The 66,393-nt window shown below is 35.5% G+C and overlaps 3 protein-coding genes across 3 annotated transcripts; 2 read left to right on the top strand and 1 right to left on the bottom strand.

Moving 5' to 3' along the window:
• Positions 1-5,754: 5,754 nt before the first annotated feature.
• Positions 5,755-9,704, bottom strand: LOC114540940. Its single transcript, XM_028560937.1, has 7 exons — positions 9,554-9,704; positions 9,222-9,328; positions 8,648-8,710; positions 8,395-8,548; positions 7,221-7,280; positions 6,173-6,297; positions 5,755-6,047 (listed from the first exon to the last, which is right to left on the bottom strand). Exons 1-7 carry the CDS (start codon positions 9,702-9,704, stop codon positions 5,958-5,960), a joined length of 750 nt encoding a protein of 249 aa, XP_028416738.1. The 3' UTR covers positions 5,755-5,957.
• Positions 9,705-9,764: 60 nt separating this feature from the next.
• Positions 9,765-21,990, top strand: LOC114540941 (hexosaminidase D-like). Its single transcript, XM_028560938.1, has 20 exons — positions 9,765-9,844; positions 9,919-10,016; positions 10,444-10,517; positions 11,244-11,343; positions 11,556-11,626; positions 11,811-11,907; positions 12,189-12,255; positions 12,541-12,650; positions 13,080-13,167; positions 14,416-14,494; positions 15,173-15,261; positions 15,968-16,127; positions 16,455-16,526; positions 17,784-17,843; positions 19,472-19,607; positions 19,751-19,833; positions 20,101-20,188; positions 20,436-20,540; positions 21,145-21,231; positions 21,354-21,990. The coding sequence occupies exons 2-20, from the start codon at positions 9,958-9,960 to the stop codon at positions 21,574-21,576; spliced, it is 1,848 nt and encodes a 615-aa protein (XP_028416739.1). The 5' UTR covers positions 9,765-9,844; positions 9,919-9,957; the 3' UTR covers positions 21,577-21,990.
• A 1,616-nt stretch (positions 21,991-23,606) lies between these two features.
• LOC114540936 (sodium/calcium exchanger NCL2-like) lies at positions 23,607-57,495 on the top strand. Its single transcript, XM_028560933.1, has 14 exons — positions 23,607-23,703; positions 25,662-25,754; positions 31,429-31,498; positions 36,583-36,630; positions 37,270-37,372; positions 37,754-37,886; positions 38,029-38,096; positions 38,954-39,137; positions 43,355-43,429; positions 43,582-43,675; positions 50,642-50,757; positions 51,400-51,493; positions 53,691-53,755; positions 57,310-57,495. Exons 1-14 carry the CDS (start codon positions 23,647-23,649, stop codon positions 57,397-57,399), a joined length of 1,290 nt encoding a protein of 429 aa, XP_028416734.1. The 5' UTR covers positions 23,607-23,646; the 3' UTR covers positions 57,400-57,495.
• The last annotated feature ends 8,898 nt before the right edge of the window (positions 57,496-66,393 follow it).

Genomic DNA, 66,393 nt, shown 5'->3' with positions numbered 1-66,393 from the left:
TACAATAATATATCGATATTTCAATAAAAACCATGCATACATGACTTGTTTATAATATATGTGTGGGAAATGTTAATTATTAAATAAATAAACCTTAGCTGCCTCCACTCTCCACAATTCCATTCTTACGCCAGGTTTAAAATGTTTTTGTATTCACAATTAAGTCAGATTTTGCGTTGTAAAATCCAAAATTTTAAACATCAGTCATGAATGATGTACTGAATTAATTAAGTATTAATTAGTAATAGTTTTACAGTTCCCTCAGACTTTATTCTCAACAAATCTTTTAAAGCCAATAATTCAGTTGTTTTTTGAAAATTCCATCTATGATCACAGATATTTTGATAGTGTAATTTTTTTTGCACTCCATCTTTTTGGGCTACTACACTTGTGAACTTCGCAACATACCACAAACCCTGTCAGGTTATATAAGAATTATGCCACTCACTCGCAACAAGTTTATTCTAATTCAAAAACCGATATTATTCCAACAGGTCAAAAGTACTCGCACATTTATGGTGCTTGCTCAATCCCTCACACACTTGTTATGGTCTTTGAATAATTAAATACTTCTGTTGTTTCCTTTATCATATAAGCCCTGATTCATTCATATATATGCATGCAGGCGCCATGTTTCGTTACTCATGCAAAACAAGTTAAATTATCTTGACTCTTCTTGTGTCTTAATATCTTTGTACTTGCAAAAGCATTTAAATTATATTATTTGTGCCTTAAACTTAGAGGGTTTAATTTATCACATCTCTTTATCACATTGGTCATGCTTTAGTGTTTATTTTTCACAATTATTCATTCAACTTTCCGCCACACATGTAAATGACCACATGTTTTTCTTTGATTGCATATTACTCATTAAATACACAGTTTATCATTTAGTATTTAATTAAGTATTTGTTTGTCATATTTTAACCCTAACATAAATTTGTAAACTTTACTCATCATGTGTTATAGCTAGGTAGAATAATATATGATACCAGGGATTAAACCCAGATTTTACCCTGATGAGAATAAACATTTACCATCACATATGACACAATCTTATTATTCATACATCCTAGCACAATTGACCCAGGAAGCACTAAGACTTCATTAAAGTAATTGCATGTTGCTATCTGAACTAAACAATAGAATTAATTGCCTCCAAATCATGCATCTACAATCATATATGGTTCAACTACAATTAATTTAATATCCAAATTTATAATTAAAAAACATAGCACTAGCTTCCACTCAAAATTAAATCCTGCATATTAATATTTTAACTAAACATTGTCACAACATTGCACACTCCTGTCATTCTATCTATGTAATGGAAACTCAGTTTTCTCATTCCATTTACTTAACTATTCATTCTTATACATAAATAAAAAAAATAATGCCAACCTTGCCACTCAAATCATGATTAACCAATTAAAAAAATTTGGAATTTCAATAAAAATAAAATTTAAAGTTTAATAATAAAGTACAGACTGGTTTTTTTTTAAGCAAACTTTCAAATATTTAAATTGCATTAATTCATATCATAATAACACATGTTTTTGGCTAATCCAAAACATTTTAAACTCCTAAATTTTAAACTTCTAAATTTAAAGGTAGCACACAACACCTTTTCTATACTTTCAATCACAACATTTCCAAAAATATCAGGTACAGTCAGAATATTTGACACTATTTCGCTGTAGTCCTAAATGAGTATCAGCTAGCTGTATTTTAATGTTCAAAAAAGTAACGAACACTAGCTCCAAATTTCAGCAATCTTATTGATCAAAAAATCTAATAATAGTTATGACTGTGGAGAACCAATATGCCAGAACCCACTGTAAACTATATATTTTTAAAAGATACTATATATTTTAAAAGATAAACAAAAAAATAATACTTTTTTTAAATCGAAACAAGACAGCCTATAAAAATCACAAAAATTTTGTTTAAATTGTCTGTAAATGTGTACAAATATGATTCACTTGTTTCAACTTTACTTGTTTCATTAACACACCACTTCTCTTATTAGCCACAATATTATATATTTAACATAATGAGTGTCACACTTGTCATAACATCTTGTAAAACTTATTGATTATGCCATTTGACATACTAATAAAAGTCGTAAACATGTCAAAACAAAAACAAATTGTAAACGAAGAAACACAATGTGTTGACAGCTAGTTTATGGGCAGCCAGTAGTCTAAAACAAATAACTTATTCGTTTTACTTGTGTTAAAACATTATTATTCATGTACATTCACAAAATATATATTACAAAACATATCATATTTTGGAATATTTTAGAGCACACTGTAAGGCTAAACGAGAATTTAATAGTCAGCTGGATTGTTATAACGTACCTGAAAGTTGTTTTACAACCTCGACTATGATGATTAACAAAAATACACCACAAAAACTTATTATTCGAACTTATTATTCGGTCAAACTCGTTAAAAATATATTATTTGTTCAGAGAATAGTGGTAAACATAACATACACTAACATAATTCAATTATTACATACCAATAAGCGATAATCGTCATAATCTGACAAAGAATTAAGACCAGCGAGAATTTGGCTTTTCTTCGCGATTTTTCTTTTTTAATAAAAAAAAATTCCTTCGTAGTTACTTGATTGTTCTTTTACACTCTTTCGAAAAACAAAATACCGTAATATGATGAAGGATTCATATGGATTACACTGCATCTCCGAATATCGACTTTTAGTTTTAAATCAATCAGACAATCACGGTCCACGGACATCCCTAGCCCCAGGGCACCGACGCCGCCAAGAGTCCAGACTCCCACACTACAGACTCCCATGTAGAAGACAACAGTCCAGAATGTATATCTCTCTCCGCCACAATATCTCGCCCCATTGAATAAAATTCGTCATTACAACGAAAACCTATATGGCTTCTGGAGCCAGTTCTTAGAAAGATGGATAAAGATGATAAACTTATCCACTGGATAGTGACTTTTTCAACCGTCGTAAAAAAGCTTTGAGAAACGATAAAGCTACTTATATTAATTCATAATTGTTTAAAAAGTAACTTGAAAAAGTGAAGTTTATTCTTTCATTAATGCCAAGTGGGAGGATTATTTAAGGTGGTACACCACAAAAAGGTCCTTTGCGTATTATAATATCAGAAATATTGAAATATGTTGAAGTAGAAATGATTGTTCTGATTCTAGGCACAGCACAGACGTTCACGTAATAAGTTCGCTTTAGCAGTTGTTACGGAGTTAGATACACGTCCGAAAAGAATTCATTTCTTGCGCAATGCATTTTGGCACCAAAGTTAATTTAAAGTATTGCGCTAAAAACTCTCCCTTCTTCTACCATAAAATAAATCTCAAAGCTCTCAAACGAATAAAATATAATTAGCACACTGATGTCTGTGCTGTGAACTAGACTTAAAAAATAGATATTAACTATGTTAAGATAAATTGATATTTTCAATTTCATAAACATGCAAATTACCTTTTTGTGGTGTACAACCTTAGCGTTCGAAATAACAGTCTATTTCCGCTGGATAACTTTATCCAACTTTTAATTAAACAACCGGGCGCCAGGTCGGCTATTTTTAACCAGAATGGGAAAATTAAGGAAATGCGCAACGCTAAACGACAGCCTTTTTAATAACTAGAAATACATGCATGCATGCACCAACCCCTCACCATTTCAATTAACGAAGCAAAATATTTCCTGATCTAGTCAGACCTATATAACCTTCTAACTAAGTATATATTCTGAAAAGACTTAAGTGTAAAGCTTAAACACAGTGGTAAAGGTGAAGTGGAACCACACTTTGCATGCTGGGGAGTCTCGTACGCAGGCGCTTCATTGGAAAACATAAAGGCTGTATTTAGCGTAATATAGATACCTTCAAAACATCAAAGCAGCACAAATGATTTAAATAACGAAGTACTAAACGAGTAAATGTCTAATATTGTTTTTGCTTTATTGAATTAATACAGTGATTGCAGTCGACTCTATAAAAGCTTTAAAGTGATATTTGTTTTATCAAAACTCCGAACTTACACTTTCAAGAACTCTTTTTAAAGTAAAAACGATTCTATTTGTTTCCACATTTCATATTGTGTTTGCCAAAAATTTTAAAAACATTAAAAAAAATAGTTTCCAAAATGAAAGTTAAATTCATGTTTTAATTGAAATACAAAAATTTTATTCGCCAATCAAGCCAATTTTGAAATAAATAAAAAAAATTTAAAGTTTTGACCAATATACATGTGGAAGTAATACCCGAGCGCCTTGTCCTCGCGACTATGCCCTATTTCCAAATAAAAATTAGTTATAGCTTTTTTATGCCCATGTTGAAGAAGGAAGATTTACATCTTGCACATAGCTTGTGATAATAAAACCTTGAATCTTTCCGTTTTACTGAGGTGGTTCTATATTTTACACGATAATATTGTGACGTAATCATCGATTGTATTCCATCAAAAATCCGGAAAATGTACCATGTGTAGCATGCCTTCTAAAATTAGTAAAAGTTAGAAGTACTTGCCAATGGGTCTACTCAATAATTTTTTCGTTGTTCTTGATTTAAAAACATTCTATTTTCTTGCACAACAATTTTTTTGCGGCGAATTCATTAGAATTCATTAAGGTTCAATAAGTTTTAATGATGCTTTATCCACACTGCATTTGGCCTACCAAGGGGATTTATCATAAAAATGGTAATTATTTAATCGCAATTTTCACGTCGTCTTTGACGTCACAGAGTGTGTTGACGTTCAGGGTCTCATGCTAAATCTCCCTAACAATATGCTATAACTGTGTAATCAGTTGCACTGACGAAGAACCGGCGTAACAAACCGAAAGCTTTCCAATATTAAATACTTACTGACGTGGTGTATATACCTTAAAAGTAATTCATTTTTAATGTGATATGACCATAAAGAATTACAATAATATTAAAACCATTAAAGTCATATATAACATTTTACATCGCCGAGCGCTTGCAACAGTAATTGCAACCAATTTTATCCGTGCCGATAAATTGGATGGTTGTACCAGAATGTAAAACACAATGATGACCTAAATCTGAATAATGCAATACCAAACCTTATCTGAAGGGAAGGCGAATAACTCAGGGGCCGGTTGTATCAAGCCCGTTTAGCTTAAACGGTGGATAAGTTCAAAATAGAAAGCAAGTCTATCGTTTTATTCAACAAGCAAACTAAATGTTTTCAACCTTAATACAAAGATACTGTTTACAACTACATATTCAGTTAATAATATTCAAGTTGACTCATTCAAGAGAGATGTAAAAGTGTTATTTAATTTTGACTTATCCACCGTTTAAGCTAAACAGGCTTGATAGAACCGGCCCCAGGTCTATAGCTAACATGCATTATATCAAATTACGTCTAAATTGGTATTATCAAAATTGGTATTATCAAAATTGGTATTAGGAACTTGGCTTTTTATCCGGGACTAAAAATTTACATTGCGTTTATTTATTCTATGCAAAACATATATGTTTAGAAAAAGGATATCGGGGCAATACGTTGTTGAACAACCAAAATATGCCTTAAAGAGCAGAGAATAATTATACTTTTGTCTATATAGATTGTAGACTGTTTTTTAGTATAAGCATGCGAATGTATTAATTTTTCGATTGTGATTTTAACCAAAGTTCGCGTACAATCTGTCTTGCGATTTTCCCTATAGTCCATCCTCAAAATTCTGATGTTGTTCTCCGTTTATCTTTCTTGTTGGTTAAATCTGTAAAACTCCTCTAACGTTTCACATGACTTTTACAATTACAAACTATTATACTACAATTAGATTCTGCATATAAGCATTATATTTCACGTAGATTTAGCAAATTCTCATCTTTTATCCCGAATATATGAAATATAACCATATTATATATATGCATGCATGTGTTCAAGTGTTCAATTACACGTATACGAATATATAAATTACTTTTCTACTTCAAATTTCGTTCGCAATATTATGTTATCATAGTCAAAGTTATCATCCATTGAGAAAGGAACAACCTCACAACGTCCCTGATAAAAGAAAATTGAACAATAAAAAACATTGTCTTTGCATTTTGTGAAATGCTTGGATAATCTGATATAAAGTGTTTTCGCCAATTTCGGTTTTTACATCTAAGCATTATCATTTTTCTTACATTTGACATAACTTGTCCATCTTTGGGATATTCTTGTAACACATCTTTACTTAAATTCTCATTTTTTATATCACGCTTAGTAGAAATATCCAGATATCGTAATTTTGTCTCAGCATTTTTTGAGTCTATATTTAAAATAATAATTTAAAATTGATAAAATCATACTAACTTAAAGTTTCCAACGATTAGATGTTAAGATAACCCCCCTACCCTGCACTTCACTCGATGAACGTAAATTCTAGAGGTTCAAAGGGTTAATTTCGAGTGGAATTATACTGATTTATATACACACTGCTACTGCCGCTGGCAATTAGCCATTTTCCAATCGAGCAGGATACTGGGTCTATTCGCGAACCGCAAAGCATTTATGTACTGTTTGGAGGGACAGGAAATATAAGTTTGAAATAATTTGTCCCTCCAAACAGTCCATAGATGCTTTGCGGTTCGCGACTAGACCCTGAATCCGGTTGAATTTAAAGTGTGTATATAATTCCATTCGAAATTAAGATACATGTATACGGTGTTTATATTATAACTTTAAATAAATGTTAAAAAATGTTTAAGGCTTTTTTGCGCGTAAAACGTCACTTTTTAGATCATTTTTCAAATTTACTTTAAACCTTGGCCATATGATATGATATGGGGAATGAGTTACTGGATACGTTCTTTTTTGCGTAAATTCCAAAAATTCATAAACACAAAATAACTTTCATTAATGCATGAGACTTACTCCTGATTGCGTGTTTTTCCATAAATACCGTGTCGCATCTACTCTATCTATGTTACTACTGTATTTTTAATGACAACAACTGCATGTGTTCGTATATTATCAAAACATAAGACTTGATTATACTATAATTATACAGAGCATTGAAGATTATTGGCATATATGCTATTATGCCAAAAATATTCTTAGGCTGTTTTTCACCTATTTTATTGCCTTGAACCTGCAATTTTATAGTCTTTATATGACAATTTCACATTCAACATATAAAACCAGCTGATTCAAGAAATTGACAAAATCATCAAAAGCAATAATTGCATTTACCATATATTTCAGTTTCTCCAGGAAGAGTAATTCTTTCTTTCAAACTTACATCTATTTCATCTAATATACAAGAAAGTGAAAAAAGGATATTGTCAAGAATGCTGCTAACAGCACATTGCCATATCAGAACAATTCAAATGCAAAAATCAAGTAATTAATTTAAATATTCTCTCAAATAAAACATCATATGCAGACTAAAAGTTTATATGCAACTTGTTGGAAAAAAATTACAGATGATAATTAAATTTTAGGGTTAAAACTGTAAAGTATACCGGGTCGCGCAAAAAAAGATTAACCTGTTTGATTGAGTATAACTTCAAAACTAAAACGTCTGTTAAACTGAAATAACTTTCTTTAGATTCGTGAATGTCTAACTTAAAATTTGGTATATACCATGCGTATTTTGATACAATATTCCCCGAGATATCAGCGTTTTACTTTTAATACCTATTTTTGAAAAGTATACAAAAATTAGTCAAAAATGGCATATAAATAAGAAAAGATAATGTTCGTTTTCAACTTTTTTCCTGATATGACTTCTTGAGCATTGTTAACCCTGGCATATTCTGTGAAAACTCAAACACGCTGTTGTAGCTATCGTTAAACGAGGCATATTAAGAAAAGAACAAGCAGAATTCGTGCGAGATTGTTTGTTATATTAGCAAGCTATCGAACGAATTTTATCCCCCATGGCCATGCGACATGAAACATTTGGAACAAAGTCCAAACCAAAATAGATAATTTTTGTTTTAACGCTTTCCAACATGTCATTACACAGAAAATAAAAAACCTAATCCATCTGTCAAGTGCTTCTAGTTAAACTTCATTGAAACAGACAGAATACGTGCCATAAAATACTAGGACTTGTTAACTTACTTTAATATGCCATTTTTAGCCGCTAATTTTTACACTTTTGGAAAATGCATACTTAAATTGAAACTGCGATATCTCAGTCAAAATTGCATGAAAAACCTCATGCTATATATCAAAATTTAAGTTAGACATTAGGTAGAGAATATAAAAATCATAATTTTAGTGCAATAGTTCCTTTAATCTTGAAATTATACTCAATCAAACAGGGTTACCTTTTTTTTGCGCCAACCGGTATTTCCTGGGTGAAAACTATAAACTATACAGTATTAACTAGTTTTTATTATAAAACAAGAAAAATCACCTATGACATTCATATTTGTAACCATTTCACATGTAGATGATTGAGACTTTTCATACTCTATTTGCTGAAATGATTGCTCGAGAATTGAAGGTTTGTAAACAGTGTCATCACCAAATCCTAGCAAAAACTGTTCATCTTCAACAAAATTATCCATCTGGGGAGTTTAGGAAAAATATATTGAATAGAAAAAAGATAAATTGAATTTCTTCAAAAATTAAATGTAAATTAATACTGTTATATTGCCATACCGTACCATTAAATTTGACCGATAAGGTCTTTGAATATTGGATTCCATATAATCACTAGCATCTAACAACTGAAAAAAAATTATATGTTTATTATTCCAACCTTTGTCTTCTCATTTATACCAATTACAAAGTACAATATTACATAACATTTTGATTGATGCTTATATAATATATATGAACAGTTATGAAACTCAGGTCCTCTTGCAATCAGTTAATAACCCATACTTATATAATCTAAAGCAGCCCTGCATAAGCCATTTTACCCTATTAATTTTAAATAAGTTTATTTTTCAACAACTTGCATATACCATAATTGTATTTATGGCATGTATATTGCAGCATTATAGAAATTTTAATACTAAATGTAATCCTAACCAACTAAAACTAACTACAAATAATTCACATAAAATATTTATGACTCATCTTGTCAGCGTATTTCAACAACAATTTTATCATAACATTACATCTCTTCATAGAAACCTATTCCACCTTTCAGATTAACTGTAGCTACATATAATTATTAACTGTCTTAATTATAGCCAACTGGTACATATGCAAATACAGGCTGCATATATTTACCTCATGTGGTAAATCAACATCATATTCTGTCACATCACTGCTGTCACTATTAATTGCATCATTTGCATGTCCATTAATTAGATGCTGGATAGATGAAGAAATTGGCTCTAAATGTGAATTAATTTTTTGTTTGATTGTCAGAAAATGTATCTGCATGTAGATTTACCCTGGTAGCACGTAAAGACTACATCATACAGGGCCGACACATCACAATAATATAAATAATGAAATTAAACGTTTGAAACACAATTAACCAACTCTTTATATGTACTTATGGCAGCAGTTCACGTATCTTTTCACTTCTTATAATTTTATATTAATTTATAGCACACCTCTATTTAAATGCGAAAATCCAGCAAGAAATTCATCGTATGTTTCTTGTTCTTTTACGAAAAGCAGTTCCAAGGCTTCTTTTGTATGTGTATCTAGTGTTTCTACGTTTGTTGTAGAGTTACTCGACATCTCATTTTTATCTTTCGCCATATTGTGACAAACTGAAATAACAACACGAGATTGATACCCGGAGATAATTACCAAGCGCCCTGATAATGACCGACCGGACATTAAATATAACCGTGATCGTAAACCATGGCTTCACTTCAGTGTAGAGTAACTCATTTATAGTATGTACCGAAGCCACAAACTCTTTTTTTTCAAAACATTCATTATTGTAATTCTTTATATTTTTCAATTATAGATATTCCACAAGACGTACGTGCTTGAAATTTCCAAATTTATGGAGACGCGCGTGAATAAGCGTGTTGTTATCACTACAATCGTTGGTTTGGCTTTTGTGTAAGTCTTTGGTCTCATTTATAATATCAATGTTCATATGTACCAGCTATATATTCACCTTAATTTTGTATTACCCATAACATAATACACATAAATTTTGTCAAGTCTAAACCTTAGCGGTCCTACTAAACACTCGAACCTTAGATGCAAGTCTATATTATCCTTAGATGCATGTTAGGTAGTGATTTCTTTCAAAGTTAAATTTTCGTTCAAAGATTACATTTAGGGTTTGGCATATACTCCAAAATTTAAAGACTGCGGTCATCTAGTATTTCATAAACATTCACCCGCTGCTGGTCATGTCAAAGGGATCATGTTATTGCAAACTGAAAAGTAGGAGCTAATGAAACAGCTACATGATTGTATAATTTGTCTGTTAAGTTCAATATACATTTGTGCTAAACATATAAAACTCATTCATATTCAGGTTTCTCTTATTATCGACACGGCGATCAAAGAATAGTCAATCTGATAGTTCATCTTTAATTGCAGAACTGAAAGGTTAGAAATTTCAGCTTGTGTATGTTGATTATATAATTAATAATTGATCATTAATCATTGATAAATGATGATTAAACCTGCAAGAGCCATGCCTAGTTATATAATGCCTTCATAATATAATTATACATGTCTGTTATAGTAATTACAATAACTTACAATGTTTAAAACATGTAAAGTATGTATCTGTTTAGTTAAGCCCTGTATGATTTGAAGTAACCTGCAGTGACTTGCAAATTGTGCTAGGGAAGCCATCAAATTATTTTAGTAGTCATGTTTAATGTTTAGTCTAAGGCCTGGTCAGTTTCATATATATGTTGCAACTATTTTTTGGAAAGCAAACATTTTTCCTTTCTTCATTGTACATACACACTATCACTTTTTCTCCATGTAATTGTTTGCTGGTACCTTATAAAGGGAAATATATATATATATATATATATATATATATATATATATATATATATATATATATATATATATATATAAATTTGACTATATGTATTTTAAAATACAATGTGCTGTCTGAATATCTAACACATTTAGGTTCGCTACAGCTCTACATTAATATGAACTGTAGTTTAAGTTAAAAAAAAATAAGAAAGATGCAAAATTTAGGCTATTTTTGCATCAGCAGGCCCTCACTTGTTATGAGCAGAACTTGTGTGCAAAACGGACTTGAGTTCCACTCTAAGATTATTAAAACTGATATTGATTTAATTCGTTTAGAAAAGTTGTGGAAAAAAGAAAATGAGATAGATGAACTTCAAGTGAAACATCAAGTAGAAATAAAAGAATTAAGAAAATCTTTTATTGCCAACAGTCATAGGTACCATTGCCATGTTCATAGCTCAATCATGATTTTTAGTAATTGATTTGAGGTTGGGCATAGATACATATACTGGTAAATTACTCCTTTGTTTTATTAATCTTTAATTCATTTGTTGACTTAGACTGCTGTTAAGAATGGTAGATGAACCCTCTGAGGATAATTTTCTCCTCTTCATCATCTAAATCTTTGTTTTTTAATGTTATTGGTAGACCCAAGCTTCCATCTCAGCAATCAAGAAATAGTCAGGATTATGAATCAAGTGTCATTAAAGAACTTAGAGGTTTACTTTGTGTAATTAAAATAACACAATGACCTTATGACATTTAATATTATATATTTAGTTAAAGTAGGTACCTGACATATTCTCATCCCTCTAACAATTATTAGAGAAACATATCATCAATATCATAATCATATAATTTTTGAAAAATACATTCTCACATAATTATTTTTTTAACCCTTAGAAAAATTGAGGAAAAAAGAAAATATAATCATGAACCTTCAGACACAGCAGGATATTAAAATATCAAATGTTAGGCCAAATCTGCACATTAAGTCAAGGTATTTTTTCATAATTCTTTTCATTTTTTCATAATTCTTTTAATTTAATACTATTGACTAAGATAACAGTACTTATCATTAATTACCCAACTTTGATGCAATGCTGGATGATAGATATCTACCTTTTCCACAAGATACATTCAGTGTGACTTTTAAAATATATTAACCTCTCTTTGAACTTGATGCTATATTTACTGCACAGTTACTTTATTTTGCAACCACATAGAATTGTATTTGTTACATGGTTTTAAATGTGGACATTGCATGGTCCCGTTTTATAGGTCTTTTAACAAGCTGGTTCATTTAGATTTGAAAGGTTCAGCTCCAAAGATGGATTATATTTTGAAGGTAATTTCTGCAATCTTCCTTCGAAGTACAGTAAACATCGTTATTTAACATAACGTATGCTGGACATTCTCCTTCGTACCTTCTCCGACTGATACTCGCAATACTGGTGCAGATCCGCGGCCGGCAGCGGTCTGGAACCCACGAAAAAAGAGGGTTCCAGACCGCTGCCGGCCGCGGATCTGCACCAGTATTGCTCATATCAGTCTTCGAAGGTCCTCGGAGAACTACATCTCCCCTTCAGGTAAGTACCTGACCCTCCGGGGAAATTTTATTTCTTTGTTATAGCTGCTTTCGTTTTTCAAGTCGTGGGGAGCAACAGGATTGTTAGTTGAATATGAGGATATGTTTCCATACGATGGAGAAATCTCTGTGTTAAAATCTCACTATGCCTACAGGTTAGAGATTTTAAACGTGTACATATGATTTAGAGAAAGGTTAGTTCTTAAAATGCTCTAGTTTTTACAAGCCGAGTTTATCCCAAGGATTTCGCTTTATCCAACAGACTACATTTCGACGTAAGGGTCTTCTCCCTCATTATGGTGGACTATATTTGGGAAAATAAATAAACATAATAAGGTCTTATGTTTTGATAATATATTACGAACACATGCAGATATTGTTATCAGAAAGATAAACCCTACTGTTTATTCACTTTTCTTTTGAAATGGCAATGGTATATTTCTCATATAATTTGTTCTCTAAGGTCAATATTGTTCAATAAGAAAAACTTTTTCTTAATGGTATCATGCAAACATAGAAACAAGACCTTGAATGAAAGTTATGCAATCGGTAAAAATTATTTATCGATATTCTTCTCTATTTAGTTTAAACGAAATTACGATGTTTCTAAAGGAGGTTCAGGCCCAACAACTGCTATTGGTACCTTTAGTTCAGACGTTTGGACACATGGAGGTAATGCATATATTGTTTTAAAATGAGTCCTTATTAAACACAGTAGACCCTGGCTAACTCAGACTCCCAAAGGGGAAAGAAAAATTGTTCGAGTTAGCGAGGGTTCGAGTTAGCCGGAGTCGGTGTCAGATCGCGTTTATTATAAGTTATTAGATACAGTAAGGTATAAAATTCAATCGAATCATCAAGGAATATCATGCGTACCAAAATGAATTGTCACCGAGAGTGGACGACGTTTTAAAATTAAAAAAGGCTAGATTAATAACGACCGTGGCACTACACAAAATCTGTGAAAATTTATAAGCATCTATAGACAATTATACACTGATTAAGTTGTTGTTGTTTCAATAGAAATGCAATTTTGCTGTTGTTTCGATAGAAATGGTATCTTCTCACATTTTAAGGTTTGACGATCTGCAAAACTAAAACAAAGTTCGAGATAAACGGATATATTTGACCAAGGGAAAACAAAATTTGTTCGAATTAACGAGGAGTTAAGCGGAGTAAATTACTATAAAGAACATTACCAAATCCTAGGGGGATTGGATTTAGTTCGAGTTAGTGAGAAGTTTGAGTTAAGCGAGTTCGAGTTAGCGGGGGACTACTGCACTTGAATATCTTGGGCCGGTTGTTCGAAGGGCGTTTAGCTTAAACGGTGGATAAGCCAAATATCTTGTACTTCTTGTGAATGACTGAACCTGCATCTTATGTATTAAATATGTACTTCCATTAAAAATTGGGCTATTTACATCGAAATATTTCTGCTAATTTGATTTTTTTCCAATTGTACACGCCGTTTAAGCTAAACGCTTTTAGTACAACCGGCCTCTGCAACTAATGTGGTCTGCTTATATATGATAATCACCCTGCCTCTGGTAACAACACTCTCTAGGCGCAAACAACGAGAGATTCTGTGATCATCCTGATCCATGGTCTTTGAACATGTCGTAAACCACGAGGCGGCTGTAACATGTCAACTTCACTTTAGATATTTAAATCCTAGTTGACCCCAAAAGTAAAGATACCCATTCGCCATGCAATTAGAACTATCATAAAATCCCGGCCTTTGTCCTTTTAGCCTAAACACTAATAAAACTGGGCACTGGTACCAATTTGCCGTGTCGTGCTAATAAATTGGGTGTTGTAGCTATAAACGGGCTTACTGCATGGATATTTTAACTCAACTAACCCCTTCAAGCTTTAACTAACGACCTTCTCATGCATGCAACTTTGTCCATTTGGTTTCAGTTTGTTCTTAAACACCCGAAGTTTGCCCACCTAAGACATGTTGCAAACATGACTACCGCTATAGATCCAAACAATAGAGGTTAGTAACTTTTTCGCTTTTAGGTAGAAATTGAAGGGTGCCGGAGCATATTAAGATATGCAAGATAAAATGTTGTAACATTGCCATTGGTTTAGCTACAAGTTAAAAGTAAAAAATTCCTTCCCCGCAGGAAAAATACAAAACAGCTATTTTATTGACATATTTCGTGAGGGCAAATGTTGACGAAAACGATATATTCAACGATCTTTCTTTAAACCAAGGCAATGTTGAAAAAGGAAGCTGTAGAAATAATGAGGTCCATTTGCCCCCCCCCCCCCCAAAAAGACAGCTTGTATTACATTTATTGGTTATTCATTGTAATTTGAATTTTCACAGATACGCATGAAATTGACAGAATTTAGAATTAGTAGCTGAGACGAACTTGGTGTTAAGTTCATCCAGACGGATAATTCGTCTTCAAATATAAACGGAAACAATACGAATTTCCGCCAAATTTTCAGCTATATGTTACTTCGTGTATGTATGTCACATGACTTTGTCATCGGCTTTCTCTGGATTGTCGTATATACATATTGTGTGAAAAGGAGAACAATCATAGCTTCCAAATTATAGGGAATGTGCACTTCCACCCTGTACGTAATCACAGTCTATTGCAACTATTTTTAACGTACAAAATAATTAATATTTGAGTTTATTTTGTTGCAATTATCCAACCAGGTTCTCTACCGCTGGTCAAAATGATGGTAAATCAAATAGTCCGAATGCACAAAGGCTACATCAAGTATTTGCATATTGGCGGAGATGAGGTGAGTCAAACCCCATGGTATGGCTTAAATTGTCCAAAACTGACCTTCGACTTCACTGCAAAATAGATACAAAATCATCAATTTGTAGAGCGTTAACGCGGGCATTCATCAGGGAACGATCGTGAACAATCTGGGATAGCGCAATCTACAAAATAATATGCAATCGCCGTATTTTTGCATCCTGTAAAAAAATACATGTACTGCTATCTCTACAAATTATTTATCGAAATAAAAAAATCATCATGCTCTTGTCACGTATATTAGGATCAGTGATGCATTATCATCACATGAATACACTAATTATACAGCCGGGGGTATTTTACTGGGAAGTAAAACATTCGTAGGACTTATACGCCGCTACATCCGAGGTAAAATGTCACGTTTCGGAGTGACATAACGAGTTTGAAAATTTTTCCGCTATTTTCATTGTTGTGAAAATAGAAATGGTCTTTGGTTCGTATATAAAGCGAAATTAACGTTGGAAATAGAAACGAAAACACTTGACATCTTTTGATAAGTAAAATTTATTCTACTTTTATGTTTACGCTATAAAAGGTATAAGGTATATTTAAAAATATTCCTGTTTATAATACCTGGTCTTTCGCGGCTTATTTACTGGTCGTCTTCGCATGTATTTTTATTACTGTTGTAATATATAGGTAAACATGCTGCCAACATACTTAAAAGTTAGTCAAACTTTATTCAGGTTTGGAGTTTGAAGGCATGTTCTGGCTGCAATGTTTCTGCGGCAAGTGAAGTTTATATGAAGCACATGTTGCCTGTCATTGACCATGTTGTATCAAATCAAGTTACTCCAATATTATGGGATGATATGATGAGAAGGTGGAATGTTGATGATTTGAAAAGTGAGTTCAGGAAAGCCTTCATAATAAAATAGCTTGTTCAAATTGGAGTTTAGCCAATTGCAGCGTAGATGTGAATCATTTCAATTATTCGTTTGAAACCTGCTGGGAGGTATTACGAATCAATTGTATTGCGTGATGGATAGTATTGTATGAACTATGAAAGTATATACGTTAATATCATTGCTAACGTTTGCTGCCTTGCTTAATTTTAACGGTGTAGTGAGTTTGCCTGTCGTGTTCGTATTTCCTCTATTAACTTTACACCATGCTCGATATGCATATAACGTTCTGTTTATTTATTCTTTAATTTGTAATTATTTGTTTTAGATATCGCTGCTCGTGCCGTTCAGCCAATGATATGGGCTTACCCAGCTCGACTTGATAAACATTTTCCTCCGGGTAAGGATATTTAATTTAGTATACCACCTTTTACTTTATTTATTAACCTATTCTTCCAAATAAACTATGTAGTTTCAAAATCTATTTGTTTTTATACCGGATTCAACGTGTGTTTAAAAATCATGCTAACCTGTGATAATCATGTTACTTGGAGAATCTAACTTAGTATCAAGTGTGATATAACAACTGCCTAAAATAGACAAAAGCACTTCTCGACGTTTCGACCTGAGAGCCTTCGTCAGGATAGTTAGTAAGTACTCTGATACTAACGTGACAAAGGCCGTCAGGCCAAAACGTTGCGAAGTGTTTTTGTCTATTTTAGGAAGTATAGTTATACCACATTTAATGCTAAGTTATTTGAAGACGCTGCCACGCTGCTCCCTGGTTATACTGGAGAATCTAGGTTACCTTTTCATAACAATTTGTCTTGTTCGGACTATGCATCTTATTTTTTACTTCTGCATGCATCAGAGCTATAAAATGTTTCCGAATATTCCATCACAATTTTCAATTTTTTTTTTCTACCAAAATCGTACGTCGTCACTGGTGGGCAAACGATTTTAATACGGCGTATTTCATGAAACGACCTCAAAAAAATAAACTAATGAGTTCAATTTCGCGCATGCAAGTGTCTTATTAGCACAGAATACGTATACTAAGAACTGTATAACTATATAGAGGTTATACTCGTGTCCTCAAATTTTCCTAAAATGTTCACGTCATGCACATGCACGCCAGGCCACTTGCTGCACCGATGGCTGCCTGTGATAAATTTTTTTTCTGCCGTTCTGTAGTTTGTTGGCTTTTAATTGATATAGCTAAACAAAAAAAGATATTTTTTAATGAATTTTCGTCTCCGAAATGCTAAAAAAGCCCAACGACTACGAGCTTCGTCAGATGGCGTATAGGTAAAACCACAGAGCTTGGCACGAATATGATAAATCTCGTAGTCGTACTCGTAGTCTTTCCTAGAGCTCTCTTTTGACAGAGCTAACGGCGTCAAGCTGGCAGCGTTCACAAGGACTTGCAATAGAGCGAACGATCTCGGCTTATTCAGCCCAAAAATTCTCCTACTGATGCATACATAAAGAAATTCCACGACTAACTTCAAAGAAATTCATAAAGAAATTCCGTACTATTTCGCCTCATGGAAATAGGTCTTTATAGAAGTGTAAAATTAATGTCAAAAAAATAATGTTTTGTGACATTCATAATCGCTTTATTACAAAGTTTTGTTTCATCGATGCACTTTTATAGGAATGTGGAACAGATATTCTGAAGCATTCTCGAAAGTCTGGATAGCAAGTGCATTCAAAGGTACGTACGCCTGAATTCTAAAAGCATACTCACACTCAATGAGTAGAGGGTTCATTACTCGTAAGTGCAACTCTGCACTCACCGAGTGCTCTTTCACTCTCGATGAGTGGGAAGCTTGCCCTCGGAAGAAGTCGTGTTTGAACAGAGTATGAGCGTGGCAGAGTTGCAAAAAGAGTTCAACCTTCCCCGGTAGGATTTCAAGTTTTGAAAACCTTCCTGAAAATGACGTTACGTCACTGAGTCAAGTGGCAACCAGCATAAAGAAATATTTCGTTTTTTGGTACATCCATGTGATCAATTCGAGTGTTCGACTTCCTCACAAACCTCATTCAAGGCAAACCTTCCTCACGGGTGGTGCCCGCCTACCCACAGCATTTTTTCAACTCTGGAGCGTAGCACTCCCTTGAACAACACTCAAACAAAGTTGTGATAAACAACATGGAGAATCTATGGCTTGAAAGATTACAACAATTGGATTATTTGCAACTCATTAACAGAAAGGAGTATAGAAATTACTTTTTAAACTATGAAATTTATGATGAGGAGCGATTTAAAGCAGATTTAGATCAACTAAGGATGGTTTTAGGGAGATTTATGACATACGAACGAGGGAATCCAATTCCTGCAGAAATTAAGCTTTTATTGACTTTACGTTATTATGCAACTCGCACGTTTCAGGAAGCATGTGCGGACCTTTGTGACATAACACAACCGTCTGTAAGTCGTATTACTAAGCGCGTATCTGAGGCCATTGCTCGACTGAAAATTCATTATATCAAATTTTCTACTGTTTAAATGCTACAGCAAACTAAACTTGAATTCATGAGAATATGCTCGTGTCCTATAATGTTGTTGGGGCGAATTTTCACTGAATGTCCAAGCAGTTTCTGTCCCAAATCTAGAAATACAAGAACATTGTTGTGCGGTTGCCAGGCAGTGTGCACGACTCAAGAATATGTATTAAACTCGCTTGTGCGCGCAGTTGGGGCGTGGTGACATCCAAGGCATGCTTCTCGGTGATAATGGCTATCCGCAACTATAATTCTGTTATAAGTGAGTTCTCTAGTTCAGAAAAATACTGTCTTATTTGGGACATATTGCACGTATGTATTGGTTATGTTAGTATCGTGTCTCTGCGGCGGAGTCAAACTACACTTCACTGATCTTGATAACAAGGGCGAGTACGACTCTGTAAGTGACACTTGGGTGACCTCAGTAAATACAAATTGAACAATATTTGTTGAGGATGAGTGCTACCTCAATGAGCAGAACATATTGCTCACACTTCACTTTGCTCACACTTCATCTCTTTTTGATGAGTACACCTCACAGGAATGGCACTCAAGTGTGATAAGCTTTCACAATACAGGTGGTAATATTACATCGCTGGCTTTATCTGAAAAATCGTTGGCTTTACCCGAAAAAGCCTATCAATTATTTAAATAATTTAAATAAAAAATGGGCAATGAGTTTGTTCAATATTTTTGTTAAAAACGGCAATCTTTTTTCGTTGCAACAACGGGGGAACCGTCGTTCTTGCCAACTATATATATACAACAAACAACGCTTTCCCAATCCTGAATTGCTTATTATGGAGTATGGCGTTTAAAAATATATACTTTTTATAGGAGCTGACACGCCATATACAAACTTTGTTCCTATACAAGATCGCATTGATAATCACAAATCCTGGTTAAAGATATTATCCATGTTGTCCACTCAAAATGTGAAAGTGAATGGAATTGCACTAACTGGATGGAGCAGGTATTATGTAGTATAAATTCAGCTATACTTTACGTACATGCACTATCGTATATTTACTGCAATTAAGCCATGCGGCATAGAATCGGCTTTCTTTCTGTGTATATTTGGAATGTGGAATCGAAATTATATTTACGATTTTTAAGATACGATCACTACGCTACGATGTGCGAGTTATTACCTGCTGGATTGCCATCCTTAGCGTTATGTTTAGCTGTTTTGAAAGAAGGTCAGTTCATTTCATCTCTAATGTTAACCGAATCGAACATTTTATTTCAAGCTTTACTTAACCTCTTATTAGCTGTGTTTATTCTAAAGACGAATAATTCGTCTCGATAGACGAAATTTGTGCTTACATTTAATACGTGAAATATTACACGTTTGACGTCTTTGAAGAGGAATTAACTTTTACTCGGATTTGCATGGACATTGTTACGTATTTTTATTGCATGAGTGTAACCTCTCACATACATTTATTGTTTTGCACTGTTTACAGGCGACCTTTCAAACCAAACATTATGGGCTGTATCGCAACAGCTTGGTTTTAAATCTCCTGTTCTTTTCGATGTTTATGACATTCCAAGGTGCGTATCAGTCTTATGTGTCAGAAGTAAGGATGGAAATTGCATGTGACTAGTACTTACATGTGACGAACTGAATTGCCCGCTGAAATCTACAACATGCAGATTCATAGCTACAACATCGAACATTGTATATAATGCATGCATACATTAGAAAAATTAGCTACACGTAGAAGTTTTACATTGTTTCCAAATAGGATATATCACTTAAAAATTATGGGAAAGCCTGGAAATATTTTTCAATTTTCAGGGATCTTCAGGATAGAGACGAAGGGCGTTTCCTTGGTCACAGTGTTTATGGGCTTGTTTTAACTCTGCAGAGGGCATACAATGCTTTAGCATCCGTCGAGAAACGGTAAACTGATATTACTTTATATTTCTTAGTTTATGTATATAGGACAAATTAATGGGGTGAATGGAGCCAACGAATGAGATTTTGTTCTTTCCACGAGCTACCAGTAATTCCATAATTCCATATCTTTTCGAAACAATTTGATCTGTTTCTTATATGGACGTTTAGTTTATAGTGACGTGGTTACAATGCGTAATCCTTTGAATGCCAGTAAAATATATCAACATTTTGTTGTCTTTCCACTCCGTTCCACCCACCACCAACGGCCGATTGTATCAAAGCGGAATCACGGATATCCACCGTATATCATTGTAAAAACGCCTAAAAACGCAGTTGAACTAAAAGATTTAAATGCACTGATGCATTAATTTCATCAATCGTAGATTGTCATTCATCCATACGCAAAATGACAAATAATAACTCTTTTCATTGGCGTACGGAAGACGATAATTGGGGGGGGGGGGGTTATATTCATTATTATATTAATGTTGTGCAAGATTAATTTCTTTTCAAATCCACTGTCTTTACAGGTCTGTTAACAAGAATATGTGCCCCCCCGCCAATTTTTTTCTCCCGTATGCCACTGACTCTTTTATTTTATTAATAGAATGCCTGCTTGGTTTAATCAAAGACAGTTTGCACAATTGAAAATTAGTTTCTTTCAACTAACGATATCTTTACAAAGAATTGAAAGGTATATTAATATCAAGCCATTTTAAAATTTAGCCCCCCTCCCCCATAAAAGAAATGTCCTTACGCCTTTGCACACGTTCTTTTTAATACCGTCATGTTCATATTTTGTTCTTTTCATTATAGTGCCACAATGCGACTAAAAAAGTTAACAAAGCTGGTCGACAACACGTTTTCTAAATTTTATAATGACGACACAATTAATGAATGGATATGGGACAAAATTAAAAATAAACTGTCGCGTGCTGAAGAGCTAAAACAGCATTTGATGAAAATCCGTACGGCTGCACGCGAAGCTGAACAACGAGTATTAAAACCTGATACTAATCAGGTCGTTAAACGAGAATGACAATCCTAATCGCTTAGTTTATAAATAAATTTAGTAATTATTACAGGGGCTAGTAAGCATGTACGTGCATGGTTACTTGCAACTGTCAATTCTATGTATTTATTTGCCAACGAAGACCATAGCTGGAGACTGATATTGCTAACAGGTTCATGTTTACCTTACGTGAGGTTGGAGAGGAACAACATCCACTCGGCACAATAACAATAAAACAAACGTGTTTTTTCTAGTTTTCGTGATACTGGCTGGTAACTTTTAATTAAATGCAATTAAATCATTTGGATATGGTTACAATTTGGTTTCCCACAACAGAAATTATGTTCGATTAGTTGTTCGCTGGGGGACCAGTGTGGACCAGTGTGTGTACTATCCTGGTTAGTCGGAATGAATAAAGGTGGTTTGAATAGCCAGCAACATTCCATCGTAGTAAAATTAATTTTAATGTAATAAATATATCTAGTTATGTTAGTTATTAAGTTAATAAAAGATACTGTAGTACGAGTGACTGCTAATCAGTTAAGCGTCAGGAGAAGTGCGAGATAGAACGAACGGTTGATTTGGAAATAGTTAACGTTGTAATAGACAAAGTCCTACGGAGATCCACCCTTCAGGTACTGAACTTTATCTGTTTACATGTATGTTTGTAGTTTGATTAGTGTTTATGTTTATGTTAAAGTTTAGTTTGATTCATCGTATGAACTAAGAAAATGATTGGAATGCATGTATCTTTATACCTTTTACTTTATATAGTTAAACTTAAGTTTAACTATATATAAGTAAAAGGTATAAAGATACATGCATTCCAATCATTTTCTAAGTTCTTACGATAAATCAAACTAAACTTTAACATAAACATAAACACTAATCAAACTACAAACATACATGCAAACAGATAAAGTTCAGTACCTGAAGGGTGGATCCCCGTAGGACTTTGTCTATTACAACTATTTCCAAATCAACCGTTCGTTCTATCTCGCACTTCTCCTGACGCTTAACTGATTAGCAGTCACTCGTACTACAGTATCTTTTATTAACTTAATAACTAACATAACTAGATATATTTATTACATCAAAATTAATTTGATTATGATGGAATGTTGCTGGCTATTCAAACCAAAAGGGACATTCAACATACCCTGACTTGGCTCGTTTCCTACCTCGGACGGTCGCTGGATTATTTCGAAATGTGTGCGCCGGGTCTCCGAGTTGCTCTAGTTGCTGGGCCCGTTCTACAGGCCCTCTTGACTCGTGAAGTACTTAATTCCAGCCTCGTTCCCAGGCTCTTGGAAGTATTTCGCGGTACTGCACTGAGCGCGCGGGGGTGTTTGGGGGGTGCTTGGGAATTCGCGTCTCCAGCTGCAAATTCCCAACCTCCCCAAGCACCCGCGCCCTGTATCCGCGAAATACTTCCAAGAGCCTGGGAACGAGGCTGAACGATAGTTTTGAATAGTTGTAACATTTGTGTAAGCGTAGTCTCGCTTTATGCTCTCAAGAGAACATCTCTTCAAACTTTTGATTGTGTCGACGAATTTCTATGTGAAACAAATTATATTATATAAAAATTACATTAGTGTTTTCAGTATTTTATACTAACTCACACGGCAACAGATCATATACGGATACTCGCGCTAAAAATACAGACAACATTTGTTGAAGATGAGTTTTACCTCAATGAGCATAACATATCGCTCACACTCCACTCATGCTCACACTTCAACTCTTCTTGAGTACACCTTACTGGAATGGCTCTCAAGTGTTAGTGTAAGTAAGTTTCAGAATACAGCCGTTAGTGTTTATATAGTAATATTACTCATTGTAGTAGACCACGTTTAAACTAGCATAGGCTAACAGTGGATCTTGTTCAATTACAACACTATTCTAAAATAAATCCTTAAGGAGCAAGCACGCGCAAAAAACACCTCCCCCCTTCCGATTTTGTTAATAATCAACTTTAGCTTCGGGGTCTTCTCGCAACTCGCGATAATTGGTATTATTTCCGACTTTTCCTTGAGTGCAGCCGTACTGGTCTTTGGATCGCGATTTTAGGAGAACGTCTTAAAAATTTTAAGCAGTATGGGCAATTTTCTCAATACAGTCATCTTACTCGCAATTTGTGTGTGTTCAATTGTGGTAAGTTTATAAATTAAGTAAATGCTTTGCATGTATGCGCTTATTTAAATATGTTTATCGGCTTTAATTAATTGTAGGATCTACTTGCCGGCGTCTGTTTTGGCTTGACTGGATTAGACGTCTGTTTTGGTTTGACTGGATTGCTAATCTTATCATTTTGTATTTCATAATTTGTCGAAGATTAGAAAATAAAATATGGCTGTACTCTTACATCAGTGTGAGCGCATGGAATTTGAATTATTTGACCGCGTGTGAAACCCAAGAAGCCGTCCGAAATCAATCTACAATCATAAATTTGTTTATTAATATACTCGCCTTTATAACGAATCTAGACCTTAGAGCGGTACCAAACATGGCCTATAATGGTAGTCGATGTCCATTTCAGTTGTCACGTGTGTCAGTGTGTGAACAGATATGCTCCGCTTTTGAGACCAAACGACTATAGCTCTTGAATGGTATATTCACTATATTGTGGTTTATCAGTGTTCCATCCATAGTCGATCCGAAATTTTCTCACTACATTTATTAATTTTCGTTTCTGTTGCTGTGAATTTAAATTCAAAATATAGCGACCATGAAACTAATTTCGGTATGCTCTTTTTAGCTGTAGTGATTTATTTTCTGCTTATCACCTAGATTATTATCTAGGTGACAAGAGGGAAATTCCCCCAGCTAAAAAGAGCATACTGAAATTAGTATAATTGCCAAGTTTGGCCGCAAAATGTCAAGTACAATCGAACCTCGATGCAGTCGATGCGGCCACCCTCGGGGATAGGCACTGTGGTCGCTTAATAGAGGTGGCCGCTAAATAGAGGTACGCAAATAATCGACTCTGGACGTAGAAAAAAATCTATTCTTAATTATAAATCACGGAATATAATAGTGAATAGACTTTAGAAATATCAGGCAGTAGGTAATAAAGAATTTTCAGGGAGTAAATAAAAGTGGAGGCTATGGGTTGGAAATTCCATGCGAATTTCATTTTACAGGAGATGAATTTGAGATCAATTTGGTAAAGGAAAAGGTTAAAAAGGAGGGATTTAACGCGAAACAATGCCGCCATGCAAACATTGCTTTTGAGGTGTAAAGTGGCATGTGTTATGACATAAGTTTTAAGCATCATATTACAAATAAAGCAAATTAGCTCGACTTTTAGCTGTCGACTCTCCACAATTACCTAGACTTAATCCTGCAGGCTGGCCGCTTATTAAAAGTTAAAATTGATATAAAACATGATTTGGGACTGCTCTTTGGGTGGCCGCGGCCCCTAATAGAGGTGGCCGTTTAATAGAGGGATAGTTAATAGTATTTGTATTACAAAAATTTCGGGACTTCGATATATGGCCGTTCAATAGAAGGTGGCCGCGTAATGGAGGGCCGCTTAATAGAGGTTCGACTGTAATACGGAAAATATAGCAATGCAAAGTAGCCAATTTTGTATACTTTTTTTACCAATTTTGTATACTTTTTTACTACGGCCGGAAGCATTTAACTAATTTAGTTACACACTTCTGCACTTTTCGGAAATTTCCTTTTTGTCGCCTAAATCAAAAGTTGGTCTATTATGCAAAAGGTCCTCGGTCGATCTGTACTCGAGCTTTCCAAAAAAATGCCAAAAACCAAAGTGGATAAAGTATGTCGGGAATGTATTTTGACTGTCGATTTGTAGATGATAGACAAGTACAGTACAAAGCCATAGCCATCGGCATAGTTGTAGACTACATGTACGATGTATAAACGGACGTGGTGACGCATACACGATGTTTAGAAAACACTATAGCCATAGGCGTAGTATACATGCGTCAATACAGAAGCATCATTTCACAAATATCTGCGCCTCTTGCTTTGATGCAAATACGATGACACTGCGACGTCCATGTAGCTACTATTGACAAATCCAGATTAGCTCAGGCAGGATTTTTTCACTAATTCTCAATTCTCAATTATAATGATTATAGGAAGCAGAGAATTATGGTGATTCTATTTCAAATGCCAATCATACCGATAAGTGCTTCAAACACCGACTTTCAAACTTTCCATGTTCAAGCACGGTAAGTTAATTTCCCACTTGTCTCCAACTTTGTATTAGCTTTTGAACGGAGTGATATAACATTCAAGTGGTGGTGCGTGGATGCAATGCCATCTGTTACGATAAGGCTTAATTGCGTTTAGTTATATGCATGTTAAAAAAGTAGAAGATATCACCTGGCATGAAGTGGATAAGTAATTGATGTTTGACATTTTGTGAGATGTATTAATGTAGTACATGTGAGTACATCAATCACTCTCGCAATTATCACTTCTCTGGTTTAATTAATGTAAGTAATCTCCACACAAATATTACATTCACAACCCAGCGTTTTGACACTCCAGACTAGTGTTTTCATCGGGGGCAATCTGATGTTAAAACTCTGAACCTTATATATACTCTCAGCATGACGTCATCTATCAATCAGATGTAAATATTCTTTTAGCAAATAGCTTCCGTCGTCCCTATTTAGGGCACAAGACTCGCATTAATATGCCAGGCTTCCAAACAATGCCTTTGTCCATAACGATGGTTAGTGGTAATGCATTCAGAGTCGTTCCACGCAATGTTATCGTTTGTTTGACACACATGTTCCGCAAAGGTTGATTTATCTAAGTTCGAAGCGGCCTTGAAACGTGTGCCGAACTGACTTTTGTTTCGCCTAGATCATTCTTTAACAAGACGCCAATTCTGGCGGTTACTGCGTCGCGCCAATCGTTGCATGCAACTGTGCCCCATTTCCCGTCAATATTTATTCCTTTAGAAAAATGTTTCTTTCTTAGACCCCGTTTACACTACAGGGTGTATCAAAAAAAAGGGAAACCTTTAGAAATCAAGCTATTGTTAAAATTTGAATGCCTTTTCAATTGCATTTGCACATATGCTGAACCGTAGTGCGCGAAATATTGATGCATACATTAGAAAAAGGAGACCTTTAGAAAATGAATTGACGTTTGTACACAAGATTGTCTGCTCCTGGGAATTTGAAAATAACTTTAACAGCTAGCATAAGCAAAGATAACGACCCAAAAATATTCAAATGACTAAGCAAACTACCAGTACAAAAATGGTTCAACTGACTCCGGAGCAAAGAGTTTTTGTAGTCTTAACTTATACCCAGACTCGCAGTATAGCTGAGGTGCAAAACGCTTTTCGAGAAAGGTTTCGTGATCGCAATCCACCAGTAAAAAGTACAATTTTTAAAAACGTGCGAAAATACTTGAATGAAGCAACGAGTGTAATAATTGAACAGTGTAATGCATTACGAGGGCAGCCTGCCGTCATCAGAAAAGCAGTTCGCGATATGCAGAAGCGTACGATAGTTTGTGTTAAGAGAAATGGAGGCCACGTTGAAGGACATGGTCCATGACATTCAGTTCTTTTGATGTTCAATTTATCAGTAATTTTCAATCCAGATCAAAATGTCAAGTGTCTGTGTCAGATCAAGTTGTAATTCATTCCTGACTCATGTAAACATTTTAATAGCCAGGGTTTGTAAAATGGAATGCTGAGCCATTCCGGATTCAATTTCAATTCTAACTCATGTGAACAGCCCTAATACTCGCACGCAGTGTTAAAAATTAATGGCAAATATTTGTTCATGTTTTGAAGGAACAGCTAAAACAATCTACCATCAGTACCATGCATATTGTTATCGCTTTTGTGCTTAGTCATTTGAATATTTTTGGGTCGTTATTTTTCTTTATGCTATTAAAGTTATTTTCAAATTCCCAGGAGCAGACAATCTTGTGTACAAACGTCAATTCATTTTCTAAAGGTCTCCTTTTTCTAATGTATGCATGCACGTTATCAATATTTCACGCACTACGGTTCAGCATATGTGCAAATGCAATTGAAAAGGCATTCAAATTTTAACAATAACTTGATTTCTAAAGGTCTCCTTTTTTTTGATACAACCTGTAAACAGCAACATGAATCCGGTACTAAAACATTCCGCTTTCGTGATAAATCCGGAAACTTTCGCTCAAGTGTAAACGGGGTCTTAGGGTTTCTAGTAAATAGAGCACTTGGTACAGAATATAGGGGTAAAACTGCATTATTGGTGCTTGGCAGACGTAGCTAACGATATACGTGAATAAGGCTGAGTTTGGAATCATGTACTCTAGGAATCAGTTTGTACTGAAATTCAATAGGATCAGTCTGGCCGTTTTTACCCTACAAAGGAAGGTGCGGTTTGATTAAAAATTGGCATAGAATGGCATACAAGGCTTTCATTGCACACAAGGCTTTCATGGCATACAAGGTTCCTGCAATTAATGGCATACAAGGCTTTCATGATTCATGTGATCGTTGTCTGTAAACCCGTTTTAGTGTAGGTTTACCACGATCAGTGTGTGCTAGTGTATGTAGAGTGAGCATATGAAACAAGACAAGACGAGAATCCAGCATTATGATTACCTGTACGTATTTTCTCGAACGACAGACGTCTAGACTTCCTGCGCTATCGGCCATGCACAGCGACTCGTGTACGTGTTATTTTATATGACGTGTATCGTGCATGCAGTTTCCTGCTTTTGGTTCGCACGACCCGAGTTCGAATCCCGGCGACAACAAACTTTTTCAATTTTTGTTTCAGTAAAATATCTCTTTTGTGGGGGTTACTAGGCTTAGATTACTATTTGAAGTGTGTTTAGCACGAAAATATTTCGATACGAAATCAGACGAGTTCAAAATACGAGTATCTTATTTGGCCTGCGCGGCCAGGAAGACCGGGTCGAAAACGTAAAAAACACGAAAAAAAAACAGCAAAACACCGACGGCAATTTTAGACTGCGTTTGCGCAGTGCGCAACGCAGTAACAATCACCACATGGTTTAGAGTATGCAGCATGAGTTTTCTGTTTAGTCGCTACCCGATCCTTGGGTTTGCCGAAAATATGTACCAATGTCTGAAAGGGTTTTAAGGCAATTTGATACCACATTTATTCAGGATCCTCCTGATTATTTCTGCAACTCCTTGAATATAGGGGACAACTGCAAAGCCCGTTTTTGAAGAATCACCCGCTGAGGAATTACATTTAGTTGCTGCAGGAGCTTTTAAAGAATCATTTACAAACAACACGATTAGGCTAGATGTTAACGATTCAGCTCTTTGAAAGTTTTTGCAACAGACTTAAGGCGGCGCACACTAGAGCTATGTGCTTAGCAAAAAGTCGTTCGTGGCCATTGGCGTAAGCCAGTTGCTCTCGTGTGCGGGCGACCTTTCCGGCGACTTTAAGCTATGACTTTAAACTGAAAGCTATCTGCTTATGAATTGTCTTAACAGCGCATGCGTAATATACGAGTAAGTAAACATCCAACATAGCGGTGCAAACAAAGCAAAATGAATTGGTGGCTGAGGCCATATTGGAAGACAAAATGGTTGATCTTTTGCCAGAATACAGGTGTTTATACGATGTGAATTCGACAGATTTTAGAAACAGAGAGAAACGGGAATGCGCTATTTCAGAAATAGCTAGTAAGCTTTCTCAAACAGGAAATATAATTAATAGCACTTGGATAACGGTGTTTAGTCTTGTCCGACGCAACAGCAAAAAAACCAACACCTCTTCGTCTTCTCTTTCATCCATAATTTTGTTTTTGCAATCTGCACGCCATGCATCTTGAATGTTTACTTTCTTATATTACGAATGCGCTGTTAAGACAATCCATAAGCAGATAGCTTTCAGTTTGCCGCACACGGAAAGATTTCGGCACGCGAGGCAGAAATTATTAAACATGCTAGATATTTGCCGTAAATGGCACGAATGACCAAAGTCGCCGGAAAAGTCGCCCGCACACGAGAGCAACTGGCTTACGCCAATGGCCACGAATGACTTTTTGCTAAGCACATAGCTCTAGTGTGCGCCGGCCTTTAGAGTTTCACCTCTAATAAATTCCGCGAGATGAGAGGAGATTTTTGCTGTGTAGACAGTATTCTCAACGCTCAGAGACAATATTCCAGCCAAATACCTCGAAAGATTATAAGTCGGAGAATTCGCAAAGGACACCATAGGTCGCAAAAGGATTCTCGAGTTATAAAACTTCGGTAAGGCATAGAATCGGGACATCCGAGATAACCCATCACTACTACGCAACAATTTGTACGTGACCTCGATAATTTTGTTGGCTTTCTTTAAGAGTAATAGGCGTTTGTCCAATTCTCCTTCAGTCTTACCATTTTAATCAGGACACTATAGGTTTTTTGTCATTGATTTTTGTCCAGCCATTTCCTTTCCATCTCCGTTAGCTCCTTAGTAGAGAGAAGTCTGGTGGCTTGTGTCCCAACAAACGTAACTTTTTGTCATGTTTCTCTTTCTGTTTGAGGAATAGTATGCGCTCCTTAGAACGACAAAACTCTTCACCCTGACATAACTTGCATGTCTGGATCAACAGTCGTCTGTCAAGTTTAACTGCCGCAGCCAAAAATATGCATGCTGTATAGGCGGGTGCAAGCTCTTATATTTATCTACTCAAATGCTATTATACTATGTGAAGCAGTAAGGAGTAAGTGAGTACTAAGAAAGAGAGTGGACTCACGGAGTAAAAATCGTGTGAACGTTAATTGAAAGAAGCTCAAAATACTACAAGAACAGACGAAGTCTTACACGACAAAAAGTCAGCGAATATCCGAGGCAAGAACCGATCCAGAAGCAAACATTAACGAACATTAGTTCATTCGTTTTATGAACATTATAAAGACATCCAAGGCCATGATAATTAAGAATTAAAAAACGAGTCGCGTGCCTTTATGGTGTAATAATGCACGATGGGGGAATGTTGGGAGAATACGAGAGAAGCTTGTAAAACACGAGGCGTAGCCGAGTGTTTTACAAGCTTCTCGAGTATTCTTCCAACATTTCCCCGAGTGCATTATTACACCATAAAGGCACGCGACGAGCTTTTTTAATTCTTTTATAATATAAGAAGAAATTTTAGGGCAACAACAAAATTTATTTATTTGATCAATAATGAAATTCTCCTTACATGTTATTTAAGATGTTGCTTAGCAGCAAAAACTTCAAAAGCCAGAAGCGTGCATTATGGCCTCACAATGCACGCGCGGTAGCCAATCAAATTGCTCGTTATATCATACTTCTGTCATAATTACAGTTTATAACCTAATGGTACCTAGTAATCTTGCGCTTAATTTTCAGCCAAACAGCACTCAGAACTGAAGTTTGTCAAATTAGAAATCGATTTTACATTGCATAACCAATCTTATTATTCTTTATGAACCAGCTGTTCAAATTTTGTGATTATGTTTAGTTAAATTATAGCTCTAACATATATTTAAAAGTTTATTTTATGATACTAAGTTTTATGAACTGAAAAATTTATTATTTTTCAAACCTATACCTAGTTCTTACCGGCCATTTCAGATTACTATGTTTACATCTGGATAAAGTGACAAAACTGGGGTGGGAAAATTGGGATGCATGAGTTTTGCTGATTACATTGTATTATTTATAGTGATTGTCTTAATTAAGACCTTTTTTCTAATTCTGACGCATTTTCCATTTGGACTAAGGGAAAAATCATTGGAATCGAGTTATATTGAATTCCGTTTGTCAAACTTCTGTTGTAAATCCATCCTGTTTACAATCTGCTTTTCCGACAGAATAGATAGTGTATGTTTATAATACATGCATGCATCTCCAGAGTTTTTGTTCATTCATTCCTTTCATATTTTTCTAGATTATGGGAAACCTTCTCCTTATTGTTTTCTATGGTGTAATATTGATTGTTGCTGCAAAATTGATTTCAGGTACTTATTTTGTACTATAAATGGAGTAAATAATGCTTAAAAAATAATTAATTAGGAATAAAGGAGTTTTTATGCATTTCATTTAGAACAGATTATCTCAATTGTTTTGGGTAAAATAACCATGGCGGTCAACATGGCATATGTGCCAAAATCTGAATCCGGGACGAAAGTCCTGAAAATGACCACACCCAGAAATGGCATCCTCGACATAGCTTTAAATCTTGAATTATCAAAGCTACAGTCTCTCTGAATTGTTTATATGGTTCAGAATGGTTGCTTTTAGGGGTGGTCACTGGAGGGGGAAATTAGCCTAAGTTTCATAGTCAACTGCTAATTATACATAAAATTACAGACTCACCTGGCAAAGTTTAATTTTCTAAATTCCAATCATTGCGCGGTGTTTTGGTATAATCTATACTTCTGTAATTCTTCATAAAGGTCTTATGAATTTAAAAATTAGACCAGACTGACCAGTAAGGTGAAGTTTGATTTGAATTCTACAAGTCATCAGATTTCAAAGTCAAACCTGAATACATTGTAGGGTGGAGAATTGGGGTGAGAATAAAAAGGTGAGACGGGTTGGGGGTAAAGCTCCTCCACTCCCCGGTGATGATTGTAGAATTGAAATCAAACTTCACCTTACAGGTAAGTCTCGTTAAATTTTTTAATTCTAGTACGTCATTAGCTAGGGTCGTGTCAGAGTAGTACGAGATTTCACAATGAACAATGAAGTCAGTTTTTATGTTACAAAGTAACAAACACAACAATGAGTAGCCAACCTTTATTGTATATAAGTCTATCCAAACATTACTCTATATATAATACAAAGGTGTCTTAATTATTTGCACTTATGGCAGATCCCAGATTAAAAGAAGACGTAATAGGCTTTTTAACGAAACGTGTTGGCATTTGACCAGCCAGCTGATTCCAATACCTGAGATGCCGATCTGGAACTATGACTGCCGAATTCTTTTGTGTGAATACCCGCAGAGGATAGACTGATAGTAACGTTTTGTACCAAAGTGAGATAGTTTCGCGTGACACTGCTTTGTGAGGCTTGATCAAGAGCTTGATGCAGTTGGGACTTCGGAATCGCTTTGTCCGTTAAAGATACTTCTTGCGGTGTGTTATGATGCACAGGGATGGTTCATCTGGATACGCTTCAAACGTAAGAGGTTCTATATGGTGTCCCGCCCGCGTTTGTTTAACTTCCTCCCGAATAACTGATTCACATTTATCGGTTGGTGTCTAGATTTAGGAGGTACTAATTGTTTGACATCGCTGTCCGCTAAGAAGTAACAGTGGAAATGTTACTTGGATAGTAAGGTTCTTTAATGTCAGTTCGTTTACCATTGGTTGCGTTCTGGAATGATTAAAAACAATATTCACGTCCCAAAGAGATTTATATCGCGGGAAGGAAGGTCTCAGTTCGAAAACACCTTTCATGAACCGTTTTACCAGAGAGTTTGACCAAAGGGGATCGTATTATTGTTTGTTTGACTAAGTGCAGACAAGGCACTGCATGCAGAATTTATAGCGGAGTAAAACAAACCGGAATGATAGGGATCTGTGAGGAAGTCTACAGTGTTAGTGATTGAAGGGTCAAAAAATTCAAAACTTGAAGTGCTACAAAATTGGCCCCATTTGTTTATGTCTGTTTGGTTATTGGGACTTTGCCCCTTTCCATGTCAGATCTTCAGTTCTATACTTTTTGGCAAGTGAGAGCAGCTGGACGTTTAAGGAGTGTCTGCAATTGTGGGCAAATCGGAGGGGGTTATTAGAAGTGGTACAATGAGTGGATACCAGGGTTGAGTTGCCAGTTTGGAATTACCAGGATGCCCATGGCTTTTTCCTGCATAATCTTTTGAACTGTGTGCCAAATGCAGCTAAACGGGGGGAAGCAGTAGAAATTTAGCGTGCTCAGGAAATAGAGAAAGCATCAATGTGTATTGCTTCGGGGTCAGACCGATATGTGTAGTAATTCGGAAACTGTTTGATTATTCGAGATGCAAATAAATCCATTTCTGGTGTAAAGGCGAATCTATTTATTGCTGATTGGAAATGACATGGATTTAACATCCATTCAGCATCACGATAAATATTGCGCGATTATCATTGTCAGCATTGATGTTATCTAACCCAGTTAGGCAGAAATCCCAAATTTCAATGGAAATTCTATTCAGTACCTCATTGAGGCTAGAACCCATGTACCTCATTGTGGCTAGAACCCAAACACGGCAGTACTGTTGTCCAGCTTGAGTTTAACATGTTTTCCCGTTAGCTTTTAGACAAATGACTTCAAGCCAAAAAAGCTGGTTTCTTTTCAGTTTTCAAATACGTTGATGTGGAAGTCATGCATCAATGAATGATAATGAGACTTTTCAATGTGAGGTTGCCAATACTGTTTTGAAAAGTTTGGTAACGTTTCTTGGGCAGGATGAGAGGCCATTCGGGAAAGTAGTAAATTTAAGCAAAGTACGTTTGTACGAAAATTTTTTAAAAATTTGATAATCAGGATGGATAGGTACACTATAGTACGCATCTTTCAAGTCTAGCGAGGCCATCCAACAACTTTTGTTATGAGTGTGAATATTATTCATTTAAAGTTTTCTAGTTTTCTACGGACTCGTTGAGTTTCTTAAGGATTTTTTTTGGAGTGATAAAGATAGGGAAAATAAATTCGATTGGATCGGAGTCACAAGGGACAATGACTTGTACTGGGCACATGCCATTAAACGAAATTTCAGTCCCTGAAACTATTGCTAAAATGTCAAGGTCAGTGGTAAGTTTTTCCTATTCCCTGCAAAATTTCGAAATTTAAAATGTTGTTAATAAATTCTTTAAATGTGTTTATCTTTTGTTATAAGCAGTCTAATTCTTTTTTATTTTTTTCTGATTCTGGTAATTGTGATGTAGAGGGTACTGTGCCCTCCTCCTCTAGGATAAAAAAGGCCTGCTTGTCTTTCGCCACCAAACACGAAAGGGCCGGCTTGAATTTCTGCCATATTTCCGGATTAACTTTCGGCACATACATTCCCTCACAATTTTCACTTGGCCGTTGATATTTGCTAGGAATTTCCTTTAGTTTAGGGCAGTATAGCTTCCTTCTTGTTTCGGATCAGATTTTCTTCTGATGTAGTGGATTTGAAAAGAGATCTTCCGAAGAGACTTCAAAACGCGACTTCCGTTCACGACAAGGCGTATACAACTGACTATATCGCGAATGGGTATGCTCTCTCGCACAACTCTGAAATGACCCTAGCTTATGACGTAGTAGAATTAAGCTTAATTTACCCACTTGACAAGGACGTTAAAATACTCGCAGCCGATCAGTATGCATGTAAATGCCCATATAGATCGGCCGCCCGTATTTTATTAATTATAGTAATTATCATAAATTATCATAAAGTAATATAATAATAATGATCCGATATGCATGATCCAGTAAATCTTGTCTATGTCTAGTCTAGTCGATATCAGATATATCTCGACAGAGCTAAGTAAATACATTTGGTCCCTAAAGGATAATAACATCAGATACGCTATATATATATTGGAAAATAATGGCTCGTGCAAGCTCGTATTCAAATATCGGGAAAAAATGTAATTTATGCATAATGGAAAAGTACTTCATTATTTGTAAACCCGAGTATTGTACTCATAACAAAAGAAACGAACTGACTAGTGCATGCCGGCATGCAAATAAGTTTTTAATTAAGAATGGATAGGTATCACACCACTATGAACGATCGGTACACGGGATATTCCAATTCAATCTGTACACGCACCTGAAGAGAGAGGAGCTTTAATAGGCCTCTCGAAACAGAACTGTAGTGCTTTAAATTTTTAATGAACAATTTTTAGGTTTTAATCTCCAATTCATTTCAAATATATATATATATATATATATATATATATATATATATATATATATATATATATATATATATACGTATATATATACAGGGTGAGTCAGAAAAAAGTCCCCTCTATTGAAATCAAGCCTTTGTTAGAATCTGATTGCCTTAATATTATGATAAACCCAATTGAAAGCAAGACGCTTTATTTGAATGCCTCAACCTAATAACTATGCTATTTACACACTACTGCGTTGATCATGCATTCAAATCAACAAAGGCTTCATTTCAATAGGGGGGACTTTTTTTTGACTCACCCTGTTATATATATATATATATATATATATATATATATATATATATATATATAAAGATAAAATAAAATAAACTTGGTTTACTTCATAAGATTTTATTCACTACAAACTTGTTTCGTATGACAAGCAACGCTTGCCACACTCATCAGGTGAATTTAAATGTCGCGCTATGTTGTTGCCAAGGTTATATATACTATATACATGTTTGACGTAAAACGGAAAGCTATAGTGTTAAATTACATATAAATATATACAGATTATATCAAGTAATATTGCTTAAGAGAAATTTGTTTCTATGCCTGCATTTCGATAACAGTTCATTTCTTGAGTTTAAAGAACAAAGTTCAGGGTGGTAAATTATGATAAATTTTTCATGTGTACAAAGGCTGCAGCGTTTTGTTGTGTTGTTATAGCTCTTGCATTGTTTAATAATACGCCAGTCTATAGAGTACTTAACCTTTGCCTCTTTAAGTTGCCAGATGTATTTGCTCAGTTCTGTCGCATTTCTATACTTGCTTAATCTAAATGAACTAGTGTGGCAATTATATCTTGTTTTGAATTTCCCTTCTGTATGTCCGACATAAGATTCCTTTTGATTCGTATCGTTCCTAACAACCGTTGCTTGGTATACTACGCTGGATGTTAAACATGTATATAGTATATATAACCTTGGCAACAACATAGCGCGACATTTAAATTCACCTGATGAGTGTGGCAAGCGTTGCTTGTCATACGAAACAATTTTGTAGTGAATAAAATCTTATGAAGTAAACCAAGTTTATTTTATTTTATCTTTATACTAGCTCTATACTTTGGTATATCGAGCACTCTACTCATATATGATTCTAAATACATATTTGATATATATATATATATATATATATATATATATGCCCTTTTTTTGTCTTGCTAGACGGTGCCGAGTTGTTGTTAGATCTAGGATTACATGCAGGAATCATTGGTAAAGAACTTTCACTACTCGTCTGATATAGATATTCATAAAGCTATTGAATGCTCCATCTTTTGATAGTATATAATTATGTTTCACAATTATTATAATTTATATGGAAGATTTTGCATACACCCGCTTATCATAGGAGTAATATGATATTGTTAGTACAGTTAAGGTCCAGACTACCCAGTAACTTGGTATGCTCGTGCGTTGTGTATGCATCCATATTACATCTTACTTATCATATAATTTGACAATCTTGGCGAAAAAACAATATATAGGTGCGAACTGCGATGTTTGGAAAATTTTTCATTGATACATCTTAACTTCATGTAGTTATGCCAGCCAATGTTCCGAATATGATTCAAGACGATCACGTGAAGGAAAAGGAAAAAACTATAACTGAATGATAACAGTATATAATGAATCAAATAAATTATGAATACAATCTAAGCAATTGAAGACACCCATTTACATGTTACGACTTTGTAACTCACGACTTTTCACGAAATCTTAAGGTTCTTTTTAACATAAAGTAATCTTTTATCACGTCTTATTAATTAATTTCTTCGTGTACCAATTGTCTCTTAGAGTGCGTGATGCAAAGGTGTTTTTCTCCCAGGAAATAGAACTTTAATTTAATTTTAGGAGGTATCGTTCTGCCTTTGCTTGGAGTTGTACCGGATGCTGCTATTATTGTCGTTTCTGGTTTGAAACCAGACGCACAATATCAGATCTCTGTTGGCATGGGGTAAGAACGGTATAGCTACTATAATTCTCTGCATGCATGCATGCATTCAATACGAACAATTAGAGTAATCTTTCCTGAAACCTTGATACCAATCTGTTAGGTTCGTTTTACTAATGAAATAGCTACTAATAAGTAGTATAGCCCTATACGAAGAAGGTCCTAATGCGAATGAAGAAGACAAGATACTCTAATTCATTTTAAAAGAAATGAATAACGCAAAAAAACCCGAATATGATTATTCCCCCCCTGAAATGCCATTAAAATATGGCTTAGCAGCGGAGAAGTTACGCCACATATATAGATACAAAGGATGTTATACTTATCAATAATCTATTAGTGCAGTTTTGAAAAAGGCTACCATATCATTTTTACTTTTTTTAGGACTCTAGCTGGCAGCACGATAATGTTGTTGACGCTTTCGTGGGGCGGGAGTTTGTTCATCGGGAGATGTGACTTGGATAGCAATGGTGAAGCAATTGAAGGAACTGGAAAAGGAATTAATTGTTTGAAGCAGGTAATCTAGCGTATTTTGAAATTATACCACTCGTGTGAAGAGCATGTAGAGTATTGCAGCCAGGAAGCAGCTTCATAATTTGTACTTCTTTTAACAGCCTCGCAGTTAATATTTTCTTCTGAAAGATATCTTTTTATTTCAGGGCGTTACTCTCCTTCCTTCTGTGCAGAAATCCTCAAACATTATGCTTATTACATCACTTCTTTATCTGTAAGTTTGAGTTATCCAATCACTGTTTCAAAACTTAAATGTGATCTTGACCAGTGTCGCTGTTAAAGTGTTTTCACTATTGTTTCATAAACTTTTGATATAAGGGCCGCATTCTATGACAGCCGGTTTCGTTGCTTTTCTTTGGCACAAGTTAAAACACGCAGTGGCGTAGCCAGCCCGATAATTTAGTAAAGCTATGCTAATTTTTGGTTAAAACAATGAATTTCCAAAGAAATGAATAATGAGAATAACATAGAATTTGCATAGCATGACTAAATCGTCAGTCTGGCTACCCCACTGAAAACACGATGGAGAATTAAGATTAATCTTTATATCTCCAATATATTTTTGTTGATCATAGCAAGAAAAATGATTGGTTCATTGTGATTTTGTCCATCAATTGGAAATTTTCTCAGCATAATATACCATCTTGCTTTACCAAGGCCAAGTTGTTCAGGAATACCATCAATGACCCGATTTATACTAGAGACGGATGACCATCTGGACCCCCTCCCATCGTAATGCGTGTAGCCCACGCGAGACGTAGGAAACTGTTGGATTATGTCTTAGATATTCGTGGACTCCACGCGTGAGCGGAATTATGTTGCGTGTGTAAGAAGTAGTGCATACAATGCAATATAATGAAGCGTAAGTCCGCATGATGGCATGTTTGTTCGATAAAATGTATGAACAATCACGCCACCAGTGTGACACCACCAACAAAAATTATTTTTAACAACCTACAAGCATCGTTAAGCTTCAAGGAGTGAATGGGAGTAAATGTGCGTTTTATTCGAGTTGTGTACTTTGCCAATGCATTATATATTTTATCATACCCTATTCATTGCCTCTTGCAGTGTGGTTCAAAGTGCGGACTGGCATTGGGGTCCCAAGAAATATCCTCCCCATGATCCACCTCAACCAAAGTATGTGAAAGATTCTGCGTTGGCGACTGTCATTTTGTGTGCCATATCTTTTGTTGCCTACCTTGCTTTTCTGGTAAGTGGTAATTTTACACACGTTCGAAAATGTTATGGGACATAGATTTTTAAAATACGAAGAGGACAAAATGTTCAAGTAATACGACGACAGAAGTGTATATATATAGAGAGAGATAGTAGTATCGGGTTCGATTCGAAGTCATGTAGGTAGAGTGCTCAATAACGTGTTATAGAATGTTATACTGTAAGAATAATGAAAAACTGGTTTATTTCATAAAAACTTTTATTACGACAAATTTGTTTCGTGTGGTAACAGTGGCAGGTCTAGGGGTGTGCAGAAAAAATTACCACAGTTTAAAATCGGAATCGCAATGTTAAATTTTAATACAAAAATGCATTACTTTCCCGTAATGGACCGGCACTTCCCCGTAATGGACTGGCAGTAGATGCGATCCATTACGAGAGGAAAAACAGAGAAATTCTGAATGAAAAAGGCACACATAAATGCACCAGAGAAAAATTAATTGCTTTTGAAATTTAACATCTCCAGACGGTTTAGGTAACCTAGATAATTCAATATTTTGTTTTTGTTTTTATCAAATGCGTACCAGGCTACTAATACGAATTCATGCATTTCTTGTTTGTTTAAAGTGCAAATACATCCCTTATGCCATATAATAAACTTTTTTTTAACCTTGCTTGCTCGGTCTTCACCGAGAAATATCAGCCCCGATCTTTTTGTACAAACCTCGCTCTTTGAGCTCGGTCTGTTCAAAAAGACCTCGGTCCGATATTTTTCGGTAAAGACCTCGCGCTCGGTTAATAAGAAGTTATTATTTTTATTTAGTATTCGGCATATTTTTTTGTTATTTTAATGAATATTTTTCAATGCTAACATTAATTTAGTTTATGTTCGCTATATTTTTTTAAATGAGCTAATGTGTTGTACAATGTCTTGCCTGGCTTTTATACAAAACTCTGTTAGTGTCAGTCTCAGATTTAAAACAACTTTCCGTGGCAAGCCTAGCCAATATTCATTTTGAAAATGGAAAGATTTATTTCTTTTGACGGTTTCGCAACAAATATATACTTGAGAAAATACGAAGACAAGGTGCTTAAGGTGCTAAAACACTGTCGAAACGTTCCCTTACTGGCCTGGCAGTAAACGCGATTTCCTGAGCTCTTGAGGAAAAAGACTTTCCATTGAGGGTGTCATACGATGATAAACAATCGCCTGGACGCTAGAATTTCCTAAGAAAACAATAACAAACAATAAACTTCTAAATAGCAGCTATATTTTTACCCCCACTGCTTGTTTTTAATGCGCGCGAGGCAGAACAGTATGGATTTCTATCTGACCAGGTAGATTTCCGACTCAGATCACCTGGATTGTAATGTTAGTCTCTTGAGCGGTTTATTTGTCGACCATAACGAGACGTTTCACAATTCAGGATACTAAATATGAATTTTAAAGTTTGCTACTCGTAACCACTCGTATGATTTTTGCATCAATTCCACTCCCATTCGTTCTACTACCATCATCAATGGTACTGCAGTACAATTAATGATTTTACCAAAATTAACAAAATGGCGGAAAGTTTTTTCATACAAATTAAACAACCCTGGAGGAATACTGCCAAAAGTACAAAATAATGGATAAAAGTCTGGAAGTTAGGGCAGTGTTTTACATTAAATTATCGTGTTTACGCCTGAAAAGTTGGCGATGAAACGCTATACGGTTTTCCACCAAAATCGCAGCTGATTGGTCAATTCAAGTTTTCCTTAGCAATAGGGTAGCAACGGAACCAGCAGTGAAAATTGAGTATTATTTATCGTTGTCATATTGTGTAAAAAATCACTTTTGTGCATTTCCTTGGATGTTTTCTACTAAAAAACCTAAATTTATCTATTTTTCACCATGCAAAATTAGGCACTGGCACTTCATTCATTTAAATCTGCCACTTCAAAATGAGTCTAAGTGATGTATATGATCATTTCCTAATTTTTAAGCCAATGCGCTATTATCAGTATTGCATGTGTTTTATCGTGTACGCCCGTTTGCACTTGCAATTTTTGCTGCGATTTAATGTGCAATTTTCTCCATTTCATGGATACTAATGAGTGAGTAGGTTACGGATGCACTAGTATGGACACTTATACATTACACCATTCGTAACCTTTTGCTTTTTGATGATAGATCGCACCGAAAATCGCAGCAGAAATTGCAAGTGTAAACGGGCCTTACTCAGGTCGTTAATTCACGTCTGCGCGCCGAAAGTCCCCAAATATGTCATTGCGAAGAAATAAAAAAAATATTACTAAAGTGAAGTATTTTCAAATTTGTCATCTTAGATCCGCAAAACAGTTGAAGTGGAATCATTGACACCCGCACAGAAGGAGTAAGTACATGCTTGGTGATCTATTATAAGAAATGGACAAGTTACGGGTGTCTTTTCGACTAATCGAGGTTGGTCGAGGGTTATCCTTATATGTAGTAATGTACTGTATTTTTTTTTCACTTTACCTCTTATTGTCAACTGTATTTTTTCACTTTACCTCTTATTGTCAACGGCTTCGCAATGAAAGATCGTCAATATTTGTCGAAACTTTTACAAAAAGTGGTGGAACGACGTGTCTATAACGATAATATATCAAAACTCCGTGACAGAGCTGTATATAAAATAGTCACTGTAAAAAGCTAAATGGCCACGGTATGAAAATTTCTCTTAAACGTGCCGGAAACGGCACCCGGAGAAGTGTCGTGTGCCCTTATCCGAGGAATATTTACAATGATAGCCCATGCAAAATTCAAATTCAAATTTCGAATTGATTGCTATATAATTACTTAATTTAAGTAAGTTTTTCATGAGGCAATGATTTGCACGAGTTCCTTTAGAAAGAGTGCAATTTATTAAATTATTTAAAATGACCAGTTTATAACTATAACTCAATAACCAAATTATTGGGCGTTGATGGTTTCCCTTAGTAACGAAAGAAAATAGTAACGTCAGCCTCTTTTTGATTTTCTGTTTCCACACTACAGGGTAAGTAAAAAAAACTGACACCTTTCAAATTCAAATTAGCTGCTATGTGTCTGTAATCGGCTGTAATTACAGAAGTTGCCTAATATCTCATGGGTAGACGAAGCATATCAAATAAGTGAACCCATTAATTAACCTTGAACATAAAGTTGGGAGTTAAAATGCATTCTAAGCTATGTAAAAAAGAACGTTGAATTAGTTCAATTGGTTTAAACACTTTCGCATTAACTAACCACGTCTTGTTGATTGTACACAATGGGAATTGTCAAATTCCAGCCATAAGTTTGCGGCTAATTTGAATTTCAAAGGTGTCAGTTTTTTTTTACTTGTCAAATTCCAGCCATAAGTTTGCGGCTAATTTGAATTTCAAAGGTGTCAGTTTTTTTTTACTCACCCTGTATATCACCAAAAATCGAATTGCTCTTAACCACTGATCTATTCTAGCATTGGTCAGTGCTCGTATCTGATTTTTATCATCCTAAAAACCTACGAGGCATTACAACAGTTTTTAAAACGAGGATATATTTGATCTGGCAATAATAGCAAGATTTAATTACTTTCATAACATAAAAGGGTATTGCCAACGAAATATCGTAACCGAACTTAAAGCTGATCGCCATCTTGGATAAATTTATTAATGATAACGTATGGTTTTGATGACGCCACAAGCGGGGTTAACCTACTCCAAATGCTATAAATTTCTTTAGAAAACCTGCTATATTTTGGGCTTCGGTGTCCAATAATTGTCTTGATAAAAAACTAGCATGACCCAGGTTTTGACATAACATACATTTATCCTTCAAACTAAGATGGCGGTCAACTCACTAATTTCGGCCTAAATATTAAAAATACCTCACTTTTTAATACCTCTTTGGAACGACAATGGAAATATTTTGAAACTGTAGGCAGATTGATATCAAAACAAGACAGCCTTCCGAGATAGATCCTATTGTTACTAAAGAATCCCGAACGAGTTGGAAGAGGTAACGACACAGAATCCTTTCAAAAAATAGGAATATACATTCAGCTGTATAATAATGAATTGTTGCTTGTTGTGATTTTGATCAAAACCACTGTACACTAGTCGAGTGCTCCAGTTTTTTTTTACACGTAATTAATTGCATACTATTCATTGTGGAAGGACTCAATTCCCTCGAGGATAGTTCTGTTAATTTGAGTGGAATGCATACGCTTACGCAGTATATATTCAGTTTTGGATTATTAAAAACGCTCATTCTCGTAGAAGTTGACTAATCTATAACTTGTTCATTAATAGGCCACGGATAAAGAGAGGAGCAAAGTAGTTGTTGCACTCAAATGTTTCTTCATGCTGTGTGGTGGTGTTGCCATGGTAAGTGTAAGATATGACACCAACCTATTTCTAACTCAAAGATAGTATTTGTTGCTTTTTGTCACTCTCATATTATATGAGTTACTATTGTTTTGTATTATTTTTATTCCACGTTGTATTTCCAATATTTTTTATGTTTACTTTTTTGCTAGGTGACGATATTCTCTGATCCGATGTGCGATGTTCTCAGTGGTATAACGAATAAAGCCAATGGTGACAATGGGGGCAGCTACATCAACATAAGTCGTATGTATCCACACCATCTGTACTGTATATGTAAATAATGGTGGTATTGTCTTCAACCACTTCACACTAAACTTTATTTTCACCAAGTTTCAAACATACCCTACATCTTTTTTATAACGCACTCAAGTAAGTGGTCTTGTTTTCAGTCGTATTAGTGTCCTGTCGTCTCTTTCCTGAACGACACGTCAGGATCGTCTTTTAGTAGCCATCCATCATGCACGTTTGCAGAAAATAAGACCATGAGGGACTAGAGTCACCTTGGCCATCCTGTTAGGAAACTTACCCCCCTCTTTTTCCTATTGAAGTCATCGCAGGCATAAAAAATCGCTCCTCGTAAAGTCGCATCACAATGCCTTATTCGTTAGCTTGTACCGCACCATTTGCAGGAATACCGCGATAATTAATACCAGAAAAGTTAGACTTCAAGAGGTGATTAAACATACAATAATAACATTTTGGAAACAAATATTTATTTCAACCTAAAAAAAGATCATGATATTTTCCATTTATCCTTTACTTATTTTAACTGGACCTGTAACGACAATTCATATATAATATATATATATATATATATAATATATATATAATATATATATATATAATATATATATATATACACCGTTTGCAAAAACGTTGGCCACAGATAGATATATAGATGGATACTCGAAATCTAATTAGAATTGCATATGTTGTGTAATATGATTGATATCCAATGCAAATGTCATCATATGCAATTCTAATTAGACTTCGAGTATCTATCTATCTATCTATCTGCGGCCAACGTTTTTGCAAATGGGTGATATATAATTATATATATATTATTATATATATATATATAATCAGTATGAAGATAACAAGTATCGAGTTCGAAATCATGTAGGTATAGAGTGCTCAATACCGTATGGTAGAGCGGTTAATAACAAGAATGACAAACTGGTTTATTCCATTAAAACTTTATTACTACAAATTTGTTTCGTATGGCAAGCAAAGCTTACCACACTCGTCAGGTAACAACTGATCGCGTTTATGAGCGCTATGAAATATTATATGCTTAATTCAGGCCTGTTGTGATAGTTCGTTGTGCGGTCGGTAACGTATCGGATTGCTGTCATTTGCTATACAATAAGTGTTTTTTTCTGTGTCTACAGTTTGATACTAGTTCGTTCTTTCTGTTAAGTGTACAAAGCTCCGGATAACAAATAATTATAAACTTCTCATACAAGCATAAATTACATCGCTTAGTTATACTAGAATACGGTTTACATCGTTTTAAAATTTTCCATTGGATGAGTGTTGTACATCAGAGTCTTTTAGTGACCATACATATTTACTAAGTTCGGTAGCTTTACGAAGCTTCGGGTTGACAAAAGAGCTTTTGTGGTTTGCAAGACGCTTTTTGAATTTGTTTTCAGTAAGGCCAACGTATGTTTCTTTGTTTTGATTGTCTTCGCGGGTAACAGTGGCTTGGTAAATCACGCTTTCAACTTGGCATTTTTGCTCGAGGGGGCAATTAGCAGTTTGGCGGCAGTTGCAGTTGTTCACTGTGCTTGCTTCATTTAGGCTGGATTGCTTGCTAAGTATGGCTTTATTATGGGACGTGATTATGGCGTTGATGTTGGGCATGCAGCTGTAGCTTAGTTTGATGGTGTTTCTGTTGAAGATCTTGTGTAGCGGGTGGCTGCGCGGGAAGCACTCGTCTATAATTCTTAAAAACTTGTGGCCGATATTGGTGGCGACGTTGCAGCTATACGGAGGGTTGAACCAGATGATTTTTCTGGTTCTCTTCCGTTTTTCCTTATTTGCTGGTCTTGTGTTGAATGTGAGTATGTGGTCATATCCGCTCTTTGCTAGCGCTTCTTGGTACGGTAGCTTAGCGGAGTCGAACGCCTTCTCATCGGAGGAAATGGCCGATAATCTTCGGTCAATGGATTCGGGAAGAGTTCTAAGGATTGGTGGGGGGTGGTTACTGCATCGGTTAATATACTGGGGGACGTTGCCTGGTTTCATGAACGGTTTGTAAGTTCCTGTTCGTAAATCAAAAGTGATATCTAAGAAATCAACGATCTTTTTGTTGGCTTCAATAACTTCAGGTTGTGGTCGTTGAATATCTTACATATCTCCTTTTTGATTTTCTCTATTTTCCTCGGTGATTCGTTGAATGCTCCCAACCCGTCGTCTCTGTATAATCCCAGTTTCTGTCGGTGTTCCTGCTTGATTTTTGACAAAAGAAAGGCTCCAACGAGTTCACACGTTTCTGCTCCATCGAATGAGCCCATAGTAACGTCGAACTGCGAGTTGGTTTCTTTCTTGCACCACGCTTCCTTCTCGTTAAACAGTAGTGATCTCTTTGCTTGAATAATGATGTGTTTCTCATCGTTCGATATTTCGTCAAACTGCGCGGCAAATTCGAGGGCGTCGATTAGCAATTGTTCGGAAATAGATGGATAGAAATCCACAACATCGAAAGATGTTCGACGCAGTTCGACGTTACTATGGGCTCATTCGATGGAGCAGAAACGTGTGAACTCGTTGGAGCCTTTCTTTTGTCAAAAATCAAGCAGGAACACCGACAGAAACTGGGATTATACAGAGACGACGGGTTGGGAGCATTCAACGAATCACCGAGGAAAATAGAGAAAATCAAAAAGGAGATATGTAAGATATTCAACGACCACAACCTGAAGTTGACTATTGAAGCCAACAAAAAGATCGTTGATTTCTTAGATATCACTTTTGATTTACGAACAGGAACTTACAAACCGTTCATGAAACCAGGCAACGTCCCCCAGTATATTAACCGATGCAGTAACCACCCCCCACCAATCCTTAGAACTCTTCCCGAATCCATTAACCGAAGATTATCGGCCATTTCCTCCGATGAGAAGGCGTTCGACTCCGCTAAGCTACCGTACCAAGAAGCGCTAGCAAAGAGCGGATATGACCACATACTCACATTCAACACAAGACCAGCAAATAAGGAAAAACGGAAGAGAACCAGAAAAATCATCTGGTTCAACCCTCCGTATAGCGCAACGTCGCCACCAATATCGGCCACAAGTTTTTAAGAATTATAGACGAGTGCTTCCCGCGCAGCCACCCGCTACACAAGATCTTCAACAGAAACACCATCAAACTAAGCTACAGCTGCATGCCCAACATCAACGCCATAATCACGTCCCATAATAAAGCCATACTTAGCAAGCAATCCAGCCTAAATGAAGCAAGCACAGTGAACAACTGCAACTGCCGCCAAACTGCTAATTGCCCTCTCGAGCAAAAATGCCAAGTTGAAAGCGTGATTTACCAAGCCACTGTTACCCGCGAAGACAATCAAAACAAAGAAACATACGTTGGCCTTACTGAAAACAAATTCAAAAAGCGTCTTGCAAACCACAAAAGCTCTTTTGTCAACCCGAAGCTTCGTAAAGCTACCGAACTTAGTAAATATGTATGGTCGCTAAAAGACTCTGATGTACAACACTCAATCCAATGGAAAATTTTAAAACGATGTAAACCGTATTCTAGTATAACTAAGCGATGTAATTTATGCTTGTATGAGAAGTTTATAATTATTTGTTATCCGGAGCTTTGTACACTTAACAGAAAGAACGAACTAGTATCAAACTGTAGACACAGAAAAAAACACTTATTGTATAGCAAATGACAGCAATCCGATACGTTACCGACCGCACAACGAACTATCACAACAGGCCTGAATTAAGCATATAATATTTCATAGCGCTCATAAACGCGATCAGTTGTTACCTGACGAGTGTGGTAAGCTTTGCTTGAAATACAAATTTGTAGTAATAAAGTTTTAATGGAATAAACCAGTTTGTCATTCTTGTTATTAACCGCTCTACCATACGGTATTGAGCACTCTATACCTACATGATTTCGAACTCGATACTTGTTATCTTCATACTGATTTATTTCGCTCCTTCACTGTTGAGCACTCTTCAAATCATCATGGAACCAGTCAATCTTGGATATTCTATGAAAAACATACCTGTCGCAGAGCCTAAGGAATACTTAAAATGTTTTATTGAAAAGACCGAATCGTTCCTGCGACGCATGAGATGGAAGGCCTACCACTACCTAAACCCGAAGACAGAACAGACGGCAACCAACGAAACTTTTGGTTTCAAGACAACGAACACGCCAACGAGTATCAACGAGCTGATACATTTTGAAGACAAAATGCTAAATCTAATACGAAACATCGAATTCGACAACACTGTCTCTGAATTTCAAAAGAAGCTTTCCAGTGACGCTAAGAAAATCAGAAAGGATGACAAATTGCTTATCGCTGCCGACAAGACGACGAACTTTTACCGCGTAGACACAGACACATACAAACAGCTAATCAATACCGCCATAACGAAATCTTACAAGAAAGCTCCAACAAACGTTCTTACTGAAATTATTTCCGAAGAGAAAAAGATCGCCAACAAACTCAATCTGCAACTAAAGATAGACGCGTTGACCGCGAATCAGTCATTTGTCACACTAAAGGATCACAAACCAAACTTTATCAACAAGCCAACATGTCGTCTAATCAACCCGTCAAAATCAGAAATCGGGAAAATCAGCAAGCAAATTTTAGAGAGAATCAACGCCAAAATAGTGAGGGCTACAGCCATCAATCAGTGGAAAAATAGTGAAGCTGTCATCTGGTGGTATAAAAACATCTCTAACAAACCGGAACATTCGTTTATTTCTTTCGATGTTGTGGATTTCTATCCATCTATTTCCGAACAATTGCTAATCGACGCCCTCGAATTTGCCGCGCAGTTTGACGAAATATCGAACGATGAGAAACACATCATTATTCAAGCAAAGAGATCACTACTGTTTAACGAGAAGGAAGCGTGGTGCAAGAAAGAAACCAACTCGCAGTTCGACGTTACTATGGGCTCATTCGATGGAGCAGAAACGTGTGAACTCGTTGGAGCCTTTCTTTTGTCAAAAATCAAGCAGGAACACCGACAGAAACTGGGATTATACAGAGACGACGGGTTGGGAGCATTCAACGAATCACCGAGGAAAATAGAGAAAATCAAAAAAGAGATATGTAAGATATTCAACGACCACAACCTGAAGTTGACTATTGAAGCCAACAAAAAGATCGTTGATTTCTTAGATATCACTTTTGATTTACGAACAGGAACTTACAAACCGTTCATGAAACCAGGCAACGTCCCCCAGTATATTAACCGATGCAGTAACCACCCCACCAATCCTTAGAACTCTTCCCGAATCCATTAACCGAAGATTATCGGCCATTTCCTCCGATGAGAAGGCGTTCGACTCCGCTAAGCTACCGTACCAAGAAGCGCTAGCAAAGAGCGGATATGACCACATACTCACATTCAACACAAGACCAGCAAATAAGGAAAAACGGAAGAGAACCAGAAAAATCATCTGGTTCAACCCTCCGTATAGCTGCAACGTCGCCACCAATATCGGCCACAAGTTTTTAAGAATTATAGACGAGTGCTTCCCGCGCAGCCACCCGCTACACAAGATCTTCAACAGAAACACCATCAAACTAAGCTACAGCTGCATGCCCAACATCAACGCCATAATCACGTCCCATAATAAAGCCATACTTAGCAAGCAATCCAGCCTAAATGAAGCAAGCACAGTGAACAACTGCAACTGCCGCCAAACTGCTAATTGCCCTCTCGAGCAAAAATGCCAAGTTGAAAGCGTGATTTACCAAGCCACTGTTGCCCGCGAAGACAATCAAAACAAAGAAACATACGTTGGCCTTACTGAAAACAAATTCAAAAAGCGTCTTGCAAACCACAAAAGCTCTTTTGTCAACCCGAAGCTTCGTAAAGCTACCGAACTTAGTAAATATGTATGGTCGCTAAAAGACTCTGATGTACAACACTCAATCCAATGGAAAATTTTAAAACGATGTAAACCGTATTCTAGTATAACTAAGCGATGTAATTTATGCTTGTATGAGAAGTTTATAATTATTTGTTATCCGGAGCTTTGTACACTTAACAGAAAGAACGAACTAGTATCAAACTGTAGACACAGAAAAAAACACTTATTGTATAGCAAATGACAGCAATCCGATACGTTACCGACCGCACAACGAACTATCACAACAGGCCTGAATTAAGCATATAAATATTTCATAGCGCTCATAAACGCGATCAGTTGTTACCTGACGAGTGTGGTAGCTTTGCTTGCCATACGAAACAAATTTGTAGTAATAAAGTTTTAATGGAATAAACCAGTTTGTCATTCTTGTTATATATATATATTATATATATTATATATATATATATATATATTATATATATATATATAATATAATATATATATATATATATATAATATATATATTATATATATATATATGTATATATATTATATATATATATTAATTATATTATATATATATATATATATATATATATATATACGTCATTTCCCTATTTGGAGAGTTTGCAGCTTCAGTTTCACACACCGCCAAACAATACGTATTTTAAAGCCAACAACCAACACGTTATACTAAAATAAGCCTCTACTTTTAGTATATAGTCTAGTTTTTATACATATGGTGAGACAGGTTGAAAAACCGTACCGTCCTCCCGAAGTTTATACCTCAGCTACTATATCTGGAATGTGTGTGCGTGTCCTATATACCTAACTATATACTAATCTAATTAAAATATGTTAATTTGGCCACTACAGAACCTTCAGTACTCATACAGAGTGCTTGAAAGGATAGCTGGGGAATGAAATATTTTAATATTAGTGCATTTTATCCGGGTCTATAACGCTCGAAGGTATTTTTAGTGCACTAACCGATTTTGAAGTTTAAACCCCCCAGTTCACGATATATTGATAGACATGTTTTCAGACGCTAGACGCGAAACCATAACGTTACAGTTACGAAAAATACAATTCAATTTCTAATTTTTATCTGTTCAATATCTTAAGCCTTCTACGTGTCGTTTGTTGTCACACCAATATGCTCGAACGCTTCTGAGCTGGTGTCATCGCTTCTTTTCGCTGCCAAGAAAAAGAAAGAAAACGTGTCTATTACTTATGCCCAGGTGAGATTTATTATTCTATAGCTTATCTGCTGGTTTAGCTTTTCGTTAATATGTTTTTATAGAACATCGATATCACCAGAATATTTTATTGTTTCAAATTCGTCTTTTCCTAGTTATCAACCAAAGTATATAATAAATTATATTACTAGTATCTGATATTTTATACAGTTGCGGACTTCTGAGGTGAAAGGAGATGCTCCCCTAAAATATTTGAAGAAGTTGGGAAAATTTCTATTGATCGATTCCGTTTGTTTTTAGAATTAGTTAATTTATTGTACCTTATTAGAAATTTCTGGTACTCTGCAGTTCCGAGGGCTTGCTTTTTAACCTCACGAGGGCAGTCAGTAGGTGATTACCGCCTTTTTTGGATTGGCGATATTAAAATATATTGAGAGTCGAATTATCTTCGGTAACCCGGTAATTATCCTCGGTAACTTAACAAAACTGAAATATTTGATTTACAAAATTTTGTCTTTCGGAGTATGCCATTCTTATATTTTATTAAAAGTTTTTTTTATTCACGGAAAGCTCAATTATTGCTGGTATGCGCGCCGTAGCATATATGATATGTATACATATACTATACTATAGGGCGACCGCGCCTATTATCGCACTACCTGTGGTTAATTTCGGTTTTTGTAGTTGTATGGGGCAGCAACAATGAACAACACTATGTGCTTGGGCATCTTTTGTGTACTGGTTTATATAAAAAACCTGGAGTGGTATTACTCGGCAGGTGAGTTTGCCTTGGTTTTGTTCTCCTGAAGACTTTATATTTTAGAGATTTGTATTGTACGTCGGTAAGGCAGAAGCTGGCTTCTCGAATCTCAACATGTTGCATGATCTCGAACATTGCGTAAAAATGCCATAACATGGATATTATGTGGGTTCACCACCCTCAACCTAGTTGTTTTTAATACAGCTGTCTCAAAAAGCTTAAATTTCTTTATTAAACATGCATTGATCAACGCCTATTAACGTTCTCTTAGTTTATACACAATTGAAAAACATCCTCAATTCATATTGTTCGACATTTCTGAAAACTGCTTCAGTGGGTTTCGAGATATCTGTGTAATATTTAATGTTAGTCAACGGATTAACAGTCCCGGAAAACCCCTGGAAAAACACAAAATAGGGTCTTGAAAAGTTGTAGATTTTTCTTGTTGGTTTTACTGTCGAAATGTAGGTGAAACGTAACAGGGTGTTTTTCTATATTTTTGTAAATACGAGAAAGACAAGTTTGTTATTTTCCGCGGATAACAAATTGCTTCCAACAAATGCCTAAGTTGGTTCACCATACCAGGGCGCTTAGAACCGTACCACAGCTAGGAGCGCGTTTTAGAAAATAATGCGCAAATTGCAGTAACCACGCTATATCCGCTGCGCATTCGCTTAGTTCTATTTATTTCATTCCGGTGTTGTTGCGCATAAGTACTTGCCAAATTCTCAGTTTAAGTTCAGTTGTTAATGTGGACGCTTGTTGGTAAGCTTGTATTGGAAAACTTTTTGTACTTGCATAAGGGCTAAATCTATCCACGTTGGAACTCAATCTATATTGGCTTAAAGAGAAGCTTTACGTGCGCTAACCAAAGCACGGAATAGACATTATACCAGAAGCCTCACTCTTTGCATTTTGCTAATGTTTTCGTGCCCGAAATTTTTCAGAAGCGCACGCGACATTCTACACAATTCTACGCCATCCTGGTGTGTGCATAAACTTTGTACCCCCTTGGAAAAGTTCCTGCACACACCAGGATTGTGTGAGCAAGACACAAATTGGATACTAAGCACCATAATGCTTGCGTATGCTCGCGTATTTGGCTTGCGTTAGGTGGACACCAAATGCAAAGAAGAGTGAGGCTTCTGGTATGATTTCTGATCGAACACCTCTTTTTAACCCGTAATACACAATTTAAAACAGAACTTATTCGAATGACTATTCTTGTATTATAGAGGTGATATTATGTTCTCACTAGCAGTTTTAGGAATTAATTGGTCACTCCCGAGTACATTTATGACCAAAGATCTACTACAACTTTTTTAAAATTCAATTATGACCGTATTAAGTTGACTGCTAGAACTGTTTCACTGTGATTTCATTCCAAAATGTTGGTTGTTATTTTCAAAATAATCAGGTCTTTTAGTGCAACAAACAGTTTTTAGGTGCATACGAACCACTTGGGTCTTTTGCTGTTTTATTACATATATTGACTGATATTAATAGAGCCTATTCCAAGTATATCCTTAATAGCATAGCGCTGGCATGAAAAGAAATGGAAAGAATTTTTTGTGTTTTGAATGTTTTGTTATTTTTTGGCAGAATATAATTTGATCGAATTTGAAAACTATTTGCAACTTACTGCCACTATTCAATCTTTATTTAAACTTTACTATAAATTTTTCCTAAAACCTTCGATACTCACAAATTACCTCCCAATAAACTTTAGAAAAAATAGCAAATCGCACTTGCTTTGATAAAAATGTTTTTCGGTTTAAAATATTTAATTAAAATAACTGGTGAACGGTGCGAAAAAATAGTCTTTGTTTAAGGTAGAGATGAGCATTTTTAAGAGGTGTGTAAAAACCTGCCTCGTCCCCAGTCGCTTGCAATTCCAAAAATAGAGATCAGTTGCTGCATGTGAGGGAAGCTGTGGCGACGATGAAATTCATTTTTTCCTTGATAAAAGTACACCAAAGTGCCCAAAAGGGCCACAAACTTTGAAGCAAAAGTTTTCATAAGTCTAGAACGTTTTATTCTTCAAGTACCCGTCTACCCAGTTGTTTCATTTGCGAATTGTTTGGCGATCTGACCAGATGAAAGCTGCATTTAGTATTTTGAAGGTGTACAAAATCTGGACTTTTCTCTAAATTCCGTGTTTCCCCTAATATACAATTACAATTACAATGTATATATATTATTCCTTAAATTACAGAAGTCACGGTGATCTTGCTTGTACAATGGCTCGTGTTTGTCATGGGTTTCCCCTTGACCTATAAGGTATTTCTTATAACGTTAGACAAGATAAGTATGTATGGGCGAAATACGGGAGTTATGTGACAGCAGCAGAAGAATGAGGGACGTTCAGTTTTTTTAATGACCTCTTGGTCCCTTTTCAAGGAAACTATAAAAAATCAGAACCAATCAATAATTATTTATTATTTGCTATTTTGATTAGTAAATTCTATTGTGAGTCATGACATTTATCGGAGGCTTTTTTTAGTCCTTTTGAATGACTATAGCTTACATTCGGCTTAAGTCCGCTGGTGGTTTAAATCCGGGCGGCGTGTTTACACCTTGAGGTGGTCCAGTACATTTTTTTTTAAAAAATCTGTTCATGCCATATTGCAAGCGAAGTTGCTCTGAGTGAAAAAAGACCTGTAGGAATCTTCAATCACTATTGTTACCCAGACCAAACACACCCAATGGTGGAAAAAAGACGAATTTTTAAAAACGATAGAAGACCTAGTTTTAACGCTCGAACGACGGAGTTGGTTTTATTTCGTTCTAAGTATTTTTGCCTCGGAGCTGAACTTGGAATAAATAAAATTTTCCAGTATTAAACGTTTTGCAGGCTATAAATACGAAACTTCTACGATCTATCTAAAATAAACAGTCGCTATTTTACTTAGACTAAATAGAATAAACCACTAGTTCACCTCCGATCGAATTGTCTTTAAAGTCGACAATGAAAATTTTATGAAGTTAGCTTTATTACTTTTGAATTATCGTGCAGGAAAGTAAGGGGAATGAGAATTTTAGTTTGCTAAGAAAATCGAGGAAATTTTTTTTGCATATATTCAAAACTTGTAGAGAACAACACAATAGAACAATGAAGCAATAGAATAAGCCAATAGACCCCTTTTGTTTGCTCGGGGTGAAACCTTAATAAAACTGTTTGTTGAATTCTCGCGTTCTTTGTATATTTTTTGGAGAAAAAAAGATCCAGGATCGCTTTGGGATACATTCAGTAAGTTTGTACCCATTGAAATTTTTGTAGTGGACCACCTTAAGCGAAAGTTTTGGGGCATTTTGATATTTAAACAATTACATAAAACTGGCCTTGAAACTGGTTGAAACAAATCTATTTGGAGTAGGTCGAAGAAGGCCTGTAAGACCTCCCCCCCTTCCCGTCACTTTGAAGACTAACTATAAAATCACTGGGGCATGGACAAATCACGTTTGTAAGTTTTCCAATCAAGTTTAAGATTATATTTGGATTTATATTTGAACTAATACAACGGCAAGAGAGTGTGGCAGTGCCAGTCAATGTCCCTTGGAAAAGCGAAAACTACAAAACGTGATTTAACCAAATCAATAGGTTAAAAATTTACTGCAAAGTTCGCCTGTAAAACAAAAACTCAATGCCAATCATCAGTTTATACAGCATTTGCTGGTCATTTAAGTGAAAACGAAAATCATTAGAATGATTCCCATTTCAATTACGCGTTGCTTATGTTCAATAGAAAGAACTTACATTCAACAGTACTAGTAGGTATAATCAATAAAAACAACTAATTATGTCGATAGCACGAAACGAATCTCAATAGCATTATTCAAAACTCATTTACCATTATTGCACAACAATACAGTTAAACCAAAATACATTTAGGTACACAAAATAGTCATTATCGCTGTAGCGTACCAAAGTTTTTGAATACGGTTTGAATCTTTACAGAACATTGATTACATTATTGAAGCGGGTATAAATAACGATGTTGCTTACATCTCCGTGTGATTGACTTCGATAGTTTCATCATGGCTGAGCGAAGGCGAAGAATGAGGATTTCTCAAGACGAAAGAAATAGACTGATTCGTGCTTTTGAAGAGCCAGACCAAGATTATCTTGCAAAGGCAGATACATTGGGTGTGAATAGATCAACAGCACGTGGAATCATTCGTAGATATCTACAGCAAAATAGGGTAGACGAGCAGCCACGTGGTGGCAGAAACAACGTTAAAGTAGATGATGAAATGACGGCTTGTTTAGAAGAAATCGTCAACGAAAACCCGTTGTTAACGCTAAAGGCAATCAACTCTGAGCTGCGTCGCCGGCTACCCGAAAAGCGTTATGTTCATGATCGAACTATTGGTAGACACCTAAACGGCATGCTGTTTACACTTAAGTTATCCCAGAGAGTTCCAGCTGAACGAAATCGACCCGAAATCATAGAACGTCGTTTCCAATACGCGCAGTGGTTCCTGGAAGTAGCAAATCTCTACCATACAGTATTCATTGACGAGTGTGGATTCAATATCTGCACCTCAAGGATCCAAGGTCGTTCTCGCAGAGGAGATCGGGCTTACCGGCAAGTCTGTGGGCAAAAGGGGAGAAATATTACGATATGTTTATCTATTTCAGCATTATTTATGGTGTTGTTCACCATACTATACAAATGGGAGCAATGACAGGCCCATTGTTTAATGAATTTCTTGTTCGTACAGCTCAGGAATTGAGCGAGGACGAAACACGCTACCTAATTTTCGACGGAGCACCATGCCATAGGAGGGCAAAAAATCCAACTGACGACATCAAAACGCGCATTCTTTCTCCTTACAGCCCATTTCTAAACCCGGTTGAACAAGCTATTAGCTGTCTGAAAGCAAACATTAAAGCAGATATCTCGCGTCCTCGAATACAGCACCAGATCAACGACAGGCAAGCTGCCCGAAATGCCGGTCTGCCATTGGGAGAATACAGAAAACAGATTCTGATCGCTGCAGCAGAAAGAAATATTCCCTACATCACAGTTGCAAAATGTGTTGCTTGGAACAGACTAATGCAAAGATACTTACCCAAATGTTTAGCAAGAGAACAAATACAGAGTTAAATCAGAGTTATAGAACGGGTTGTTGTGTGTAAAAATCATTGATAGAAAAAATAGATAATATCAACATAATTTATGTGGAACGGCGTTTTAATTACTATTTTGTGTACCTAAATGTATTTTGGTTTAACTGTATTGTTTGTGCAATAATGGTAAATGAGTTTTGAATAATGCTATTGAGATTCGTTTCGTGCTATCGATTTTCACTAACTGGAATACATAATTAGGTGTTTTTATTGATTATACCTACTAGTACTGTTTAATGTAAGTTCTTTCTATTGAACATAAGCAACGCGTAATTGAAATGGGAATCATTCTAATGATTTTCGTTTTCACTTAAATGACCAGCAAATGCTGTAATAGCAACATTACCATGCTAGTAGAAAATGGATGTGAAGCAGGAGGCAATTCGCAAAAAGGTTCGGGAGGCAGAAAACGGGGTACGAAAGGCAGAAAATATTCATGCCCCCAACCCCCACCACCGCCAACATAAAGGAGTATAAGAGCATTAGCTGAGAAAACATTGGTTGAGTTTACTGACAAAGGCACCAGCTTCCATCGTTGAAGAAATACTTGACTTTAGTAGACTGCATGTGTCTACAGAACTGACAGTTTAGTAGACTAGATTCGATTGCACGGTTTGGGCCTGTATACAGACGTATATTTGCCTCGAAAATATTTGGTGTTGCGAAAGTATGACATGAACAGTCTTTTCTTTTTATCTAGTTATGGAAAGTCGTTCCCGTCGCTTTCCTTTACGTATTTTCTATCATTCTTATTGCAATCCTGGAAAGCACTGCTGTTGGATGGAAATGATGAAGATAAATTTCTTTTAGTTTTTTTATTTACTAATCAAAGTTGTCACAGTATTTTCTATAGGTAACACGTTCTGCTATGTATAGAGAATGTTCCATAGCATGTGAATCCCATGCCCGCGAGACGTCGGAATCTTTACGATAAATTTTTACGATAGTGCGCTAGTTCAAGTATACGAATGTTATCATTGATTCGCCAACTATCTCACAATGCAAAGTTTCTCGAGGTTATTGTTAGCTAAAAATGGAAGGAAGGGGCTAAATGAATGTTGTAGACTTGTAGTTTCAATAATCACCCTTTCTATATGCTGACTGCATCCCCTCTCTCACCCCAGAAACAAACCTTTGAAAGAAACACACGCTGGATGTCCCAATAGCGCTTACATTATATGTTTCGATTCTCAATTAAGGTAGTCCAGTACAAAATAATAATCTTTTCTGTTTTGAGGTGGTCTTATACAAAAAATTTTCTTTTTTATTTTGTAAAATATAAAGATCTTTTCATGCCAAGTTGCTCTGAGTGAAAAAACACTTTTGTGGAAAATAGACGGTTTTTGTAAACACGATAACAAACTAGGTTTTAACGCTACTATTAAATGTTTGCAGGCTATAAGTATAAACTTTTACGATATATCTGAAATAACCAGTCGCTATTTTACTTAAACTGAACGGGATGCAAAACGTTTAGTTCACCCACGAGCCAATTGCTTTTAAAATCAACCATGAAAATTTCATCAAGTTAGCTTTATTACTTTTTAGTATCGTGTACGAAAATAACGGGGATGAGAATTTCAGTTTGCTAAGAAAAGCGACGAAAAAAGTTTTGCAGAATAAGCCAATGGACCCTTTTTGTTTGCTCGGGGTAAAACCTTAATTAATAAAACTTTTCGTTTATTTCTCATGTTCTTATATATATTTTTTGATAAAAAATATTCAGCATCGATTAGGAAGACATTTAAGTTTCCATTTCTTGAAATTTTAAAAACAGAATAAATTGGGATTTTTTTGTAAAAGACCACCTTATATATATATATATATATAATATATATATATATATTATATATATATATATATATATATATATATATATATATATATATATATATAGTAGTGGTCTATAGTAGTGCTCGTCTATATATATAAGGTGGTCTTTTCCAAAAAAAAAAAATATATATATAGTGTCCTGAGTATTTTGTCTCCAAAAATATACAAGAAACGCTAGAATTTAACAAAAAGTTGTATTAATTAGAATTTAACCCCGAACAATCAATCAAAATGCATATCCTTTTGTTCATATTGACTGTTTGATTATGCTTACTAAACTTGTGTAAAAACTATTGAAATTGACCTTTATTCTTTAGTGAACAATCCATGTAATTGAAATTTCATAAATGATTAAGAACTTACTGACTGAGAGTGAGGTCTGTACGGTAAAATATCAAACCGAGGTCGTGCCGTATTGACCGAGCGATAGCGAGGTCAATACATCAAGACCGAGGTTTGATATTTTACCGTACAGACCGAACAGTCGAAGTTAGTAAGTTTTTTATTATATGGCATATTTCATGCAGACATTGTAATGATTAATTCTTTATGAGTAATTTTAATGATCAATCTCATCCGGGCACACGACACCAAAACATCGGCCTAAAGTGAAAAAAACCGCTCTATTTTGTAAAATATAAATTTATCTTTATTTCAAATTCATTATTTTCCGTTTAAGAATTTAATCTGTTTTTCAGTTTAAATTTAGTTAGTTTTTGCCGTGAGATTTGCCTTGTTTTCACAGGGCAATAAGAATTGCGTATTGCCCGTGGGCAATACGGGGAAATCCGGACCTGTCAGCAGCCAATCAAATTGCAGAATTAACCAAAACAAGCGCTTGCCATATAATAAAATGATTTTTTGCTCGTTTAAATGAATACTCTTTTGTTCGTATTGACTGTTTAGTATGGCTAATTAAAATTTCATACATGTTAATGATGTTCTGTTCTTTAAATGAATATTTCAAAGTTTTATTGGTGTACCGCACAATGTTATTGAATATTTGTTTGTGTTTAATGCCGGGCAAAAGGTGTAAATAAAACCAATATAATTCCTTCGTTCTAGAGTTAAAAGCTAGTTAGTTAACTAGTTAGGTGCATGTGTCTGGTCTGGGTAACTTTAGCGGTGGAAGATTCCTGCAAGTCTTTTCACTCGGAGCAAATTGGCTTTGTATGACAATATTTTCATATTTTTAAATATAAAAAGAAGAAAAACATTGTGGTATATAACCTGAAACCACGATTCTATTTTATTGATACCGAAAAACTGTAGAGCCATTTTGCATTGTGTGATTGATTTATTCCATTATCAGCGGCGAAAAAATTCGTGACAGGTTTGTTGCACCAAATCATATATGAAAATATGATGATAAATCTGACTGGAAAAATCCTCCTTTTTTCCATAATTTTTGAGATTTACAAACAGGTCAACAAACGTAGATACGAAGTGTAATTTTCGAATTAAAATGACCAATTTTGTAAAATTTTCGGACCTTATTTCCAGGGGCCCGCTCAACCAAATCATCTGATATTCTACTGTTAGATATAATGGGACGCGTTTACTCTAATTAACCACATTAGAACGAATCCTATTGATGGAAACATTTTTTGAACTTCCGCTCAACCAAATCATCTGATATTCTACTGTTAGATATGATGGGATGAGTTTTGTCTAATTAACCACATTACTTATTAGAACAAAATCTAATAAAAGAAAGATTTTTTGAAGTTTCGCTGAACCAAATCATCTGATATTCTTCTGTTAAATATATTGGGAGGGTTTAGTCTAATTAACCACATCGGAACAAATCCTATTGAAGGAAACATTGTTTGAAGTCCCGCTGAGAGAGATTGGTAGGACTGACTAAAACGGGCTTAAAAAGGTTCTCGGTAAAGCGTCGGTGAACTTAATAACTCTCCAAACCCTCCCAGTGGAGATCGAAGCCATGAACGACAGACCCTTGTCCTACGTGTCATCAGATGACGAACGAACAGCGCATCTATTATACGGCAGGAGATGACATCTCTACCGAACGAGAGTCTGGACGATGGTGAACTGTCAGATCCAGACTTTAATGAGACTTAACTCCAAAGAAACGCCAAGAGATTGTTACTACTGTTACAACGCTTTCACCAACGTTGGAGACAAGAATATATCACATCCTTACGAGAATTTCATAGGAATATTGGAACAGATCGAGAATGTATCAAAATAGGAGACGTTGTACAAGTTCATGATGGTACACCCCGACTGACTTGGAAACTAGCGGTAGTCGAAAGTTTATTTCGAGCACAAGACTAACACGTACGAGCCGCGAACATTCGGGCGGCATTAGGTAAGACAAACCGACCGATAACGAAACTTTATCCTCTTGAGGTAAGAGCAAAGACGGGTGATGATCGCGAGAGTAAAGACAAAGATCACGGGAAACAAAGAGATCAAACGACCCAAGTGACTGATCATATCTGACGGCCACAACGGGTAGCCGCGGGAAAAGCAATGGAACAGTTTAGGAATTGGATTCAAGACCTTTGCCCCTGGAGGATGTCGAAAATGTCTGACAATGAGTAGTATACAAATAGGCTTGTATTACATAAATTTAAGTATATATAGTTTAGCGCCTTTTTAGGCGCCATATTGATGATGTTGTTGTTTTTTCCATATATGCATTTTTACGAAGAATCTGAATGATATAAATCAATTAAATATCTAACATCAATGACATGAAATCGAAAGACATACATCTTTTACTTGTATTCGTGCAAGAGTGTCGTGTGACCAAGTACATCCATCTTGTGCCCGTCGTATGAAACTATTTTAGTGTTTGATTTTTGTAATGTGTCATTGGATCGTATCTGTTTGAATATCGATTTTGGTATTACTTGACTTTTTGCCCCTGTGATTTTGACTGCTTGCCCATTGATTCCAGCTCTAAAATCCATTCATCTATACGCCCACGGCGTGTACAGCTGCTTTTTTTTGTTGCGTTTTTATTGTTCCTATAAAGTATTCGTCGTTTGAGTCGGAATTACTGTATACTGCATGAACTCTTCGAGATGACTGGCAAGCTCTTGCGAAATGATTGTCCTTACCACAAGATGAGCAAGATTTCCCATTAGCTGAGCAGGCTCGGAAAATATTTGTGTGTACCACAATATTTTAGAATCAGAAAATCGAATTGACTTTGATTATCTTCGTTCTTGCGACTTAACCTCCGACTCGCATTTCGAGTGATCTTTGTCAGTGTATGTTCTACGTGTTTGTCTTACATCGTGAACTGTATTCGTTTCATTTTGATTTCTTGCATTTGTTTCAGTGAGATTTCAGCAGCGTGTACAATGTCAATGCATTTGTACAATGTCAGATCTGGTTCTCGATTAAGCTAACTAGGTCATACTTTGTCGTCTTAAATTCCTACCACTTATTTATCGCAAAATAGCTCATCTTGAAAGGTAATGGAAGGGGCAGGAGATCAACAACTTCCGCCTCCCGTACGCATTCTTCTCCATCCCCATCGCCTCCCGTCTCCCGCTAACCCTCCTCCCGATTTTCGTGATCTGTTCTGGAAAGGCGTCTTTTAACCTCCCTGTTCTCTAGTCTTTTTGCAGGGTTAAGCACGATTTGTGGCCTTTTCTTCGTCCGATGCCGTGCGACGTTGGTCACGGGATGGAAGAGGAACCGTTAAATAGCCAGGTTCGTACAGTTATTACATCTGCGTTATTAGCTCCGATACCATCTCTTTCCCTACCAATAGGCAGCGGGCAAATTATAGTGAAAGAGTGTGGAGTTATATATGTAGATTGTGACTTAGTTGAATCCATGGTTGAATCCCCTAAGAATCCGTTTGAACGTTAAAATATGTTAACGAACCAAACTTGAATGTTTTAACTATTACAAAATATTTGTTTTATTCCAGGGTTAAGCTAGTCGGCTTTTGAACAACCAAACTCTGAAGTGAAAATATACTATTCTTACTAACATTTTGTGTCAGGCTAGCTCGTATTTGCTAATTTTTTGCCCATTTCGTATGGAAGACATGTCATTCGATAGAAACCTGATCTCTCATGTGTAAAAATTTCACGTACAATATCCTGTTGAAATTGGATTACCTTTTTTATACACCCTGTATAGGTACAAATGTATTGAATTGATTCATAAAAATTCTTATCTCATATTAGTGCCAAATCGCGTCCGGTCTGTGTGGCCTACGAAAAAAACGAGATAAATGCGATATTTCATATTGAATTTGCCTTATTACAGGGCAGATTAGTCTTTTTATAGCAAACTACTGAATATTCATTACGGCCGTTAATATTTCTATTATTATCTGATATTCATAAGCATAATAGTTCAACTGGACGTTAGGTTATAAAGCCCATTTCGCTCACAGTCTCAATCCAAATATATTTGGCACCGCTAAATCATCAACTACAAATTCGGAGTAGTATAGCAGACGTTTTCAATAATTATTTTCCTGCAGAATATTTTACACAGTCGAACTTTGACACAGTCAAAGCTGCTATGTTGAACAATAACCGAATGTTTACAAAAAACAGTTTGAACTGACATTTTGAACAGGGAAATTAAGTGTCCAAGTACTTGGCTAGAAGACCAAAATTGCATGTATCTAACAGGCAACATAAATTATCTAGAGCTAAAACCTTTTCAGAACTCGTGTCTAGCTCTGTTCCTATGGCAACAGGGATTGATTACGAACTGTAATTGCGGTAAAAAAGACCAAAAACGACGAAAGGCTTTGATAGATGCTTGATTGATGACTGGAATTTCATGCCCACATAAACCAAACAGTTTCACATGCATATACGATCCAGGATATATAACCGATGCAAATTATATAATCTTTTTAAATTCTCGAACTAATGAATTACAGTCTATTTATTTTGATAATTGTAGTATAGCCTCAGTTTATATTACCAATGATAGTGATAACCCGTTGTAGGTTTTCATTACAACTGCATTGGCTGACTGCATGTGGAATATAAACTTATTGGTTAAACAAAATGAGGCGCCAGCCGCTGCTTCAAGAAGAGGAATAATTATTGTTATTACGACAGGTGAAAACTTCTTTTCAAACTTGTTGTTAATATCTTTAATTTCTAATTCTTGTTTTACTTTTATTTCACTTTTTTATTTCTATTTTTTGTTTTCCTTCTATTTCTAATCACATTGACGGCAGGGTTGTGCTTTATGTTTGTTTCCAAGCAGTATTATGGAAAAGCATTCGTGTTTGCGTGCTGGCGGTTAAAACGTTTGAAATGTTGCTTCTTTTTTGTTTAAGTGTGTTTCCGAAGAAAAGTTTTATTAAAATCATTATTACAATTATTCAAGCGCTTTTACTCTTAAGAACGTGTTTAATTAAGCGGAGTTAATGAAATTTAACTGCACGTATGCTCTCATTTCCAGCGTACGCCTTTTGCATACATCCATAAGAGACATCGGAGTTTGGGAGACGAAGGAAAACTCTATTTATCACAGGAAAACAACACCATTGCCAGCTGAGGTATGATATTTTTAAAATGTTTGTAAAATAACGTCTTAGGGTTCTTTAAGGCGAAAAGCTATTTATTTTTAAATAGCTGACGAATTATTTTTTTATTGTGCCTGCATGGCAAGTCAATTTAGTCCATACATGCATGTATGTATGACTGTATTTTATCGTTGATTTTCCATTGTCTTTTTAAATTATAGAAATGTGTTATATATTGAGTATATGATTCTGAGGATACTTTAGGAAACATCATAAAATTGTCAAGACGTGGGGGCTTCGTTTGCTTGAGTATTACTTCTCGAAGCATCAAGCACAACTTATTCGCCGTAATATATCTTGCATGCGTTTGAGTCGCGTTGCTCGGTGATTTTTCGGGAGTTTTACGAGGAAAATTAAAAGGAGCTATATGCTTGATTCGATTCATCCCACAACGAAGGAAACGTTAACCTATGTAGTGTATGTAATTTTTTTCGCCTTTCCAAATAAGAATAATATACATGCATCTGAATCGTATATATTGACTAGTACATGCTGCAACTTTAAAGCTTCGGTCATTTGTACCAAAGATAATGACAAGGTAAGCTTGGTATCCCCGCCATAGTTTTGACAAAATTTTGTCGAAATATCGAAAAACATTTTCTTTTTTAGCTCCTTAAAATTGATGTTTGTTGTTAAAACTTCGGGAGAGTGTATTCAAATTACAGGCGTTTAAACCGATATAATTTTTATATCTTATTTTTATTTGTAATTTGCGAGATATTCAAGCCGTAGCAATCGTTGTAGCGCCACTAGAACGAAAACATTTCTGGGCTGCCTATGGCCTAATATTATATAATAGAAAGAACGTTTAGTATACTAGCTTACATGCCTGAAGAACCGACAATTTTCGGGGATGGAAGTAACTTAATTGTTTTGTATCAATAATGACAACATATTCAATGCTATAACGCAGTGAATATACAGACTATATACATAAGACTAAATTGCTTGACAGGTGTGTCGAACTGAAGAGAATAGTACAATGTTTAAACTGATAGGGATTAGTCGGCAAAGAAAGCAGCTTGAAATAAAGCTTTGAAATAGTTTGCATTCAAACAAATGCATCCGATTTAGCTTAACTTTTCTTATTGTTTGATTGAAAGATCGTATGTATTACATAAGGCACTGATGATTGAAAGGAAGGCCCTGTTCGAGAACCATTTCTAAATCGTTTGTTTTCAACTAATTGAAAATGTTACTCAATAAAAATTCAAAAAAATATTGTGCATTTGTGGTGTTGTCAAACTTTTTATTTTGTATAATGCGCCTAGCATAATTATAAATAAATGCTTGAAGGTCTTAACTCTACTAAAAGACACATCAATTTTATCAAAATTCATGAAATTTAAACCAGATACTTCGGCAAACAGAGCATTTGAACACCAGGTGTATTCTGCGTTAGAGGAGTTACTTGTTATTAAGCCTTTACTTATAGCCGCTTTCCTATATAAGAATATATAAATGCACTTGATTAATATCGCAAGTGTTTTGGTTTTGTAAAACGCTTCATCCAAAAAATTCCGACGAAATGTTGTAAATCCAAACGGCAGAGAATTGGCGATAGGAGTATTCTTCATTTATCTTACCAAGGGACATTTTCATTGCCAGAAAATTTGCCTGGTATTTGAATTAATTTAAATGACAGTGTTTTGGTCTCGCAGATCCTAGGTATTCTTATAGAATATTACAAACAAGTTCAAAAGACAATTTTCTCTACATTATGACTAGCTGGCGTCAAAGATGTGTGTGGAGTTACTTGTCATTAATGCCTATACTTATATAGCCGCTTTCCTAATAATAAATGCGCTTGAATAATATATCACAAGTATTTTGTTTTTGTAACACACTTCATCCGAAGAAAATTCAGACGAAATGTTGGAAATCCAAACTGCAAGGGGATTAGCGATAGGAATATTCTTCATCTCAAATATAGCCAAGTGCATTGAGAAATATATGTCCTGAACCGTGCGATTTTTTAGCTGGGGTGCATGATATATTCAGAAAAATTGCCTGGTATATAAGTTAAACAACAGTGCTTTGGACTAGAACATTCTACAACCAAAGTTCGAAACACAATTTCCTCTACCTCACTGGCGCCAGAGATGTGCGTGGAATTATTTGGAATTAAGCCTATACTTAGTCGCTTTGAATAATATCACAAGTATTTTGTTTATACAACACGAAAGCGTAATTCAAAAAGTAGTCAAACGGAAAGTAAAAAATAAGAATGTTTTCACGATCAAACCAAAATAAAATGTTATTCCTTCATTAAAACATAATTTAGCAACAATTGCTATGTAAAACGTGTTCAGCGAGTCATAGCGAGCGGACGTGCATTTTTATGCTGTGTCAATAATGCCTCCCAAAGTCGCCAAATCTGTCTTAACTATACATACTTTAAGA

Source organism: Dendronephthya gigantea, unplaced genomic scaffold (assembly GCF_004324835.1).
Source record: "Dendronephthya gigantea isolate DGI-Jeju-01 unplaced genomic scaffold, DenGig_1.0 000256F, whole genome shotgun sequence".
Taxonomy (NCBI): domain Eukaryota; kingdom Metazoa; phylum Cnidaria; class Anthozoa; order Malacalcyonacea; family Nephtheidae; genus Dendronephthya; species Dendronephthya gigantea.
This window is presented reverse-complemented; position numbering and strand designations above follow the sequence as displayed.

What these genes read in the sequence shown, in the direction of transcription:
- LOC114540940 (XM_028560937.1), bottom strand. Translation starts at nt 9,704, where the DNA reads ATGGCGAAAGATAAAAATGAGATGTCGAGTAACTCTACAACAAACGTA. An exon ending in TGGAGAAACTGAAATATATG is followed by an intron (nt 6,298 to 7,220) that starts GTAAATGCAATT and finishes TTTTAAATATAG; the next exon opens with ACTCAAAAAATGCTGAGACA. An exon ending in ATGGACAAGTTATGTCAAAT is followed by an intron (nt 6,048 to 6,172) that starts GTAAGAAAAATG and finishes TTCTTTTATCAG; the next exon opens with GGACGTTGTGAGGTTGTTCC.
- LOC114540941 (XM_028560938.1), top strand. Translation starts at nt 9,958, where the DNA reads ATGGAGACGCGCGTGAATAAGCGTGTTGTTATCACTACAATCGTTGGT. An exon ending in TGATAAACATTTTCCTCCGG is followed by an intron (nt 16,527 to 17,783) that starts GTAAGGATATTT and finishes GCACTTTTATAG; the next exon opens with GAATGTGGAACAGATATTCT. An exon ending in TCTTTACAAAGAATTGAAAG is followed by an intron (nt 21,232 to 21,353) that starts GTATATTAATAT and finishes TTTTCATTATAG; the next exon opens with TGCCACAATGCGACTAAAAA.
- LOC114540936 (XM_028560933.1), top strand. Translation starts at nt 23,647, where the DNA reads ATGGGCAATTTTCTCAATACAGTCATCTTACTCGCAATTTGTGTGTGT. An exon ending in CAGATCTCTGTTGGCATGGG is followed by an intron (nt 37,373 to 37,753) that starts GTAAGAACGGTA and finishes TACTTTTTTTAG; the next exon opens with GACTCTAGCTGGCAGCACGA. An exon ending in TGTGTGGTGGTGTTGCCATG is followed by an intron (nt 43,430 to 43,581) that starts GTAAGTGTAAGA and finishes CTTTTTTGCTAG; the next exon opens with GTGACGATATTCTCTGATCC.